Source organism: Melanostigma gelatinosum, assembly GCF_949748355.1.
Source record: "Melanostigma gelatinosum genome assembly, chromosome: 18".
In the NCBI taxonomy this organism is placed as follows: Eukaryota; Metazoa; Chordata; class Actinopteri; order Perciformes; family Zoarcidae; genus Melanostigma; species Melanostigma gelatinosum.
This window is the reverse complement of record NC_136651.1, coordinates 11,583,289-11,644,236: the sequence shown is the minus strand read 5'-3', so window position 1 is coordinate 11,644,236 and position 60,948 is coordinate 11,583,289. Positions and strand designations below refer to the sequence as shown.

Sequence of the window (60,948 nt, the reverse complement as noted above, 5' to 3'; positions counted from 1 at the left end):
GACTTAGTTTTATCATTTGGTTATTGGTCCCTGTTCGCAGGGTGGTGCCCCGTTGTTATTAATAATCATTAATAATTGTTACATACATTAATAATTCTATTGATGTCAAGAATTCAGTTTCTTAAATGCTGATAACCCAAACACGCTCCTTTACGTTCCCAACAGAATATACACACAGTGTATAAAGGCACCATCAATTATTCATGAGTAGACTCAGTAAATGATCAAATTAACACCCGGCTCAAAGTACTTATCCACAGTACTACGTTCATACTTTGAATGGAAGTATTAGGAGGCCAAGGGGTTTTCTAATGTGTTGCTCAACACCTCTTAAAGCTGCGTCGCTGTAAAAAGATTCAATTATGCCCCCGTCTGGGAGGGCTATAGCGTGTAGCCAACACATCCTCACTCCAAACTCCTTTTACTTTTGCACAGGACACGAACACTGGTTTCCTGGGTGAAAGTCAGATGTTTGTTTGACCCTTGAGTTTGACTTAACAGCAACACAACACAAAATGAGAGCTCTTAGGAATGCCTGATTCGGTAGACAAGTCTTATGAATAAAATGCATCTGTTAAATAAACAGAGAAGAGAATTGAGTTTGCAAACGGCAGCGGCAGCAGTTTAACGCCGCAGAGCACAGCAACAGGGGGCAGGGATCAGAAAACAAGCGGTTTCCATCTGTAACAGCTGCTTTCTGATAACTCTCGTCTTTCCCCGTCCTTTTTCTCAGCAGTGTTTTGTCCCCGGCCGGTACTCTGTGCCTCAGGGTGCTTTTCTTTCTCCCTTTCCCTCCAACTGATAAACACTGTCTGCCTAAGAAGCAAGGAAGCCAGTGAAACCCTGTTTTTAGTCATTATTATTATCAGGACAAACATCAGCTACTGTAATTTGACTCAAACTGCTACAAGGGTTAGTGTAACGTGTGAGCATCGCTGTATTCCCTAAGATGATTATCTATGGCCTCATAGGATACCTTTTGAAATGAAATATTACAGCACTGCGTCATAACACAATACAGTGCACTATGAGGTCATAATTAGACCGCCAACTTACTATTAGCCTGTTACCTAATAAGACATGCTGTCGTTTTCTACACAAAGGCCCTGGCCACGAACTGAGAATTTACGGTATTTACTTTACACACACACGCATCCCTTACTGTCGTCTTAGACTTCCTAATGTATTCAGTGTCATGGCTTAAACATGCTGAATTAGCTTAATTTGACTGTTTGAAAAGAGCAACTATTGTTCAGTTTAGCTTTTGTTTCTAAAACTAAAGATTATTCATATGCTGTTCAGATCAATCAAGGAATCAAGTCAGCTGGATCACAAATGCTTCTTTTCCAGTTTACGCAGGTGCTAAAAAATGTTGATTACTGGAGACAATAAGAATGAAGTTGTCTTTATAGTAATGCTACTCACAAGAGAAGAATGTCACTCTCAAAGCCAGACAGGGTCAATCAAAACATTCATACCAGATTCAAATCAGCACCTTTTTATATCTTTGATACAGAGTTTAGACCATCTGTAAACCTTCCATCTCTTCCCCTCCAGTTATATTAAATCCCAGATATCATCTTTAAAAAAAGAATCACATTTTCAGACGCACAGTTACGTCAGAGAGTCCAACGTGTTCAGAGTGGGACGGCTGCAAAAAAATATCACAGTTGCAAACCGTGCACCTCTCTCAGCCTCATTCTCCACCCAGAGTGTGTTTTCTTCGGTTGTCGTGGTTCTTCTCAAGCATAGAGGCCCTTGACGCGTTTGTTCTCCGGGTCAAATAGAGATTTGAGGTGGGCCTTGGCCTTGTACGTCACTCCCATCCTCTCCAGTGTAAACTCCCCGCTCTTTATGAAATCGGCACTCACCTGATAAGGAGAGGAAGAGAGAGCAGAGGGGGGAGAGGGGAGGGAATTTACATTTTTGGGAGATGAGGAGACAATGGAGATTAAAACACAGAGCGAAAAATGAGATGACCAATTAATCCACACTCTTTGTGAAAATAAGCGTTCCCGGCTGGCGGAGCGCTCCAGAACGGACAATTTCACGGCGTTCATATCCGACAGAAAAGAATGGCGCAGGAGTTATAAAAACACTGAAAGCAATCCATTCACTCATGAGTCAATGTCAGCTCCCTCGGAACCCCGAGAGCTTCATTTGCACTGACTCCCTCTTCCCCCCCTGCAGCTCTGCCACTGATCTCCCACACACAGACCCAGAGCTCCCTCTCATCCTCCCGCATGGTTTTTACTACTTCCATGTTGCAGCCACTATAACTATTCTATTAAGACACAAAACTACCCCATGTTTCTAAAGTGATTCCACAGTATATCTAAACCCAACTTATACAACACAATGACATATCGGTGTGCTAGTTCCAAGGATTATGCCACTCACACTGGCATCTTCACCAACTTTACGTCAATAGTTTTTTATTGAATTATTACCTTCCGCTCAGCTCACAGCAGACCCCACTTTAGACAGCCCTGCTCCAGATTAAGCCAGCTAAACTTAAAGACACATTTACATTAAAAAGTGCCTGTTGAATGCCAAATACACTTTTATACCTCTCTTTTCTCATCTGCAGTTATAGCTAACAGAGCAATTTTGGCACGTGCCACGCCCACATTAAAGCGATCCAATCCCATATGAGGAACCTGATTTAAATCCCTATTGTAATTAAACCCTGCCCACATATCTCACTTCACTGGGAAATACGCCACATTACAGAAGTCAAATATGCTATATGTGCTGTTTCACTGTGACTTGAATGCATTGACTTCCTTTACCAGCTTATTTATCAGGGAGGACTTTCACTTGTCGGTCTGACAGCCAATGAAATTGGGGGATACATTTTAATGGTGTACTGTACCAATTTCCTTCGTCACCACGATAGCACAGAGCAGTGAAATGGTGAATTGAAAAAGAAAACACAAAGAAGAAAGAGATGGAGAGCGATCAAGCATACGAAGGAGTGCAGACACTTGTATTGCTTCCTATACGCAGGTCTGTTTAAGAGACACTTCTCACTCACACTTACTTCTGTTGAAGCCGGTGATGTGATTGTCGGGGATGTGGTCTGTCATACTGAGTGACAGGAGACTAGATCCCTCAGACCTGTGTGTGTGTGTGTGTGTGTGTGTGTGTACGCACATGTGTCCGCATTTGAGTGAGTGCGTTTCCAGACTGAAGTGCTCGACAAAGCCAAGGTCTATCCGCTTTGTTTTGCATTGCTGGTCACGACTCAGGGATGGATATGAGCGCACACACACACCAGGGCGCACATGCTATCACACACACACATGTGCAGGCTGTGTGTGTGTGTGTGTGTGTGTAATGAGCACACACTCCTACTCAAACAAATTACAGAAAGTTTTCTCTGAATAAAACATGTTTTGCCTTAGAGCACACCACTTCAATATCTTGTGTGTCTCTTGCTGCTTCCATCCTTCTGTTTGATCTTCCATCCGTTATTCTGTGTGTGTGTCTGTTATTATCGAGAGAGAAACAAACAAACCTGTATGCTGGCCAATAACTCATTACTCAGTGTAAAGTGAGTGGTGGGACATGACTGACAGCCTGAGGCTATGATAATACCTAAAAAAATTCATTAAAAACAGAGACGGATGCACCTACCGGCTTACATTTTGAATAAACACAACAAATACAGTACTTTCTTTTTCTAGTGTATGTATTCGTTCTAATCATTAAGACAACTGAGAGCTATGGTGTACCCAAGCACATATGAGAAAATTAGGAAACAAATGAGGAATTAGTAAACAAAACATATTAAACACAGAACCATAAAAGAGGCTAACGAAAGGGATACGTATATATGTGTTGTGTGTTTAAGGCCTTTACCACTCCTCCATCAGGGTTGCGGATGTATCCATATCCAATAGTTTTGTCGACAAAGAAGCCATAGTCAGAACGTCGTAGGTGACCAACGGGAGTGCCGTTACGGAAAACGGCCTCCAGACCGAACATCGGTACTTTCCTGGCGGAGAAGAAGAGAAGGGAGTGTTTCACCTCGTTCAAATAAACAACACACGTGTCCCTGTTCCTTTCAGACACACTCACAAAATCAACTAACGTTGGACTTAAACAGAGAGCAGATTTAATGAAATATGTTTTTATGTGCACAGGAACATGTACAGAAGTCTGTTGAGTTCGACTCCCAACACAGCAGACTGACTTCCTCCTACACACATAAGATTAAATTGTACATACAGACGCGTTCACACACACACACTCACACTTATCATGACTGTCAGGACTAAACAGAATGTGCCCACTCTGATAATATCTCTTTCACTAGAAGCAATGTTCTCTTGATGGCAAATTGCTGTAGACTTTGCTCAGCTCATTCAGAGGTTATCCTCCATCTGAAGATTAAATATTAATAGTAACCACACCACGAGTTAATGTATCTGCATCTTAGAATCTTAACTAAGTGTGAATTATTGTGAATGATTTATATGTTTTCGGAAAAGAAAATCTAATAGAAAAAGACAGAAATGTTTTTAAAATTCCAGAATGGTCTTGCATTTACAAAGAACGTATTAACTTTAAATCTAGCATGTAAAACACAGCAGGGAAGTTCAATAATGTTCCATTAAACTGCTTCTTGATGCTTTTACACAATATATCTGTGGCTGCACGTCTTACTGCACATTTGGAAAATGCATCAATATTTAGGATTGTTCTCTGTGAGAGACCATTGTCTAAACTATTTTAGGTTGTGATTCTAACCAATTGGTGTAAAATGTCTAAGTGGCTTCACTACAGGAAGCTTTTATAAAATGTTCACACGTTCTGCTTTTCCATTGAGTTGCATGAATGTCTTTCTGACTCGCATATAATCTCAGGCTTTACTGACTCATCAATGGTGAAGCAGACAATGCGCCTCCTCAGCCCCTCCTCCTTCTGCTTCTCCAGCCGCTCACGGCCCTGGAACGGGATCGAGCTCTTCAGTTTGCAGGTGAAGCCCAGCCCCGACTCCAAGGGAGTGTCATCTGGGCGAAGGTCAGCGTGCCAATGTCTGTACCCTGATAAACAGGGGAGGAGACAGAGCAAAGACTTTAGCTGTGAGAAGCACCAAAAGAAGAGCTGGGTCTGTAGCTGAGGGTTTGTTATCTACACTATGGCCTCTTATTCTGAGTTACCGGTACCTTTCTCTATGCTGAGTGAGTCGATGGCCCTGTAGCCCGAGTTGATGATGCCGTGCTTTGCACCAGCAGCCATGACAGCATGGTAGACTGGGAGGCAAGAGTCTTTGGGAATGTGCAGCTCCCAGCCGAGCTCTCCGACAAATGACAGACGCATAGCTCGCACCTGGACGAGAGAGAGCGGTGGCTTAGAGTGATGGAGAGAGGCATGGAGAGGACCAAGCTGCCATGTGCTCAGTCACACACACACACACACTTAATTTTGAAGGACCGGATCTGCAGTGCTTGTCATGCATTTTAAGAATAACAGCAGTGTCTGTGTGCTGCTGCTGCTGCTGCTGCTGAAGAGCGAAAAGCAAAACGGAAGAAAATTATTGGAATGGAAAAGATGCAACGATAAGATAAGATACACAAAGAGGGAAACAGGGAAACTTTAATGTCCCTTGAGACATGGATGTCCTCAGTTCTTTTAGTCCTGAAAGAGATTGATGGGGGTTAAGAGGTGAAAATGACGGAGGACAGAAAGGAGGAAGTGAAGTGAAAGAGAAGACAGAATAAAAAAGGAGAGCAGGGAAGCAGCTAGAGACGGGGCTTGAGAGGTGGAAAGAGGTGAAATGTACAAGATGATGAACATGAAAGTGCAGACATACTGAAGGTAGGTAAAGGGGACTCTATGAATCAAAAGGTATTTACCAACCTGGGTGTTATTCTCATAATTCCGTAAATGATGAATACTGGGCATGAAAACATTTTACTCAAAAACGTCTATTGTATAGATTTCTGTAAATCCAGTAAAACAGTGTTGAATGGGGCACAGCTTTTAATTACAAAACCAACACTTAAATGTAATAGATATCATCTCAAACTGCAAGTAAACACAGAGAACTGCTCAGCAGCTGCGGAACGGTCACCAGTAAATGGTATGTGTGTCTTATAGTGGCAATCGATGAGAACTGCACAGAGAGTATCCTGACATTTTGTTTTTCCAAATCTGAAACTCGCAGACACAAACTAGCGCTCTGTGTTTTCTCCTACATCTCTAGGATGTTATGAGTGCTCAGGATGCAAAATGATACATAAGAAAGAGTGAATGCTGAAGAAAAACAAAGAGGGAAAGAAGCGAGTGAGAAAATGTGAAAATAAAGAGAGAAAACGCTCTCCAATAGACTCACAAGTACAAAAATGCATATAAACATGAATTCATATGACCTAACATGCATGCCAGCACACTCACTTCAACTGGCGTGTTGGGAAGAGAGAGAGAGTCTAATGAGCTATGAGGGGAGCAGAGGGCAGAGAGAGAGAGAGAGCTCTGTTCTCGCAGCAGTGCAGCCATTAAAATGTCACCCAGACGAGGCCAGCAACCAGCTGGAACGCACCACAAGTAACACACACACACACATGCACAAAACACTTCTGCAGAACTGTGAGAAGATGGGGACTGCAATCACCGGAGCGTTGCATAATTCATGCAATCGCAACTTGCGGAGCGTGTGTGGACATATGTGTCGCTGCATGAGCCGGTACAACATGCTCTTTTTGATCCGAGGCCAGGAGCGGTGTGTGTGGAGGTCAAACTGAGAGGCTGAGGCTCCGTCACCTGACGGAGCGATTCTTTGAAAAACTGAATGACAAATACAGCGAAGTATAAATGTATGATCTCCCCAGTGCTTGTGAACAACAGCGGATTCACTTTTGGACTTTTGACCTGAGGGGAGGAAGTAGAAAGAGATCTCTCTCTCTCTCTCTCTCTCTCTCTCTCTGAGTGTGTGTGTTCACCTGATGCCCTGCTGCGTTGACAACTTTGTGGGTAGAGAAGGCGAAAGCTTCGTTGTTCAGGTCTGTGTCCAACACCTCTTGCAGCACCTGTCGGCTGCACACATAACGAGCAAACAGAAACAGTGGCGGTCAATATTGCTTTCGTTTGCACCTGGTGCGGTGAAAGACACTCTATGCTTTCTGATCTTCAAATGATCAGATTTTCCTTTCTCAACATCTTAAATATTTTAAGAAAGCACTACTACAAAACCACGGGAGTACTCGTTATATTTGATGTAGAAACGTACCATCTCTCCTTCTCCCACAAACGGACAGGCGCACACGTACACTAAAATCAATATGACATAAAAATTAGTCAACAGAAAGAAGGGACTAAGTTCAGCGTATTTCTGTACTCCTCATATGCAATTCCTCATATGTTGGAGAAACAATATGAAAGATCTGAGAATGATGAAGGCACTGTGCAGAGGGAGGCAGTAGAGATGCTAATCTTGTTTATGTTACTGACATGCACACAAGGAAACATCCGCTGATGCAAACACAAACGCTCACAAGCCGAGTGCGCTTCGGATGCTCAGGAAAACTCAATGAGCTCCATAATCAACATCCTTTTATTCATGCGTGTATCAATAATGAAACACACACACACACACACATATATACTGTATATATCTATATATATTGTTCTACTGCTGCTAGTGACACACGGATTTCTGGTTTGACGTAAGCAATAAAAGCGAGAGGGGACAGGATCTGAAAAAGGGGAAGAGTACACTGAGGATCGGCAATTGACCCGAGAGGGAAGACTGGGGAGGAGAGTTTGAGAAAGAGCTGGAAAGGATCTACAGAGACCCGAGGATTGAGAGAAAAGAAACTTAAGAGACCAGAAGATGAGAAAAAGCCTCACGGAGAAGAAATCGACACAGCCCACACAGAGAACAGAGTGGCCTAACCCTGCTGCTGGTAAGAGGGAAGAACAAAGAGGTTGGGAGGAGGGGAGGTAAAAAGGGAAGAGAAGACAGATGAGGAGTTCAGAGATCGGGAAGAGGTAAAAGGTGCCTTGCTGAGTGAAGAACAAAGAGGAAAACTGCAGGAAGCGAGAAGAAAAGTGCCGAGCTTGGACTACATCCCATGTCCGAACATGCGGCACCATTCCCCTGTACCATACACCATCTCTCATCCTGAGATGAAGAAATCAATGGATGGTGGCTCTGATGGATGAGAGGTCAAACTGGACTACTGTGACATGTTCAGTTTCGTTTTTCTGAAAAAATACAAAGGCTCCAAAAACCAGAAACTGAAAGGGAGAAAAGCACCAGCACTACTCTCCGGTCATCTCAATGCAGGGATCTGCAAACTGTATGACTTCATGAGACCGAATATGAATTCTGTTTTTGACATTTGGCCTTTGAAGTTCATCACTGTAGTGTTTACACGGGGGAGTCATCGCGGCAGATGCTGCAGGTGAAGAGTTACGTGTCTATAGGATTACCTTTTATTATGAATATCATGTTGAGCATTCAGACTGAGAAGAGCAGAGGTTACAGTTGAGAGGCCTCAGATATTATCACCAGTCTCTACTGTGAGGTTTTAGTTGTCCTATAATCATTTTGTATTAATCTTATTGTAATTCTACAGTTATTACAGAAATGTTCTAACAAAATACCCACGTACAGCTGAACCCGATTGGAATGTCATTGGTTTGAACAGGTCATAAACCAAAGTATTGGACAATTGAGTGGGAAGTTAAGCAATCACCAAAGTGGTTAATAACTCATCCTCTGTGGACCATGGATATACAGTATATGTACAAAATGTCATGGCAAACCCAAGTGTTGGACGACCGACTGACAGATATTGCCATTCCTAAAAAATGATCAAACCAAAAACTACAGGTTCAACTGGAATCATGTGGCATTCAGGATCCATACACGACTGAACCCAGTAGCTCTTCATGTGTTTCACAGGTCCCGCTATGACTCAGGTTAGCTAGTAACAGGTCCTGCCTTAGATCTAACCCAAGGTGTAAACTGTTGCTGAGACCGAGAGTGCAGCTGCTCTGAGTAATCTTTATCATTGTCACTTACGCCGATGAAAAATAGATTTTAATTTACTTTGCAGGGTTCACAGCATCGTGAAACAGCCAACGGCTACATTAAACTGCAGAATTACCCTCTAACCTTTCTGCTGCAGTCTCCTGTTCTCAATCAACCTCCGTCCCTGTATTCTTTCACCTCTTATGCCGGTGGCCAAGTCTTGAGAATAGGCACTTAACCCGCTCTCCTCTTATCGATCCAACAGCTCGTCTTCTCAGTTTCCCCACCTCTTGTCTCCAGGATGTATATCATAACCCCTCATTAGAGTTACCTCTTTCTTCTTTTCCTCTCCACTGCTCTTTGCCCTCACTCACTCCTTTAGTCATTTCTAAATCACGACAATGTCTCGGTTCATTCGTAGCCCTCTTCCCTCCCTTTCTTTCCCCACCTCTTGGGTCCCTGGATGCTGATCATCCCCATGTCCTCAGAGTGGTCCGTCAGCTGACAGTGGAAGCCTTGGTCCTGAAGAGTTGTTCTGATGTGGTTCCAGTTGTGTTCTGCCACACCGCCTCCAATGGCCAGGTAGTACACGTCACCTGGAGCACGGGCGGGAAACAAAGGCAATGAGCAGGGATTACAGGGAGTATGAGAGGAACACCGACAATGAAACATCAGACAAATACTGACAGAAAACGGATCGAGAACGACAAATAAAACAGCACATCAATTGATCGCTACCGTACCTCAAATTACAAGAGAAGATAGAATGATAGGTAGAATAATATAATCGTGAATACAGCGGATATAAAGTATTGATAGATACTCGGAGACAGGACAATAAAAAGAACAGTGAACAAAGAAATAAGATACAACACAATGACAGATAGACGGATAAAATACAACAGTTAAAATGACAAAAACACAACAGTGATGGAATAACAGAGAGAGCAATCGATCAGTATCGCAGACAGATGTGAAAACAACACACTCTCTTTCTCACCATTGGACTGTGGCGCCAGCGGCAGGTTGGCAGCTCCAGGCTCCAGTCTGCTCACCGTCAGGTCAGCCTCCGTCCCTCCTTTCTTATTCAGCATGCAGGTGTACACAGTGGAGCCTGAAACACACACAAACTATGTATTCATGCCGCAGACTTTATAGGCCAATTTTAAAGTGGAAATCTCATAACAACAAAAAAAATAAATAAAAAGATTTGAGGTCAATCTTCAATCCAGTTTGTCAGCTATTGAATGTGCGTGTGCTTTTTTAAAAATCAACTCAAGCGCTTCTTGCTCTTCTTTCTTGCTTCTAAGGGGCTATATATAAATCTCTGCCTCAGTCATGTGAACCTCGTCTTTTTGTAAAATGGTTACGGCCGAAATACGAACCCCATCACAGCTGAGAACAAACCAGTCATTATGAGAGTATCATCAAAACAATTTCCAAGTGAAGGAAGTGTGTATCTAATTACAGGAGACAAAACAAAATACGAACATTCCCGTCATCCGTTGGCCAAAGGAGCTGACAGCTACGGTGACATGCTAATGCTAGAGGTCGGCCCGCTGAGACAGTAAATGTTCTCGGGGCAAGTGTGACGGCTGTAAGTGCTGTAAGTTAGAACAGGACGCACAAAAGGAGAGAGTGTTGGATAAATAGACGGAGAAAGCGAGGTCACGCGGCGTGTCATCTAAGATGTCGAAAAAGCTCTTGAGAAACTAGCTTCGTAGGTGGGGTGAGATCTGGCTGTCTTACTCAGTGGAGGATAATAAAGTCTAAGTAGATGTCAGCAAAACAATTACATAGGCTGCAGAAAATGAACTCGAACTAAGCTTAAAGTATCAATCGATAAATAGTTTTTAGCTTTGACTTTTCCTTATGGTGTAAATGATGATTGCACAATGTAACGGCCATAGAACACCATCGTATCATTTGGTTCCCTATAAGCCTCACTTTTCACCGTCTGCCACCAGGTGTTCTGGGAAAATGGAAACTTGGCACAAAGGAAGTGCGTCAACCTTTGCTCAACCAAAACAGGAAGAGGATAGTGCTTTTTTCTGATCAACATTGATGGTAGGATGGTAGGGCATTGAACAGTCGTTTGATAGTTTTATTGCAAGTTGTTTATGCAAGAACTTGGAATTATACTTTCATGTCCATTCATATTCTTTTTTTTCCATTTTTCTTGTAACGAGGATTATAGGATAATGATGTTCTTGATCATTTTGATAAACACTGACAGTCAAAAGTTTGGAATCACCTGTTATAAGCAGCTGTCAGTTTGTTGATGTTGAAAGTTTGTTGATGTTGAAACTGGTAAATGGTGTTTACTATTAGTGGTATTTGAGATTGTGTGGAAGAGTGGACTGTTTTGCTCACATGTTGGCATCTTGTTTCATCTCCCTATCCATGTATCTGCCATCTTCATTCTGTCATTCTTCTCTCCCATCTGTCTGTGCGTGTGCGAGTGCGAGTGCGAGTGCGAGTGCGAGAGAGAGAGAGAGAGAGAGAGAGAGAGAGAGAGTTCTCGCTGCAGCACACTGACCTGGCTTCTTGTTGACATCAGCAGTGAACAGCCAATCAGCCGCCTTCTTGGCATCTGGTCCAGTGAGATAGAACTTTCCAAAGTAGGACATGTCAAACACTGCCACACCATGTCTACACGAGAGGCACTCGCTCTTAATCTGCAATCAGAAAAAAAAATAGAATTTCAGCCTTAAAGTTGCAGTTTACATCCAAAATCTAAATCAGTGCATTCTTGAGTCTAAGTAGACGTTTGTGCCAAATTTTCAGAAATTCCCTCGAGGCCTTCCTGAGATAAAAGCATCTTCCTCTCGTTGCTAAACACGACATTTCGAATATATTTGGAGCCAGATCCTTGAAGCATATATTCATCACTGGAAATTAAAACGAATAGAGAGATTTTGACGTCAAGGTTGTTAATTCTCCCCTTGTGGTCTGCCTTCTGAGCTGCAGAGTTGGTTTGGTATGCACTAAACCTCACTAACAGTTCCCTCATCACTGCCGGTTGTCCACGATTGTCACTTCCCACGAGAACACATGTTCCCTTTCCTCACGGGAGCCTTCAGAGAGTGTTCACACTCATCTGGCGACCCAGAGTTATTTTTTGGCACCTCGGCTTTGACAAAACAGAAAGCTGAATTTGATTGAATGACATTGTTCTACTGAATAACACACATGATCACACACACACACACACACGGTATCTTACCACGTCATGATGCGGAGGGAAGTCAAAGGTGTACTCTTTTCCCAGCAACTCGTTGTATTTGTAGTTCACATTCTTCTTAATGTCATAAGCCCCGTAGTAATCATAGTCTTTAAGCTTTGCAACAACAAAGACAAACAAATAGTTAGAGGCTTATTGATCATCATTGTCGCCATGTGCAGAGAAGGACAACACATTGGGCCAGACCCTGTGTCGGCGTCGTCCATTACTGGCAGCAAGTCTTTTCTAATAGTCCCTATCCACCGAGCCTTGTGGAACAATTTGCATCTCAATCGTTTCTGCCTTTCCAAGTGCCTATTGTCAATATGTGGTTGTAAATAAATCATGAGCGTGCACATGCTTGTGTACAGTATATGTGTGTAGAGTCTCACGGGAGCGGGCTCGTCTTTGTTGAACCAGCCAGGTCTCTCCCAGCCGTGTCTCTCCTGGAACACACAGCCCTGCTCCGTCAGCACCTAAAACAAACATGGCGCACACAGACACAAGAGGGTAAACCGGCACAGAGCGTACACAGCCCAGAATGTTTACCGTTTCGCGATTACCTTCGAATCATCGCACGGAAACATAAGCCAAAGTTGGGAAATTGGGATGTTATACGTTGTAGGAGCATATCTTCACACAATTGCACAGTCATGCAATCATGCATGTAATCTAATGGTCAGCAATTTCACTCTTCACATCTACAGAATCACATCAATTGCACAGAGCAATCACAGCGGCTGATTCTTGCTCATGTTAACTGTTGTTTTAAGGCAGCACTAACTGGTTTTTTGTTTGTTTGCAGCAGAACAAGCTCCAACTACAACACTGACATATTATCAGTTCATAAAGTTGGACTGGGGAAACTTGCTAACAAACAGTTGCGCATCTACACATCGAGCAGATAATAATTCTTCGCAGGTTCATCACTACAAATAAACTGGCCTACATCTTTAATATCAACCTAACATGTGATGAGAAGTGATGGTCAAACACTATTTTAGCAAAAACAATTGCAAATGTAGTACACTTGTTGTTAATTCTTGATTTGTTGAAATGAGATATTTCAGCGCTCGCCATCGTCCTTAAAACTGGCAGTCGCCCACAGCTAGTAGGTATGTTCTGCTATGCTCTCCTCTTAGCAGGCAGCTAGCTGTCTCTTGCCAGAACTTCCCACACCGAGCTATATTTACCACCCGTGCTACCGCGGTGGAGAAAACGTGTGAGCAGCAGTGTCAGCGACGGCCTGTTCGTACTCTGAAATCATGTTGCATTGCCTCCTCAAAGCAGACAGCCTCATTATTTGCACTAGGGCAGCTAGTCAAAGGCCTTAAGTGCCTCTCAGCCACAACGCATATCTCATTGTGATTAGGAAACAAGAGCCAGTATGGTGAACAAAAAAATAATAATTAGACCTTTTCTGTGTCATTTCCTTCTTCCCTCCGCCTCCATTTATCTGAGGCTCACCAACAGTAGGAAGGCTAGTTGCTAGGTGATGGCCCTCGACGAGTAATTAGCAGAGGTCTTGCAGCCGAGGGTTGGACCAACCCAATCTCACAGGGACTGTGGTCTCCTTCGAGCTACAGTCCGCCTACCTGAGAGCACTTATTTGTGACTTTTCAGTGCTCTATCCTGTAGCTGGCTAGCATCAAATCTGTTGCCATAATTATACTGAAGATAACATAATAACACCTGATGCTGCACTTGTTATGCAAATGAAAGTATTTAGTGCTGGCTGGAGAAAGCTGTACTGTAATAGTGAGGACTTTAGTCTTAATGGTACAGTGTTGTACAACAGGACAGAAGATGTGCCCCAGCTGCATGCTCACAATTCTTTCTATCAAATTACAAGCAGGTTTAAAGGGTACCGTTTTTCTTCATTTTATCTTTTCATATTGACTTTTGGGAATTCTATTTACATTCATTGTGGATACACAAGCTACTAATTGGAAAAAAAACATTTTAAAAGTTACCATCCCTTCATGTCTTTGCTCATTCTGTACAACATCTTAAAAAAAAAGCCCTTCGGGAGAATCTGGTTAACTATGCATGAAATGTGTCAGGGAAGCGAAATAAAAACAAGCTGGAAGTAAGCAGTCGGCATGATCTACAAAATACATTGACAACATTGCTAATGCAATCTGTGTGACAGTAATCTGTTGTGGAAGAATGCCTGCATGCGTGAGCCGGGGTAGAAATTGCAACAGTTGAAGGTAAATGAAGTCTGGAACAGGAAAGCGAGGCTAAGTGGGTCATTAATGCATAAAATATGGTGGCGAGGCCCATTACGAGTTTGTGTCGGGCTAAAGGAGACAAAGGAAGCTGAAAGACATCCGAGACCAAGCTACCGAAGCTAAGTGTATCATTTATAGTCAAGTTGGCAAGGATGGCATTAATAAACGTAGCTGCTGGGGACGCGTTACACTGCTAACTCCGGTATGCCTGAGCCTGAATCAGCTATTTGCCTCGCGATTTCAGCAGAGACGACATGAGGAGAGAGCGAGGGGGAGACAGTCTGTACACATACTGAGAGTACAGACAGAGATGGGGTCAGAGTTTGACAGATGATATCTTTGCAAACGCTTGCGTCACCAGTACTTCAGGACTAGCTCGGTGGAAATATCCAATGATAGACACGGAAGCATACACACAGTTGTTCTACATTCACGCACACAGAAATGTTGAAGCCTGCACAGCCTGGGTATCAAGCTGCATCGTTTGTATGTTGATATTTACGGTCTCAATTATCCAATCAGATGCTGCATTTCCCAAAGGTTAAGAAGAAACGGCGGAACGTCTTTTTCTCTCACACGAAACACAGATTGGAACGAGAACAAAGACGGTGACAACCGCAGGAAGAGGAAGAGAGAGAGAGAGAGAGGGATAAACAGACATGAAGTATGAATAGGAGAGGAGATTGTGTTGGGGAGGATGTCAAAAAGAGAGAAGATGAGAGACATGCGAGTGAAGGCCGTGGGTAGATGCATGGGGATAGAAACAAAACGGAGTGGAATGAAAGGCTTAAGGAGACAAAACGAGAGAAGTGAGTCATACAACCTCTAAAAATATAGGGAGCGATCAAAGATGACTGGTCAGGTTACAGCAAAGAAGCTCCTGTGACTTTAAGAGGTGAACTGGTTTCATCTATGTTCGGAAACCTCGTCGATATGGGTGCAGAAAGCTGCCCCCCCCCCAGCTTTGCTCAAGCCAAAAGGTGTCTGTCTGTCTAAATCCTGAGCGATACAGCACGCTGCCTACACTTCTTCACAAAAAGTAGAAGCCCTGCTTACCAAACCGAGAGTGCTTCAACAGAGCCAAGGTTGTTCTTAATGTTTGTCAGATCGAGGAAGAAATACATGCGGATATGGTTTCATAACATCGCAGGGAGAGGCGACGGGGAAGGATATTTTTGCTTTCATTTGACGAATCAAGAGTTTACTTCTTTAACATAGACACGAACACTTTATGCTGTGTTTATGTGAGGGATTTAGGATTTAGGATATTCAGGAAAATAAACCCGGGAACAACCTTCAGTCAATATAACAGGGACAGACTGAATAACTAGACCAGCCTTTGTGGAGTGATTGTGTGTATTTTCTGTTATCTAAGTATAACATGTTTGAAAATGAATGAATAATTCATCGTTCTTTTCATTCCTATTTTCTATCATTAACGTAATAGTTGTTAGAGGAAAAAAGAAACATTTCTTATTGCTATTATACTTGTGGGGACTCATCAAACCACAGTTTGCGACTGACTAACAAGAAGGACGCACATCGGGGTTGTTTCCTTGAACTCAAGAAACGCGCCGTTTTAACGGCTCAGCTACCTGATGAAAAGGGTCCTTCCTCATGTTTCGGCTGGCCAGCGGCTCGTCAAAGGGGAACACCACAGAGTAGTTCTTTGCGTACGACTCGTGGCTCCTCTCTCTGATCCAGCTCGTGTTGTCTGTCAGCGAGTTATGGAAACGCCTGAGACAGGAGGGACGGGAATTCAAAAAGATCAACGCTCATTAAAAGACACAATCATTCAGACTTCATTTAAACATCATTATTCTGGTTCCTGCTGTCCTTTAATGAAAGGCCAAACAGAAACGTTTGGCATAAACTGATGTTAAAACCCACAAACCAAGCCAGAAATCTAGGTGTAGTTATGGATTCAGACCTCAACCTGAACAGCCATATCAAGACAATTACAAAATCAGCCTATTATCACCTGAAGAATATATCAAGGATTAGAGGATTTATGTCCCAACAGGATTTGGAAAAACTTGTCCACGCATTTATCTTCAGCAGACTGGACTACTGTAACGGTGTGTTTACAGGTCTCTGTAAAAAGTCCGTCAGAAAGCTGCAGCTGATTCAGAACGCTGCAGCTCGAGTCCTCACTAAGACCAGGAGGGTGGATCACATCACTCCAGTTCTGAGGTCTTTGCACTGGCTTCCTGTCCAACAAAGAATTGACTTTAAAATCCTGCTGTTGGTTTACAAAGCACTGAATGGTTTAGGGCCAAAATACATCTCTGATCTGCTGCTACCTTATGAACCATCCCGACCCCTCAGGTCGTCTGGGACCGGTTTACTTTCTGTTCCCAGAGTCAGAACTAAACATGGAGAAGCAGCGTTCAGTTTTTCTGCTCCACATATCTGGAACAAAGTCCCAGAAAGCTGCAGGTCTGCTGAGACCCTCAGCTCATTTAAATCAAGATTGAAGACTTTTCTGTTTGCTGCTGCCTTTAATTGAACCACATTCAATTCATATATTAATCAATTTCTGCATTTCTGCATTTTACGACTGTATTTTATTTCTTACACTGTTTTTTAATGTTTTAATGCAATGAATGTTCTTAATTGTTTTTAAATCTCCTTTTCTTTTGCCTTATGTTTTGATGCTTTTAATGGTTTTATGTGAAGCACTTTGAATTACCTTGTTGTTGAAATGTGCTATACAAATAAACTTGCCTTGCCTATGAAACCTCCTGTGAGCACTGCCACTGCTCAAATACTTTTTAAGCTTCACCGCTGTAGGTTTGTAGACAGTCTTCTTGTGCATTGATGTACCTGATGTCGTAACCATACATGTCCTTTTCAGGGCGGCCGTGTATGATCCAGTGAGCCAGCTCTCGTCCACAACCACCTCCCAGCATCATGCCTGACAAAAACACAAACGCACAGAAACGGGTATGAAAAGCATCTCAGATTCACATGTTAACGAATGCTGAAACAAGTAGTCAACAGCTCGAGCCAGGGAGGTCTAAGTTGTCTCGACAGGAATCATTGTTGAGACCAGAAGGAAGCGGCAGACAGAGGAAGCTGTCGACAGAGCGGAGGTGCGGTTCTGGCATAACGTCTTGATGAGATAGGATGAGATAGGAGCAGAGGCAGAGGTAGAACGGTGTAGCAAGATGGGCAGCATGTACAAAGACGACACCTGGACCAGCTGGGAGCATGTGGAACCTCGCCAGATCACCTGGACAGAGCTCTGGAGAGCCGAACCAGTTTCTTTTTCAAGAAGAGGGGCACCATGGAGCGTATAGTCAGTTGCCACCCAAAGGCATTGAGGGGAGTTGGGTGGCGGAGCTTTTGCTGGAGACACCAAAAACATCCTGGAGGATGCTGACAAGGCCGTGTGGAGGCTGTGGATCTTGGACACAAGTCTGGGGCTGATCACCCCCAGCTGGGTCACCAGGGCGAGGGTGTCTGATGATTAAAGACCCGAAACCCCCTATGACCCCGGGTTCATCACTGAAGACAGGTCCAATTAGCACCAGAGAGTGTAGCTACTCTACAACTGAATTAAGCAAAAAAAAAAAGTCTTTGTATTTGCTGCTTCTATCCATTATTCTTGAATCTGAGTTTTTGATTGAGGGCTGCAACTCACGATTATTTTCATTATCCATAAACCCGTATTTGAATCACCATTTAGTCGATGAAATCTCAGACAAGAGAGAAAACTTACAGACAAACTACCAGCTAATGAAAATGATTGTTAGTTGCAGAATCTAAAACAGTTTGTCACAGATTACTGCAGAGGCACACGTTAGTAAATGAACAAAAACCTGGCCCTCTCTTCCATTCTCTCTCTCTCTGATCTCTGATTGCCTGTCTGGAGGACTGATGCGTCTCATTAATGTGGAGCCTCTATTTGTCATATATGACCTACAGAGGATTGTTTTGACCTTTGTTCCATCATTTGACACTTGCTCACAGCTGCCCCTGAGCAATGTGACCTCATCAGCTGAACCTAGCGGCTGCAGCTTTGTTTTCCAACCCGACCAACATGCAACACTGGCAATCTTTCACCCATCCGGTCCCCAAAACTGCTGGGTTAATGAGCTGCTCCCTTTTAGCAACCCCCTTCTTGTGTTGCTGGTAATTTGCATGCATCATGCACGTCTATACACACACACACACACACACACACAACATCAATGTGCAGCAGCACGATCAGTGTGTCCTTGCATCCCTCCTTCTCCATCTCTCCCAGCGTGCCTCCTCCCTTCATCTGTCATCGCTTCACTCATCTGCAGACACTGTCACTCTGGGCCAAGGATGTTAGAATGGCGGAATGGGTAGAGAGACAGAGGGAGGAGGGGGGGGGGAGGGGGGTAAGGGGGATAATGGAGTTCTCCTAAGACTATGGGAGACAACCAACAAGGCGAGGTGGCACTGAAATGTCACCAGAGATAACTACACTGATGTGCGAACCCTTGTGCTCGTGCTTCCGCTCGTCTTATCCTCTCTGCCAGTGTACTTCCCCTCCACTTCCCCACTGTCGGCATCTCGCTCTGTGACTGTTCGTTAATGGCGTGCAAACATTTGTTCCTGGGTCCTCTCTCTCCTGTATTGCTCTCAAATTATTTTTAGACAAGTCGCCCTCTCCCTTTCTTCTGACATTTACAGTGATGCCGCTGGTGAATCTAAAAATGCTTTAAAGAGGGAGAAAACGTGCATCATTGTATTCATCCTTCTCTGCCTCAGTCATGCCTTGTAAGCATGTTGTTTTGCAGGGGAGAAGACATGAAGACATCTCGGTCAAAGCATTTCTGTAACTGTCACAGTTACAGAAATACGACCATAATACCAGTGAAGGTGCTCAGTGTTGTGATGATTAGCAACATGGTGATAGAGTTAAGAGGTGCAGAAGTTAAAAGCAATTAAATAAACTGTAATCAGGATGAATAAATGCCCTCAAAGTTCATCATGATGGTTCTGACCCACTAGGAAAAAAGTAACTGAAGGTTGCTCAGTAACAAATGCAACTTCTACATGTAAGAGTTACTGATCGCTTGGAAACCAGAATGAACTCCAGCAAGTAAAAGCAAACAACGGGGTCAAAGGGTCAAAACGTTACCCAGCACTCAGCGATGGATATTTTTTTATGTGAATCTTTTATTTGCATCCAACGTACAAAAACTACACTTCTGAACAACAGAGAAGGAAGGTGTGTGTGTGTGTGTGTGTTGTGTGCGAGTGGTGAAACTACTGTATATGCTCACTCATTAGAGCTCCAACCTCTTGTCTTAACAACTTCACAGCTCGACCCTGTGGCCTTTTGCTCTTATGCAGAAGAAAGCTTTCACTCAGCCGTCTGTGAAAGCTGATGGCGATTACTTTACCCTTTACGCCCCCCCCCCCCGCTCTATGTTTTCAGACTGCTGAGATGCTCACATTCCTGCCTGTCTAATGTCAAAGGTAAGCTCATCTATGAGTGAAGTAATGGAGTGACTTGGGTTGTTTGTGTGTGTGCTCTGTGGATAAAGTCCTCCATTATTCATTTGTTTGTGAGTGCGTCCACAGAGATTGGCAAAGGCTCGGTCAAAGTATGGGTAAAACACTCTTCGGCCATTTCTCCTGGCTTGTCTTCTTCCTGCTTACCGTATATTGCCATGCACTGAGGACCTTCCTAGCTCCATCATTTCATGGCTCCCTCAAGGGAAAGCTCGTCTACACCACAAAGTATTTGAACGCATAAAACTGTGAGTGATACGTAGCATTTGTTTAAGATGTTGAGGCTCTGACCGGAGACGTCTTTACACGCCGTCGTCCTTGTGCCTCCTCATTCATCTCCCTTCCCTTTTCTTTTCTTGCTGTAAACCCCCCCCCCCACTGTTCTTTCTTCAATCTTTACGTCTCTGCAGCACTTACCAGCACTGTTGAAGCCACAGCCCAGGAAGAAACCTCTGACCTCTGGGGCTTCCCCCATCAGCGGCTTGTGGTCAGCTGTGAACGATTCTGAAAACAGACAGTGAGAGAAACGTGGATAAAAGCGGCAACGAATTTAACAAACACAGACTTACCACAGAGGTGAGACGATTTTCCCATAGAATACTTTCACTTTGCGTAAAAGACCAGTGACACTGGAGCTGCTTGGGGGACACAGACGACTTTTTCATTTTGCACCATGTGATCATTCAGATAGTTATCAAATGAATCACATAACACCACATGTAACACCAATGAAATCCTGTGTAATGTGAAGATATAGTGCAGTAATGGTGTCCTGAGCAGAGAATAGAGTCACTCCCCCTCTGTGTGTTGTAACCAGAGCTTCTCGGTGCGTTGTTCGAGCCGGACCAGCCGCTTAATGCATGCGAGCGTCCTCCACTATAGCTGACCACCGCTCTGTCTTGTTAGCGCCGTTACATGTGAGCCGCCGGCTCAGCCGTCGCCATGTTGAGAGCCATTGAGAGTCAATAGATAAGCTCTACATTTTGCATTTAACGCCTTTAATGTGTGTACCTTCAACTTACCAAGTGTTAAAACCAGGACAAAGTAATAGAGAAACTTAACTAACTCCAACCACCTTAATCCTAAAGCAACCTTTTACGTGGTATAAGGACATCGGTCCTCATGGTCCTCGTGGTCCTCGGCTCACGGTTGAGATTTCTGCTCTCTCACCAAACACATGGTTGAGGGCTCAGTGAGCTCAATGCTCAGCGTGGTCTACGTATCATACGAACACTTGAAATTAAACAGAAGACAGCCATAATGTGAGAGTCACAGCCGAGAAAATGAAATCCTCATTTTTCATCTGCATTTCATCTGAGCCTCCTCTCCCTCTGCAGTCTTTCTTCTCTACATCTCTACTTATGTAGTTTCTTTCACTCTGTGAATCGCCATCTCAAATTCTAATAGTCTCTGTTCATGCGTTGCAGATATATTCCGTCTTTCCCTTCTCTCCATTTCTCTGTGTTCCATCTTCCTCTGGTCATTCATGCGTGTGTATATTTGTGTAAATGTATGTTTCAGTTATCACTCGTTTCCCTTCTTTTTCTGCAAACAGCTGCATCACACTATGATGATGAAAAATCCAATTCAACGCTGCAACTCTTTCGGCTGCACAGCTACAGACCGGCTCACTCAACCACTGCGGCAACGTGATATTGCCTGGACGGGAAGTGAGGCTTGAGCTAATCAAACCATCTCTACAAACATGACGCATGGTCTGCTAGGTTCAGTATTCACGAGCTAATGTAATAGCGGAGCATTAGAAACGGATCCATTTCAGTTTTAGATTAGAACGTGTCCAATTTAAGAAGTGTCATGAAGGTTGCTTGTTCCCTGCTGTACTGCATAATGTTCTAAGCAATTTTGCAAGAAGAGCTTGCAGGATTTTCAGAAAAATGGACGCCTCTGTGGAACTGGGGTGTGTGAGAGTACCTGGTCCACAGACAGTGGACTTGATGCCAGTCTGCTCCAGATTAGGAACTCTGTTGATGGCACCCTCAATGTGTTGCGTGAATACATCCCAGTCCAGGTCGAACAGGCTGAAGGCGAAATCATCAGACACCTGGGAAATAAAACACAGCAAAAGAGTTTGCCAGGACTTTTTTTTAATGTTGGCAAAATACAAGAGTGTAATTCTTCAAAAGCAGCTGCTCATGTTTGGATGTTTTTAAGGATCATTCATTTCAGATTTTACAGATTTTTACACAAAAACATCCAGATTTTTTAACTGGTTTCACATGGATGTTATGTCCCAAGTAAATAATGCATCTTGCTGCAAAAACACTTCGCAAAAGGGTGTTCTTACAGGGAGCACATCTTCCATCGTGACAAAGTGAAGAACAGTTGTGAGGAAATGCAACTTAGAAACGATAAGTACAAATAAATAAAAGGTTAGATGACAGAGTGTTTGTGTAGAAAATGTGTTTTCTACACAATTGAATCATTAAAAACCTCTAATAACTTAACAGTTATGATTCATTTGGTCACCTAATGAATGTTATTATTCACCATCTTCAGATCCTTTTTTCAAGTCTCTGACAACTCCTGAGGGAAAATTCTCTGTCGACTCACTACAAGCGGCAGCTTTCACATGTTATTTGATACATTTCTAACATAAAAATATTCATCATGGCCACTTTAAAAAACCAAAAGTACTCCACTCTGTTGTTTTCTTTCCCACACAGTGAATCCACACTGCTTCAGTGGACTGTTGGATGTTCAACACTGTTGCACCACCTCAAAGTCAACATCGTCGAGACCGATGTGCTCCTTTCCCTTGTTCTTCCTCAACACTGTCCAAGTCACCACATGTGACTGTAGACCGCCAACTGTGGGAGTAAGTCGCACTCACTGGAGCCACAGCACAATCCTGTAACACTTGTTGAATCGACTCTTTCTCACCAGGGAATCAACATGTGTCAAATCCCTCTCGGTTCCCTGTCAAAGCTTTAATTTGCTCCCATCTGGACCTCCGCAACGCCCTCCTTGTCGGCCAAAAATGGAGCCTTTAGCTCAGACAACTCATGCCGTTCAGTGCCGAACGCCCTCGCCTTAAAATGTTCCCCTCCTACACTAATCAGACTGACTAAGGGCGCTCAAATTGAAAAGTCCAGCACAACAGCCTGTGCTCTCTGAGATTATATCAGTCTGGCATTTCTCCCTATATCCTGGTATTGATCTGGTCACCCCTCCACTTGAACTTCTCCATCTTGGTTCGTCAATGGTGGAATTCAGTCTCTTACTTTCAGAGCGTGACTGTGTTTCTGAGTCAGTGCCGACATATCACGCTGGTTAACAGCATCAACAGTCTAAAATCTTTCAGTTAGAAGTCTGTAGTTAGACAGACTTGCCGAGGGAGAAAAGAGTTCCTATGGCTTACAATTAGTTTGGATTACGACTTGAATGTCACAGAGATGTGCACGCTGACAGCAGCTCCTTTCATCTGAACACAGACTTTCTGCATTATTACCGAGCACTGACACTCAACCGGAGTATCTGAGGAGCAGTGCTCTTTGTCCTAGACGCCACACTTCTCTCAATCCCTCCCAAGCCATCGATCCCGCTCGTCTTCGCTCAGCAGGCATCCTCTATTCTCTCCGTCTCCCTGCTAATTCGCCTTTCTGTATCTCCTCAAGACATCAAAGCAACGCTCAGCTGCAGAACGAGAACAAAAGGAGCTGCTTCTGCACAAAGCAATCCTCGAAAATGTAAAGACCACTGAGGAGTCTGTAGACAGGCAGGCAGCCAGACGGAAAGTCGTGAAGTTAATATTATCAGCAAAAACCCTGCTAGATAACTTCTATTAAAAACCGAGATATCTTTTGTAAATGTATTTCATTGCGAGGCTCATTCTTAAACACAAACAGGTTGAAGAGAGCAATCTTTACCTGTTAATGGTACAAATCCAGGATTGCATTGTAAGAGCACAGATTTAAAGAATGAATAAATGAATAAACCACATGAACAGTGAAATGTTTTAGGTGTGGAACACCAGCACAGGAGAAAGAGCGAAGACGCCTGCCACCAAACCGGCCAGCCGAGTTAACACGCTGCTCTAAAAACCTGTCCTTGAGAGACAGTACACATCCATTAAGACCAAGACCACCTGTCGATTTAAAAGCTGATATAAAGATCATTCTCTGAAGTCAGCCGCCCCTTTACAGAGTCCGTCTGTGCCTGAGAGAACAGCCTGTGCAATCACTTATTATACTCGTTTCAGTTTTTATATTCCACTAAAAGCAATTTCAGCTGGATTGAATCCGTTTGTCTCTAAAATCAGTACAGAGAAGATGATATGAACCCTCGATTTACCTTCTGTACTGTTCTAAAGACTCCGTTGCGCTGATGATATGGAATCCCATGCAGCACACGTCACATCCTGTGTATTTTTTTTTTCTTTTCATTTAGACAACCACAGACAATTCATGAGAAGAATGTGCTATGCACAGTGCCTATGTGCTCATCAATATGTTTGTTATGCTTCAATGGATATGGATCTTAAGTTGGTTGAGAGGATTGATGATACAAGAAAGCATATTTTCCCAATATATAAAATTACACTGCTCAAAAAAATGAAGGAAACACTTAAAATCACACATCGTATCTTGATGAACAAAATATTAAAGTTGAAAATCTTTATTGACATCTTCATTGTGTAACTCGTCAAGAACAAAATTATGCAAGAACGGTCAATGGAAACCAAAATCATGAACCTATAAAGCTGATAACGTCCCAGAGGTTCTCTATTGGATTGAAGTCTGAGGCATGTGAAGGCTAGTCAATGGCATCAATGCCTTACTGATCCAGGAACTGCCTACGCACTCTGGCCACATGAGGCCGGGCATTGTCCTGCACCAGGAGGAACCCTGGGCCCATTGCACCATCGTAAGGTCTGACAATGGGTCTGAGGAGTTCATTGCATGCACACGAGTAGCCCACTGGAGGTCATTTTGTAGAGCAGTGCTCCTCCTGTTGGAGCAGATACCGGTCCTGCTGCTGGGCAAAACAGCAAACCTTCTTGCAACGGCTTGTATGGATGCGCCATTGTGGAGCAGCAGCACTACTCATGCAACCTAAATGGACTGCAGGTATCGCCCTCATGCTACCAGTAGTGACAAGGGCACAAGCAAATTGCAAAACTAAGGGGAAAAAAATATTTTTCTGCGCCGTCTTGCTGTTGATTCCACCTGTTGCTGCTTTCATTTGCACCAAAGCAGGTGAAATCGATTCACAATCGTTTTCGCCTTCGAACTGGACAGATCAATATCCTAGAAGTTGAATTGACTTGGTGTTATACTGTGATGATTAAGTGTTCCCTGAATTTATTTGAGCAGTGTATATTATGATATTGCCACTTTTGCTTGCTGAATAGCTCCTTCCACCACTGGGAGATTAGTGAACACACACACACACACACAGTTGTACTAGTCCTGCTGTGAATACAGCTTGACCTCCATGCTAATACAGCAGCAACAACTAAAGAGAAGAAAATCTGACTAAATAAGAGACTGGGTCAAACTGACAGAAACTATGGAAACAGGATTAAACTTTACATCGTTCTCAATTGAAGTATTTGATTTTATGCCAAACAAACGTAGACAGTCGCTTTCAGGGTCTGTAAGCGATCAACAGGGAATAACTGTTACTCAGATAATATTCAAGCTTACCTCATCCCAGAAGATGGGGTTCTGTTCATAACCCCCCACAGACAGGGCGTCACCTTGGAGGCGCAGGTACACCGATGCATCATGGTCCCTGACGTTTGGCATGTTCTGCAGCGAGTGAAGATTAAAGTGGAAACATTCAAGACATGAAGTACTCCAAACTAATTGTGTTTCACTGACAAAATGATGGGCAGATTCACATTCGTGAACGAGAGAAGGATGAATTATAAGAGCCTCAATCTAAGAGATCACTTTGTTTGATTGGCAGTTCGAACTGTAACATTAACATTCATAAAGACAAGACAAAGACAAGCAAGGTGACGGTGGTGCATAACTGAAGCTGCACCAGAAAATGATTGCCATTCAAACCAGATAATGAACTAAACTTGTGATGAATTAGAATAATTGTGCCATTTTTCTTTTAGGTTTTATAATGAGATCATAGACCCAGATTCTTCCATAGTATTTAGTGCTTTTTGTTATTGTAACCAGAGGCATACATATAGAAAAGGGTATATAATACAGGACATAACAACCATAAGAGTCTTTATCTACAGCGCCAGTGGCATACCATGGCGTGCCTTAACAAACCATAGAGCTTCTTTACGTATGGTAAGGCAGCTACTGACACACCATGACATCTTCTTTCCAAAACACAGCAGAGAGAAGCATTCATCCCCTCGAGTCTGAGTAAATATTCTGGGAGAAGTGTCTGCCGAACAGTTACACTTTACGTGCGTCGTGTCATTTGTATTCATTCCGTCGGGAGTGCTTTTCATTCCAAAGTCAATTGGCTCCGTGGGTACAAAACCAAAATACCAGTGAACAAGCTGACATTTGGAAACAGCAGGCTACATATAATAACAGCCAAAACTGTGCCTTACTCTCTCCTGTGCAGAGTACAGTCAAGCTGCTCGCTCCATGTGATCAACGCTGGACTTCGATGCACTCCGTCCTTCGTGAACTCACAGATATAAAGCCGCACAGCAGTCATCACCAGCGAGCGTTTTCAATTCAAACCCACCGCAGCATCACAATGTATTCACACACACACACACACACACACACACACACAGACATGTGGTCAGCGTGAGATGTTTGACCTGACGAGTCGCTCACCCTGGTGGGAACAGATTTCCCGGTGGCCCGGTGTCATTTTGTGCGTGTGGGCTGACGTCTGTGTACACGATGCAGCAGTCATGCTGGTTAAGCTGCTCTTAAACTACATAACACAGAGAAGCTCCGACAGCACCCCCGAAAAACCACCGGCCTCTAGAGGACGAGCACGGTTACGCACGTGTACACTGACTCAAGCTAACGCACAAGATTCACAAGCAAAGGGAAGTTTACACAAGCCATGTCAGACATGTGTTCGATCTGCAAACAGAGCCCCCCCCCCCCAAACACACATATGATCAGCATTAAAAAGGATACAAACAAATCAATCCCCCTTTCTCTCTTACACAAATAAGCACACACATGTCACTAACGGCATTCTGGACCCTTACAGGTGGAACTCTGTAATGTCACAGTGCCCCCTGCAGGTCAGAAAGAGTTAATACAGACAGCTGACGGGATTTACACACACAAGTAGCACAAATACTGTGTTTGGCCCAACATGATTAAAAAGACATCTTAGATACAGAATAGAGCCGTTATAATCAGGAGCCACCTCTGTGATTGATTGATTATATTTTTCATGCAACAGATCATGAACCACGGTGAGGCTGTTCAGGTACGACACATGGAGGTCCTACCTGTATGCCTTCAATTCTCTCTGTCACCACATAGGCGTGATGCATTGCAACAAGAGGCACCTTGACTCCAGCCATTGCCCCCAGCTTGGTGGCCCACACACCTGCATGTAACACACAGACACAAAAATGTCAGAAGAACGCCACCTTTAAATGTAGATAAATGCAATTTAGGAAAAGAAACACCTGTAAAATTGCACCAAATTGTTCAAATATCAACTTAAGTTACATCCAAAAAGCCTCGCAAATGTTTATTATGTATGTCAAATAAGACCAAAATGCATTTCATCTGTGGTTTTGTATGTTAGTCAGCTGATCTTGTCTGAATCTCACCTGCACAGTTCACCACACAAGGCGTCTCAATGGTCCCATGAGCGGTCTCCACTGCCTTCACCCTCTTCACACCGAAGTCATCCGCCCGCACTTGGATGCCGGTCACAGGGCAGTTCTCGATCACCTGATTAAAAGACACGCATTAAAGATGATGTACATGCTCTGCTCCACCCTGACGAGTGGCACAGTTATTCAATCGAACATCATTCGAGCCCTTTTATCTGCTCGCTGAGGTTGTGAAGAAGATGGGCGGCCGAATGTTCTCCAACGCCGCTGTGACGGCAGTGGAGGTTCAGGCTACTGACTCAATCGCTCTCCTTTGACACAATTTTGCCAGACTTCATAATCCTCTTCATACTCAATTCCTCAAAGACTACTACTACAGCATAAGACAAAGGTAAAATTGTTCATCGCACTACGTCTCTATGAGGCCAAAAAGTCAGACTCAAGCCTGAAGTTCAAAAAAGGCTCATCTCTAAATTTGTATTTACTGTATGTATAACAATTCCAGTCTACTTTTGTTTGAAATGCACCATGAAAGCACTGACCATCAAAAAAAAAAAAAAAAAAGCTGGTCTCAGATAGGCTGTCGATCAGTTTAGGTATAGTGTTGTGTGTTACATGAATTCACTGCCATTCAAGATGTCATTTAGTTAGAAACAGCAAGTAATGTTTCGCTGTACACAAGGCTATCTACACTGTGTTACCTTGTTCAGATATGGGTGCTATTGTTACACAGTACTGGCAGCTCACTAAACTGACTTGGCAGAAAGAAAAGCAGGTTAAAATGTCGGTCAAAAACACTACCAAGATTATCAGAAGACGGCTTTATGCTGCTATATATATATACTGGTGTATATATATATACACCTCAGTTTTTTCAGAATGACACGGCCAATGACTGAGAGGACTTCTTTCAAAAGAAAAAAGTTGGAATCATACCAGCAGGGCAGGACGATGGACGTCTATGAGAAACTATATCTCAGAGAGCTTGAATGGAAACAGAGTTGAACTCAGACAGCAGAACAGGGCAACTAACTCGATCGGAGTGATAAGCTCCAAGGTTGGCATTTGATTTGAGACCATTGATCTTGTCCACAAAGAAATTCAGAAAAGACGAGGTAGGCAGGAACTCAAGAACAAGCTGGATTCATCATTTTGTCAATATTATCAATCAAAAATTATACTTGTTATTGTTGATCGGGCCAGGGAAATATGCCACTCTCGCACCCCTGATGAGTTGATTGAGTATGATTAATAGCGCTTTCATGTGGAGGTTTGAGTTTATCTCAAAGTATCGGCCAAACTTCATCCTTTAAAGATAAGAGGCCGGCCAAAGGAATTGGCTTGCATTCTGGAAACTGGGGTGGATCGACACCATTGTTGCCGCAGTGAGAGGAGCCCAAGGCCAAGACATGCTTGGCCCGGGCAGTGGCAACACTTGAAAACCCCAGGATGAACTAATTCTAAAACATTTTGTATACTGCTGGTCCAGTAGGAGAACCACGAGTCAGCAGACAAGCGCTCGTTACCGTGGCTCCCCTGGCGGTGGCAGCTCTGGTCAGGGTGGTGCAGGTGCCTGCCGGGTCCATGGTGCCGTCTTTTGGTACATACAGGGTTCCGTACAGATCATCGACGTTCATCAGCGGATACAGGTCCTTGGTCTCCGCCGGTGACAGGACATGGGACTCGATACCATAAACTTTACCCAGCTAGAAATGAGGGGAGATGGCATTTTTTTATTAGTTACGTTCTTCAGTAACAGGGATTCATTTTCCCATTTAAAGATGATCAATTGTTTCACCTTTATTCTACGTCGAATGAGCAAACTTTGCTTCCTGAAGCACACTGTATGAAGGAGGAGTTGAGCAACAGCCACTAGTAGCATATCATTAACTGGGTTTTAACTGAGGATAGTTATAATATTTTGGCTTCTTTTTCCTGGCCGGATCAGTTTCACGCCATGCGTTGGGTAGGTGAAGTCTCATGTGAACTTTGAACTTCAAACACACGTAATCAAGGTAAACAAAGCCTTTTCCCTGATCATGCGTGTATGTTGAGCAATTAAAATATGAACTCTGCTTTTAAAACCCCCAGAGGAGTAGCTGAGTAGTTTATTGTTAAACTTTTGTTTACATGCTGTTGGCCAGTGATCATATGCATCTCCGACCTAAAAAACGATTTTGGAACCGTGGATTTCTTTTGTGGAGCATTACTGAGATTTACAGCTTTTTGCTTGGAGCATACTTTGTTTTTTTTGTTCCCAATGTGCCACTTCATGGAGGGAAAGTTCAATGGTATTTTATCACACGAAACAACCGTGATTCTTACCGACATGAGGCGCTTGTACTCGTCCAGCCTCTGCTTGTTGGAGGCAATGAAGAGTCCTCCGTTCTCGATCCAGCCTGTGTGGAGACCCGTCTCCTCCTCCAGGTCTTTGCTGATCACATTCCTGGTGTGGGCCAAGAGCTCGACCTCAACATCACTGGGACGGAGCTGCCACAGCAGGCCTAGTGAACACACACACACAGGCAGATTAACAAAAATGCATGTTCAGTGTGCAGGTCAAAATACAACTGTGAGCACTTTATCTGCAGAGACCTGATCAAGCCTTGAAGTACAGGAGACATGGAAAAAAGATACAGTAGGTAGTGCAGAGAAAACGAGTAAGGGGTGGCTGGTTTCAACAGAAACTGCACATAGAAGTCCTCCTTATTCTCCACATTCTATACGGTTCGTTACCTGCGGTGTGCCAGGTGGTGCCAGCAGTCAGTCGGTCTCTCTCCAGCAGAACTACGTTGGTCATCCCCATTTTAGCCAGGTGGTAGATGGTCTGACAGCCCAGACTGCCTCCTCCGATCACCACCACATCCGCTGATCTGAGGCAGGTGGCAGATAACTACAGGTGAGCTGAGAACACGGCTTTCAAAGTGGGATATGGGGCGATGCCGCTTAAAAACTCAAACCAGCGACACTCATTTAAACCAAGTCAAAAACAAAAGGTCACTTTAGTTACATAGAGGGAAAGTTATACACTCGTCTTGTTGACAGTTAGATGAGAAGACTGGCACCAAACAGAAGCTGGTCTTAAAATGCAAAAAACGACTGGAAGTCAACGGTCACTTGTAGTGCACACAATACAGTTAACACACATCCACCCACTACGCCAACCTGGGTAAAGGTTTAGTGGGTCCAGAGGAGGCTCCATCCTCTTTCTTGAGCGTCTTCTCGTAGGGAACACTTTTTTCCTTGGTGGGCTCCGAGCTGTAGGACCGAGCGGTCGTCCGGCACAAGGGAGAGAGAGGAGGCCGCACTGTCAACACCACACGCCGAGCTGCGCGCCCAAGGAAGGCCATGGCCTCTGTGATCAGTCAGAGGACACAGAGAGGCAGAGTGATGCTGCAGAAACATCTGGATTGTATTTATGCAGAATATTTAAGGTCATAGTACAGTTATGTACAACACAATACAAGTTATTTACTAAAAAACACATGACTGAACTTCAAGGCGACGTAACAGTATATTCTGTATGAGTAAGACATGTCACACTATTTATAGTCAATAAATATGCAAAAAGACAGTTTGTGTACCGTTTCATCAAATTGAATTTTGCGTCGTTTCATATACAATATGGTGGAAAGGTTCAAGCAAACTGGTGCTTTCAGATAGATAAACTCCAGTTCCAGTCACCAAACGCTGAAACTAATTTTTTTCCACAGAGATCAAGGTTCACTGTGTCATATTATTACTATAATAAGATGAAGCTGCCACTTGAACAAGGTCAATGAATGACGGTCTTGGTAAATAAATCTGTGTGCAATGTCTTCCGCCATCGCATTACAGATCCGCTACCTTGAAGACTGGACTTGGAGCATAACATTTTTATTACATATTTATTATTCTTTATTTAAGCGCTGTGAACTGCCTTTTTTGCCGTGCTATGAACTAAATTGCCTTGACTTGTCTTTGTAGCTGCTGACTAAACCAGTCTACCCATTCCCGGATAAAAAACGTGAGAAATCGGTTTCGGGTGATATTTACATGTTGGCTGAATAGAGTGGTCTCGTGTGACGTCACAGTTTTAGCTGTCGGCCATGTTGGAGTACACACAAAGCCACTGGCATGCACGGCACGGCTGAGTCGCACTGGATCGGCACTGAAACGATCTGCACTCATCGTATAGGGATCCAAATTACCAATAACCTTCAATTTGGCCAGGTAGCGAACCTTTGATGCACTATCCAGTGACTCAAAGTATGGTATTATCGCCGCACTTCCTTGTTTACTCGCCGCAATGTAGGATCTGTATGTACTCCAACATGGCGGACAGACCTCGTATCTAAGGAGATCGTGACGTCGGCGAGACCACTCTATAGTTACTGTGGACGATCAGCGTACACGTTGAAAAAAAGTTTGTTGTTGGTGTTGCCTTGATCCTCCGTTCTTTAGTTGTGCACTCTACATTTCTACCCGCTGTCGCTTGATTTTAGAAACGGTAACACATTAGCACATAAACGTAACATGCCCATTGAACATACAGCCTGCGAGGACGCGAGCTGTAACGTGGCATAAACTCTGCAGCATTAAGCCTGGATCACAGAATAACGGTACCAAACCTGCAGCTTCCACCGTGCGGAAACTTTGTTGCACAACAGCAGTTCGGTCTCCGCATGCACACTTACACTCGGTTCCGCCTGCACACTTACACTCGGTTCCGCCTTTTACCAGAAAAATACGCTGAAAAGGTGAAAAAAAAAAACCCTAAAACAAACAGTTTGCATAAAGACGGGATTGGAGTGATTACAAAATGCGTGTTAACGCGTGGTAGTGGGGTCTGCGGTATGGCAGCTGTCAAAACCAGGCTTGCTCGAGGTGAACTGCACCTCGCCTCGCGCATGTGGACGAGATCAGGGGGCAGTGTTTCCAGCCCAATCACAACTTCAAGCCCGCCCAATTAAAAAAAAACCAGCCCAAAGCAGAACATTGCCAGAAACCCGTGGACAACTTTAAAACCACGCGCAATAGAAAACACATCCTAAGCATACAAAGCTTCATATTTGCATCACATATACATATCCAACCCACGAAGAGCGCAGTCAGACAACCAAATACACAAATGCACATGTCAATAATGATGACGTCATGGTACTGTAAGTAGATTTGGATTAATCTATATTTGCATGAAAATGCACACACACATGTTGTCTAGCATGTAGGGCAGCCTCTATGGTGATGCCTCAAATACTCTTCATTTAAGGGCACTCATTAGTGCACTCACTGAATCTTCTTTCTTCCACTGGAAGGGTACCGTAGAGCGCACTTCATCATGTTTTCTCCAGTGGAAGGGTGTGTTGCAGGTGCCCAGGTTGTGGAGCACACACACTTGTGCTAATATGCAGAGTGTTGCTCAGCCTCATAACTAATTTGGTGCAACGTCTGCGGGGGAACCATCCAGTTCAGATTCATACCAGCGGGTTACAATAGGTGTACGGTTAGTCTTTGGGACTCCCAGGTGAACAGAGCAGTTCAGAGTGGCCTGGCCACTTAACTTCTTTTCGACCAGTCAGCAGTTGGGTCTGAGCTGCTGTATGCACGGATTGGGCCCAGCTGGGAGCACATCACATCCTTAACAGCCTTCTCCTCACGTTTACTGATAGAAAAGCCCATTAGAAGACAAAGTACGAACAAAATAGTGACAGTATAGTTATCTGGATGTAACTCTGCCAGCACATGCTCAGCTCGCATGCCCAGAGGGCTATGCACTACTCATATATCTGGTTTTACGTCCAAGTAACATGAGATGAGAATGTAAATTCTTTATGGGAGTGTCGAGCACAAAAACAACGCCATAGGAGAACGACAAGAAGTTGATTAGCAGCTGTTGTTGAGAAGCCTCACAGTCCAGAGACCAAACCAAGCAGAAGTGGAACATAAGACATCATGTATGAAGAGTGTGTATGTGTGAGACATTGAATAGATGGTTGTAGTAATCTTGCAGCAGGGGAATAAAGGGTGAGATGAGATTTAAAAAAAAAAAGAAAAACGACCCTCCGTGCCTCAGCAGCACAACGTTATGAAACCTTATGCCCTGTATCACTGAGCCATATGCAATGCTCTGCCTGCCAAGTTGACCTCGTGATTGCCCAACTCCAAGCCAGCAGCCAATAAGGCGCTGAGTTTAGGTTCCCTCCCGTGAGAGGAGGTTCTGTCCTGTTCATACAGCCTGGAGCAGGAGAGCTAAAACTAAGAGCTGCAGCCAATCCTTCCGTTTTATCTCTGTGTGTGTGTGTGTGTGTGTGTGTGTGTGCGTGTGTGTGTGTGTTCTGGCTGTCTACAGTACACCAACCTTTGACCTTTGTTGTCTTCTTTAATACCCTTTCATGTCGTTGAATAACCAAGTTGCCCAACTAGTAATTAAGTGCAGCATGGGATGCACATGTACATGTACACACACACACACACCTTTACATGTGCAAGTGTGTGTGCTATGCTTATGCAAACAGCAAGCCTATCTCATGTATGTTGTGGCCTTTCTTTAGCTACATGTCATTCATTCTGACATATATCCATAATATACAAATATATATCCATAATATACCTCGGGGTAATATACATAAATACACAAACTCCTCAAATTACTTCTATCAAGTTTTCCTAGTTCCTAAGAAGATAGGTCATATATTCTTGCCAATGCATTTGACTGTTGAACACCAGTGACTTCACGTAACAATACAACTGAATACAGTATGTGGTTTGACTTGTTACACTTTAATTGTAACAGAACAGACAGCACTGCTCCTGGACTACTAAGATATTTTGAAAATAATTGTCAGAAATTGAGAGTTCTGTTAGATATATGTGAAATAAGAGTTATAAAGATTGTCACTGTTATGAAAGTGTATGAACAAAGCAATAACTATGTAGGTGGTCACCCCTTTTTTTTGGGTACATTTTTTGAGTGAACAAAATGAAAAACTGAACCATCTGGTGGTGGATTTCTGTCAATGCAACATCTGGAGGTACTTTTCTTTTCAAATGACAATATACTTAAATACGTCTCTGTCCACAGAAAGTTTGGTTTATCAACTAATACAAAACAACCACAATGACAATGAGAAATACAATTTATGTCAGAAAAGTCCTAACATCCTGTTTTATAACACCTGAATACAAATGTGTTGCTCAAAGACACAAACACACAGAGGCGTTTGTCATAAAAGCGATTGCAATTTGCTTGCTTTGCATCATGTCTTGCGACTCATCCATCATCAAGAAACACCCGACAAATAAATTAAGAAATATAAAGGAAAAGATACACTAATAACAGCAAATAGATACCTAAAAACCTTTTCGTCATAAATGATTTTCACGGCTAACGAATATAACACATGTCTCGTATAACTGATCATCATTTAAGTCCAATACAACAAATAAACTGGGACACTTTTGGATTGTTTACCTTGTGAAATGGTCTCTATGCCGTTTTCGACTTTTTAATTTTTTAACATAATATTTAGCACAGCAAAGCAGCTGATTTCCCCCAAAAAAATAGTCGCAGCATTCTGCAAAAGCTGACACCAGGAGTTCACATCTCAACATTCATGATTGGTTTTATGCAACTATATCCCAAAATGACTGGTTTATTTCAAAAGATGTGGTCTAAAGTAATCACAATACATGTTGACTTAAGAGTAATAAGCGTTCGTTGGGGTGTGAATATGTTGTGGTTTTAGCTCAAGAATATCGATTATATTATATCATTTTTAAGTCTATATAAATACAGTTTAATACTTCCAAAAACATACAATTAAAAAGCCAGAGTAGAATGACCTGGTGGTTGTAGAATTGGGAGTGCTAAGTAAATATTATACAAACTCTGACCTTGAAATCCAATTTCTGTGGCTAAAAGTGAAAAATATTAAAACACAGCCACATAGGAGATGGTAGTCTATGTCAGTTCATCTATGAATGACTTAATATTTATCAAAACACGTTGTAGAGGCTGAAATTGTTCAAACGCAAACATTCAATTAGTTTGTTCCACTAACAAAAGACTCCCTTAATATAATCTGGTACCACTGAAACAGTCTTATACAGTCCTCTAGAAACCATGAGCTACATCAGCTTTAAAACGGTTATAGAAGCCAATGGAAATATCAATTAGGGTCAGTATAGCTTTGGGTTAAATACAAGTGTTTCTCTTGATGGACAAAATGGAGAAATGGATAAGCAGACAGATATACCAACAAAGGGAAAAAAAGAAATCATATCAATAACAATAGCAGACTTTTGTCCAAACTTGCCAGGAGTTGTGAACAGTGCAGCTACTGGAGCCTCAGTCAGCGCCTGGAAAGTCACCTCTTCCCTGTCCAATTAAATGCTGTCCAATTAACATTATTAACATGCAATCATCACAAGCACACAAACCAACACAAGCATACATAAAAAAAGCTGTTATCAGCCATACAAACTGTATAAACTCATATTAAAATGTCTGAATTAAAGATAAAAAAAGAGTCTGAGGGTGCACTGACATCTGTAGAAGTATTAAAAGACATTTCTTTACAAACATCCTCAATTAAACATTGTCCCTTATGTTGTTTTCCACCAAAAAGATCCTCTTACGAGATTCTCTTGCTGACATGCTTTGAAATGTCCAGTTTAAATGACACCGGGCATGTCGGTGGCGCGGCCGAAAACAAAAGTCTGGGAACACTTTCTCTCCTCAGCATCTGTCCCTCTGACCTCGTGGCCTTTTGACCTGCAGGTTCTCCACGGCTACGTCTGCTCCGCACTAAAGTTCATCCCTGTAGGTCGCTGACAGCACGCCGGCTGGCGGCGCAGCCCCTTTCAGGGTCTTGTGGGAACCCCTCCAATCGGTGCGCACAGCGTCGTCGTCCCACAGAGTCGACGTCTCCGTGTCGCTCACCCACTGGGGATCGCCGGCGTAGTGACACGGCTGGACCACAAGGGGGCGTGTACTGAAGGCGTGTACATTTCTGTTGGTGAAATGGGACTTGTAGTCCTTACTGCAAAGAGAGAACAGTGAAAAGAGATTATATAGATTTCATGTGGTTCATTCTTCAACATATATCTAGTACGTCACAAAAACGAAATATACGTCCTGCATCAGAGATATAATATTAATTATATATCAATATCACTGATATTTTGTGATGGATTTGGAATTCACTGATTTGACAAGAGATGGAGACAGAGACAGATTCTCAAAGACAGTTCAGTTGCTCTTAGCGTGAACGGGCGACAGCAGGACCGATGTGTGGTGTGCGGTCGTTGTGCATTCTTTGCCGACTAGTCAAGCATATCGAATTAGAATCACAGAGGTGAGAGAGAGAATAGAGAGAGTGGGTTGGCTGTAAGCCAGTTTTGCACACATGATGGAGCACACAGACACTGCCAAGCCTTCTGGTTTGCAGGCCCTTCAGCCCAAGATGCATTTCATCTCTTGCAGGGTTCATACACATTTGGACCAATGGATTTCCATGACTTTTCCATGACTTTAAACCAAATTTCCATGACCAAACATTTTGTGAAATCTCGGTGTATACATGAAAAAGTGAATGAGAGACAGTAGTTTGATTAAAAGAATAAACATTTATAAATATACTCTGGTTGACAGGCATTCATAACACTGACACATCAATAAGAGCTTCAGTCGGTAGCATCCAGCTCGTGCACATATTGCTTTCCCTTTTGTAGTGCAAAGTTTTCATTGAACCCTGTTACTGTACGGCTTCATATTAACTTCCACTGTTACTGCAAAGCTGTTGGAATTGTGGCCCATCTTCTATTTGCAATTAATATGCATTCAATCCAGTTAAATTATTTAAATGAAAATGATAATCTACTCTGGCTAAGGTAGTTTATCAAGAGTAAAATAATAGCTGTGATCTATACACACCTCTGCATGAGCAACCGTTAGCAGCAGAAAGTTATTCTGACCACGAAATCATCCTCATTCTACTTTGCAAATGAACGACATGAAAATATGAATATAACAAATTTCCATGACTTTTACAAAACTTTTGGGATTTTATTTTTTTCCATGACTTTTCCAGGCCTGGAAATAACCATTTTAAAATTCCATGACTTTTCAAGGTTTTCCATGACCGTACGAACCCTGCTCTTGCAGTCGGTGCCCATATGTGGCTCAGTTAGTCTGCTAGTTCATGTGGGATGATGAGAAAAGTCATTTGACGGAGAGATTAGGGTTAGAAATTGGGTCGGGGCTGCAAAGAGATGCAGACAATGAACAATGGAAAAAAAGAGATTCTGAGGTGAAGTGTATATTTTATAAAACTGAAGTGTTCTGAAGATGACGCAATGAATGCACATGACAATGTCTTTATCTTAAACAACAAACAAAAACCACAAATTCAATCCATCTTGCGTGAGTTAAGTGGGGGAAGAGGAGGAGTTAGTGTGGGCTCAGAAAAAAAAAAAGCGTATTGAACATTTCTTTAAGTGGTGGGAGGACTTAAATGTTGTTGCTGTTTTAAGACAACCTTGGCTGGGCCACATGTGACGGCAACATGAATAAAAGAACGTAAACTAGAGTCTACAGCCACGCTAGCAGCTCAGTGAGGCTGCAGTTGGGCACAGTGGTGCTTTAAGCACAGTGCTAATGTTGGCATGCTAACGTGTCATGATGACAGTACTCTAATGTTCAGCAGGTATAATGTTTACCACGCTAGCGGTCTTAGTTTAGGGTGTTAGCATGCAAACACTTGCTAATTGGCACTAAACACAAAGTACAGCTGAGGCTGATGATATGTCTTTAGTTTTGCAAATGTTGGATTTTGATGGCAAGTGTTGAACAAACTAACATTTTGATGGCACTCATTGAAAAGTTAAGGGGTCATCAAAGTTATTTCCGCATGAATGTCGGTACCATTTCCATGACCTCATCTGAGAATTGTCAGTCTGGACCACAGTCGTGGACTGACTGTCAGACCTGCCGACAAGCCATACCAATAGCGTGGCTAAAAAAAAACAGCTGCCACAGACACATCTGTATCCCCTCTGGCTGTTGTATCTGGCAACCACACTGTGTCTAAAAGTGGCAATCCACAATTCAGACAATCATTCTCAGAAAGACATGCTGCCATGAAACCTTCACATCATAAGGAGAACAAGAAAAAAAAACGTTGAAATTTGGTGTTCTAATTCAGCACAAGCGCTGCATTACACTGACAAGAATAGAGAGTATGGCCAAAACTGACTTTTTCCAAAGAAACCAGACTTCACGATACTTCTTTAATCGATAACGTATGCAAGTTTAGGCAACTATGGGAAGAATGTTTGTGGCAGTTATGAAGTTACTTTCAGATTTATAGGTCTGGCGGGGAGGTTGAAATGTGCTGAAAAACAAGTTTTATCATAAAATTCGCTGAATGTGAAAAAGACTGATACAAAACAATCATTTCACCAACATGTTCATCAAGATTTAAACAAGAGAAAAGTATGAGGTGTGGATTAATAAGGTGTATTCAGTGCTGTCGGCATACATACTTGGGATGTTTGTCATACATGATGGGGAGGAATTCATCAACAGGAAGCATCTTGGACAGCGGCTCAGCGTTGAGCAGTTTTTGGGCTCCCTGCAGGGAGATGGCGTAGGACAGAGTCCAATACGAGTAGTCGGCCATTACCAAGTTGTGAACGTTCTCCACCGCCTCCTCCTTTGTGGGATTCACCTGCTTCCTGCCAAAGTATCTGCAGCGCCGTTAAGCCACAATGAGAAAGAAAGAGGAAGAAGGATGAAGAACAACGGTGGAGAAGAAATGAGGCAATGTCGAAAACATCGGAGTCCAGAAATCTGCTGCAATGCTGATGTTATTTGTTGCCTCGTGTTGGAAATCATTTTGGAAGTACTGTCTTTTTTTTTTTTCAGCATTTGCTCTGCATGTGTGTCTAACCATTTCCAGAAAGTCACGCAAACACAATACACACATAAAAAGACGCGAGTACACATCCCATCTTCCTGCTGATAGATAGTTTCAAAATGCCTTCGTTGTGTGTCGCAGGTTTTGTCTAATCCGTTCAGTATGATTTAGATTAAAAACATTTGTTTCAATGTCCTTAATCACAGAAACACACACCCACACAAATGAGTGATGTGCAATGTATTCCCGGATGTGAATTTTTCCTTCTTCTGATCCCATTCCTCCACACACGCACCATACTTTTGAGCATACTGTATCGACTCATCCTAAACCTCACCCATCCCTGCCTGAACAAGGACTGTGCGAATGAAACGTGTCCGTCTTACATGATGTCCCAGTCCAGCTCCGCCTGCTCCACCTCCTCCATCAGTCTGACGACTCGTCGTTTGAAGTTGGCCTGGAAACGAATGTCGTCTTCAAGGACCAGCGCCTTCTTCATCTGCAAGTCCACCATCTGAGGAGAAAAGGGAGGAAAACATCGGTTTCAGAAAGACCAAGAGATGGTTAAGGAATACAGAGAAAACTGAACTTTAGAGAAACAACAGATGGGACAGAGGCAAAGAGGGATGAGACTCAATAGGGGTCTCTCAGTCAAAATATGAACTTAGCATGTCTGGAATACATGGTATACTTAGTACGCTTGTGTTGGCGTAGTTGGAAAAACCCAAGTTGAAACAATAAAAAACATTTTATCTCTTTATTTGTAATAACAAGTCTTCAAATTATGTCATTTATTTAGAATTTATCTACACTTGAAAATGTTATAAATTTTAGTGAATACCATTAAAAAAGATTTGCAAGTCTTTGAATTTGATAAACAGATTTGATTGGAGTTCCAGAGAAAAATCCTTCTATCCAATCCCACCTCTCGATCAGAATGCCATCCTTCATCCTCATGATTATAATCAGCTGTCTTGCTCTCACTTTCAGTCATACCAATAAAGACTTCCATGCATCATGTGCGTGTCTTCTCACCTCCTTCCAGATGAAGTAGTGGCTGAGGAAGCAGCCCACCTCTCCTTTGGTTAGGGTGCGTCCAGAGAACGGGTCATAGTAGCCTGGCAGCAGGTCAACGCCCAGGATCTTAATGTCACTGCTGTTCAGTGCACTGTACACACAGACACACACACACAGGTGTTATAGTAATTATATTCCCATGAAGGGAAGGGGGAAAGAGTAAGGGGAAAAGAGGGCGGTTGGAAATGAGGCCATGTCAATGAAACCTCAGATTCTGGAGCAACACATTTAAAACGTTGAACCTTTTCACAGATAACTGAATGACCTTAATAAAGAGGACATTCACTATTTGCATCGAATACCAGAATATTATCTGGGAACCCAATGCCAAGAATTTAACAAAACCATGAGTTGATGTAACAGCACATTTCTGTAAGGAAATGTCTTTCCTTTTCACCAACCACTCTCCAATCGTCACTTCATGTCAGCGTCTCCTCATGTCGATATTGATCCGTCTCTTTCTATGTAAGCCAGTCGAGTGGTCTCGCTGTATTCATTCTTTCCCTGAGAGTGTACTCACTTCCCATCCACGGCGTCGACCACCTTGACGTCAATCTCGAGCTCATTCAGAGAGAACAGCATCCGGTCTCTCCGGTCAAGACGCCGCCGCAGGTTAATCAGATATATCTGAGGAGAGGACAATCAGCTGTTAACTGCATATCATTACTGACATGCATATCATCAACTCCCTGACTTCTTTAGACAAGTCTGTACTTTCTTCAACTAAATTTCTTCAGATTTTGATTCAGAGTATGCTTCATGCTTACTCTGAATGATGAACACAGCCTAAAAAGACTAAAAAAACAGATGCTGCGACGACATTGTTGGTTGAAAACAAATGTCTGCCTCTACCAGAAAAACAAGGCGGTGTCTCTGACCTCATTAAAGCCCATGAGGTCTCTCTGTTTGGGGAACATATGGACGTATCGTGAGGGGCGCATTGGAGGGCCATCAACTGTTTGACGAAGAGGGAACACACGTTACAAGAGAATAATCCGTTATAACAAAGCTGAACCAACATAAAACGCCGTGTCAGTTTGTTTGCGTTTTATTCCCCGTCAGTATCTGTCTTTATTAATATTAATAGTAAATACAAACTGCTCTTACTCATGGACTCAAGTTGGACATGGACAAAGTTGAGGCGATCATCTTCCAAGGTTTGGTGAGGTTTGGCCGGGACGTTCAGGTAGCCGTAGCGCTCCTTGTTACACAGATACATCTGTACCTCTGAGTGGCATCAAAGAGCAATCAATCAATAAATGAATTCATAAACGAGACATTCATTGTGTACCATCTTAGGTTTCCCTTCTAAAACACATTATTCTACAGTAAAGAAACTACATTTGTGGATTTGATTGCAAACACATAACCACAAACAAGCGCCGACCGACCTGCAGCCCGGCAGGAGAAGGCGAACACGATGATGTCGTCGTAGGGCCACGAGTAGTCCTCGTGAGGGGGGAAGAAGGCCAGTTTCTTCATGCCTGCCTTCCTTAAATCCAGCAGCATGGTGGAGTGGATCATTGGCACCGGGAAGCAGCCCAGTCTGTGACGCTGGCGGGTTGGGAAATACTCTGCTGTTCGACGGTAATATCCCTTCAAAGACAGAGACGGTGTCAGACACGCATGTGTTGGAGGGATCTTGATATAAAGAGGTCATTTTTATGTGCTGACTATGGAGACATGACTTTTCCCTTCCAGTAGATCACTATCAAGTCCACACTCACCTGTGGCGTGATACCGCACCAGTAGTTGGAGTACGCTCCCTGAGAGTCTAGCATGGGAGCAATGGCTGACATGTTCTCTGCCATCATCAGGTTGAGGGTTTCGGGGTTGGTGAGGATATTGTCTGAGTCAACGTACTGAAACAGAGACACGGAGGAGACCGAGGAAAGAGAGGACAAATAGGAGAGTGATTGTGGAGTCATGTCTCTGGAACAAGAGAATCTTTTTCCCGGATGAAATAGCAGCAGCAAAGAGGGGAACAAATGGAATCAGATAAATCAAGGGACGGCGCTGACTTGGATCAAGACGATTTATCTTATTATGTACCAGGATGTAATCGGCCCAGCGTTTCCTGGCAAAGTTGATCGCCGCCTGCTTCAGCTTCATCACATACTCGTATCTGCTGTTGGGCCAATGCTTAGGACCCGACTCTCCTGCGTAGGACCTAAAACAGAGAGTTATAATAAGGACATTATAGTATATTGATTAGCAGCCAGACTGTATGATTGGCATGCACACATCATTTCCAGTAATGGCCTCTTCAGCTCAGACGGATGTCCACACAGTCAAGGCGTACGGACAAGCAGAGGCATGCTGCATCATTCCTTATTATGCAAAGTGAAAAGGTGTGTTATCTTTAGGCAACCGAGTGGCTCCACTGTGGTTAATAGTTGCACTACGGAGGTTATAAAAGCTGACTTCATGCTGCTTCGGACAGCAAGATCGGCTTAGATCTACACAGGACCAACAGGATGTTCGCTTGCCCAGATCCCTGCTGTGAATATAGAACAATACATTCATGTAGTTGGACTTACGTGGGCTGGTCCATCGGTCTCCACTCAACGTAATGGTAGAATTTCTGCATGACGGTTAGCCACTCTTTCAGTATGGCTGTGGTGTTGTCTGCGTTGTGATCCGTGGCTGCCCTGAAGAGCACAGAGAGAGCAGGTGGTGAGACTGAGGCGCTGAAGCGTTTCAAATGCCGGTTTAATTCCAACACATCTTTAAGACGCATTAATAATTACACATGCTTGATCCGGTGGAGCAGCCTACAGTTACGATCTTATTGCATTATGATATTATGCTTTGGATTTCTTTTTCCTTATACAATTCCAACTATTTTTTAAGGGACCTTCTTGATGGTATGAAAGTATTATGATTGGTCAGGTATGTCATTTGCTGGATAAGCTGAAAACAGACACACTCTTGTTGTTAACAACTTCTCAATTGATTTTTAGAAAATGTTCTTTATTATGACATTGTGATATAAAACGACCCATACTGTGACAGGTTTTTCTTTATGTGGAAAGTATACTTCAACACACACACACACACACACACACACACACACACACACACACACACACACACACACACACACACACACACACACACACAATGTGAACACAACTATACAAAGTACATATATCACACATTTACTGTTAATCCATCGCCATAGATCGTGTCATATAATTATCGCTATCTATTTTATACTGCTATGCAACCCAGCAACAGATGATCTGTCTTATTAGATCCAGTTGTATCAAATCAAACGATAAATGTACAAGCAGAATGGGTTTTAAATGAGATAAGGGGTCACTTTACGACACATAAAACTAGGTTACACTGAAGTACTCCACAGAGGAGTTTACTGCTAAAACCCTTCGAGAACAGTTCAGTTTATGGGTTTTAATCACTAATGTTGGTCCTATTTTCATTAAAACGAGTGCTAAGAAAGGGTATCAGTTGCAACACGCTCTACAGGGAATTAAAAAAAAACTAAAGCAGTCCACAGTAGGACGCGCGTGCGGCGGAGTGAAAGGCTCAGAGGGAACAGGGGAGGAGGGGGTAGGACGCTGCTGCTTTCTCAAACTAATTGAAATGCCATTGACCTTTTGAACGGCTGCTACGGTGGGTTTAAACCAGAGGAAAGCCCTCTACGAACAGCCTCGGCGGTGCATGCAGGAGAACCCACCACACAGTGATGCGAGCTTTGGGGTAGTTGAGTCTCTCCAGAGCTCCGAGGTAGTACGGCAGGGAGTGAGCAGTGTTTCTGGCTAGAATGGCGATAACCACCGTCGGAGGCTGCATCTTCGACTCCTCCGGATACATTTCCTCCGAGAAGTAGCCGTCAGCGAGGAAGACGAAGGCCCCTAAAAGTAGAAAGTGCAGTAACATGGTAGAAGCTGCTTTCTGTGCTCCAGCACAAGCACGTCGCCGGGTGGACGCGTCAGCAGTCCAAGAAAAAGAAGGAAAAAAAAGAAAAGGGTTTTCTCAAACGTTTCAAGCCTCCACCCCCCTCCCGGCTTCTCGTACAAGCTTGCCCGCTTTTTCCAAGATCATATCCAAACGGAGCCAGAGAGAGACGACGTTACAACTTCCGCTTTGGCTCTGCGGCACGAGGAAAAGTCTGACACCGTTATCCAATAGATGGAGGCGTGATTTGGCAACATTGTGTTTCTCTGTAAATCTCTCTAGACACTTATGAGATATAAACTGTGACGTATGACAGTTAACAGCCAGTCAGACAAACCTCTACAAACTAATAAATCAGCTTTGCTTCGTAAGTCCTTCATGAGTCAAATAACAAAGAAAAATCTGTTATAATAACAATTTTAAGAGATGATACATCGTTACTTGTTTTTAATCAACTGCAGCTCTTTTTGTCCGTGTGACATTGTGTTTGCATAACATGTGAATCAACAGATACATTGTGGCAGAGTTGGTCTTCACATGTATATAGCCTACACATTAGGCGTGACCATTTACTGTCATGTGATGTAGTTGGTGAGGGAGATATCAGATAAAGTTGGTGAACATCATCAGGCAGATGGTTGTTTCTGGTGTTCATCTTGGCTGTAGTTTCAGGGATTCACCAGCAGAGGGAGGATTTGATCCAATAGAAGGCCCATCACTCAGGCTGTCTGTCTGAGGTCAGATCTTATGGGTTTCTTTGGGTAATGGTGGAATGTAACTAATTACATTTTCTCAAATACTGCACATACGTATTTCTGGAGTTACAAGTATTTTACGGGAGTATTTATTTTAATACTGCCTTGCATTTATTAGGCAACACTAATTACTAGTATGTATGATCAAATAACAAAATATGATGCATCGTTGCAAGTTAAAGTACACGCAGTATAAAGCGGTTCAAATGTCAATGTCAAATGTCAACGTCTGAATTTGACCAAACTGCTGAAACTCTGAGAGCCGGTCGAAATAACACTGCTAGAAATGAACTGGCAAAAACGAGAAAAGCAACTAAGAGTTTTGTTTCGTCCTTCACGACACCAGGCGACTACTTCTCCCGGAGGAGAGCGAGCTGCAGCTCCGGCAGATGGACCTTCAGTTAGCAGAGCTGCAGCAACACAAATTCAGCCAACGCAAACCCCGGCGCTGGGGATCTCTGCAACACACTACAACACACTGTAATCTATTCACGTTCTGTTGATAATCTTTTAAACTCAAATTCTGTCCAGATCTTACACATTGCATCTTTAAGCATTTCCTCCATCACTGCGTTCATCACAATTACTGTTTAAGGCCTGCTGTGTGTCAAAGGCCACTCTGAGATCTCAAAGAAACAACACAGAGGTTGTTGTTGTTGTTTTTTTGCATTTGCTGCTAAAAGAGGAGCTCATAGATTACCTCACACTCTCTGTGGGGAACACACACTTGTGACGCAATTTGAAATTTCACAAAGATGACATGATAATTAGGAGAGGTACTTTAGAGATGCTGGGATCTCTAAAACTGTGTTTGTGAAGGTGTTGGGTGTCGGCATGTCTGGAGGGATGCATGCCGCAGGTGCAGGAGGGCTTCATGACTGAAATGGAGGCTTGATCAGTGAAACAAAGACAATCAATGGGATCGGTGTTCAACCTAATATTCAATGGAATTCTTCAAATTTAAATAAGGAAGACTCCAAACAGAGCTTCATGTGTTCCTGTGTGTTGGGTCACTCAGTGATGGAACAAGGCCAACAGTAAAGGAACATGCCAGCCAGAGATGAACAGGATCGGTATCATGGCTATAGCTTCCATTACTCACTTAAATGAATAGTCACTGGTATTTGTCAGTCCACAGGTCAACAGATTCTCTCATTTAATATTCAATAGTCTCCTCTACGAGGATGTGGTACCTGGTATGTGCTTGCATCTCCTGCACACAAGGCCACAGGTTTTGCTGCAGTGGACCACCTTGAACCTCCTCAATGACCCCTGGAGACCCCCTGCGGCCCATTTTGAGAAACTCCTTTGACAGTTGTGGTTGAGACTGATTTTCAAAAGAAATGCGTGAAGTCTATCCCCGGTGACATCCAGCAAGTTTGAATGATCTTAGTTTGTAGAGCACATTGTCACAAATGATTTTACAACGTGCCACATCCCTCTTTCCACTAGCAAGGACCACGGCAACAACAATATGAGTTTCGAGAGGTTTAATGCGTGATGGACCGATTGTTAGATTTAGGAAGCGAAAGGGGTCGAGGGAGAGGGATGTAGGGGGTAAAGGGATGAAGGGATGTAAGGGTGTAGGGAAGAAGAAACGAGGAGGGTAGAGAAGGTCGTAGAACGAAGGTTGGGCGAGCGATGGGGGACCGTTGGTGTCCGATGGCTGGCGGGAACTGGGGGAATGGAGACTGTAGAGTGGGGGCCGTCTCTTTGGAAGCTCTGGTGGTGCAGAGTCCCCTGTTGTTCCTGTAGACCTGCACGAAAGAGAGAGAGAGAGAGCGAGAGAGCAAGAGAGAGAGAGAGAGAGAGAGAGAGAGAGAGAGAGAGAGAGAGAGAGAGAGAGAGAGAGGCAGAATACAAAAACTCTTTTAAGTGAAAAATATTTTTTCCAAAAGATGTGATGACACTTAAGACGAGGCATTGACTGGAAGTTTTACAGTGGTACATTATTAGCTGAGAATTGAGTAAGGCTAAATCTATGATGAATTTAATAAGTATGTCAAATGCTAGTGCTAATGCTCTAGTCAGCTCAGCACTCGAGTGAAGATTCAAGATCAGAAGACGAGGTCGACTGTGAAGACGAGCAAAAAGAGGAGGGATGGGAGCCGGAGAAAGAGAATGAGCATGATGGAAAGAATGGTGGAGAAACGGGGGAGCGGCATGAAGACATAAATGTGGGTGGAAAATAATAAGCAAAGTGGTATATAATGAATTTTGACTCCTTTGGCGCGCTCTCTGAATAAACGAAGGCAGTCTTGGCGGACAATAGCGGGGTTGGGTTAAAGGGGTCGTTTGTGTGGACAGGTCAGGGGGGGGGGTTGAGGGTCAAATCTCTCCCATTCATGACACCCCAAGTGTTGCCACACTCACACACAAACATGCGCACACACACACGTATGTCAGGGGCACTTTCCCAGCGTTGGTTGCGGAGGCAAATCTGGGAAAGTTCAACCTCGGGTGCAATAACTTTTCACTGCGAGGTCAAGGGTGGAGATGGCGTTTGTTTGTGTGTGTGTGTGTGTGTGAATTAAAGACAGAGGGAGAGAGAAAGGGGACATTTTCATTGTTTTGACCAGATTGCAGAAAAGAGAGACAGAAAGAAAGATGGATAAACTGCACATATTGAGGCTTATACTTGTCTGAAATGGGTGGATCACCCAAATAACAAAAACACAGATTTTCTCACTTGTCTGTAACGGTAGAGACATTCAGTTTGGGTTTTATTTGTGCAGGTTTTGAAATATCAAGCCCTGAGATTTCTGCCTCCTTCCCAAATACAGTGGAGGTGAATAGACGTTGGAAAAGTCCTGGATGATCCAGAGTTCTTGCTGTGACAAAATAGTGAAGTAAAAACCAAAAAACAACATGTTCTGCTGATTATCCTGAGTAGCATGGACAATGATTCTGGAAGGACAGGTTGCTGCTGAACTTTCTTTTAACTGTAATATTCCATTGCTGGCAACACCATAAATAAAATGCCATTCACCTCCATTGTACTGGAGTGGCAGCAGAAATCTAAATGACAAATATCTCCAAATTCAAGCAAAATGAATGAAAGCTATCTGCATGATTCTACTGAATATAAGTGAGCAAATGGGGTTTTTGGAGCTACTCATGCAAATGGAGATGCCACCAATCTCTCTTTCGTCAGGCGTGAGGTGAGAGAATGAGTCATGGCTGTGGGTTAGGAAGTGTCAGAGAGAAAGTGCTTCTGTCTTCGAGTGTCGGGACCAGCGGCAGCTATAGGCAGCAGAGAGTCGTGACATTCTCACAAGCTTCCGGGACCTTTATTGCTGTGGCAATAATCAATAGCGTTCCCACAGAGACGTCTTTTGGCTGGGCGGGTCAATACCTGTCACTCAGGGCCGGAGCCGCGGCACACACCCTCTTACTCAGCAGCTACAGATGCCTCACTCTGTCTGCTCTCCTCCTCCCATGTCAACTTATGTATCTCAGGACATTTACACAATTTAAGGAGTCATGTCGTTTTAAAAAAAAATCTCAACTCATGTCAAATTGAGTGTGAAAATAGTGACTAATGATGATTTGGATTATTGTTTTTGAATTCTCCACATCAGCAGATCTTCACTTTGAGAAGAAGAAGAATGAATTAAACCAGTGATTATCTGCATTTTCTATGAATAAATGTTTTTATCCACTAATCGGTTCATCGTTTCACCACTAAACACATTTGTGGTTATTTATTTTCTGTTGGTTCACAAAATTCCAGCCACTTCAGGTTTTTGAAACTCTTTCAGAACTAATATGATGTACCCAAAAATATCATGGCAGTATCCAGAACACCAAATCTGTATTTTAAATTGTTTTGATTGCATTTTGTTGCACTAAAATAAAATTCAGTAGCAATTTAGTGACATTAATTCAAAGAAGAAGAAGAAATCTGTAATTGTGTTGATTTGTTTTGCAAGGAATTTCTTCCTTCAGCTCCAGAATACATTTAACTGTTTCTGTGACAATCTTTTTGCAATGTTAGCGACAAGTCAGTGTGATTTTGTGTGTGTTTTTAATAAAATAACTATATTTAAACCACAAATACTGAACCTTACAGACGATGGTCACAATGGGTTGGGCGGTATTTTTTATAGTTTTTTACCAATATACAATCAATATTGCTGTTTGACTCAAGCACTTAAACAGAATTGCTTCGGTAAAAAGATGACCTGTGCACATCAAGTCCAGTCTTTACACAACAGCACTTAGTCAGCACAAAAAAACTGATGTTCAGACTGAATGCTCTGGCGATGCCTGAAATAACGAGATGATGAGGTCAGTTATCTTCTCCCATGAATATGAAAAAGATCAACAATATATATAGAGAGAGAATTTTTGAATTGATTTTTAAAAAATGTATTGGATTTTAAAGTCATCAAACTGAATATCTGCCCGGTGATTTGATTTTGCAGCAGATGATGATCACGGTGTAAAGTGAAGTAGAGATTTTGAACAGAAAACAAATCTGTGGATAATGAGACGTGTGGATGTTCTCTTCAGCTCATCTTCCACCTTTACACTGCATGATTCAGGAATTTCAGCTTTTTTTAACTTTTGGAAAAATCTCAATATTGCACATTTGCTCAAAGGCAGGTTCCCTTTTGTATCTATTTAGTGCCTGAAACACCGACGTACAACAACAAATCACAGGATATTTGTGAACACTCTCGAGCCCTGTGATCTCTACAAAGTGATGGTGAGATTAGTGTAGACTTCTCTGCTTCTCATCTTCTCTGTTACTCCCTGGATGACGCTGTCCGTCGCCTCGTTGCCAAGCAACAGAGCAGCCACTGTCAAAGAATTCTGGGGGATGTTTAGGCAGCGGCATGCTTAGGGGGGGGGGGAGGAGTGTGTGTGTGTGTGTGTGTAGGGTGGCAGAGGAGAAGCAGCAGTGTGTACTGGTCAGAGTTGAGAGAAGCAGGACACTCAGTTGTGCATTTGCATTTGCAATGTGCAAAAAGAAAGAAAGTGCATGTTGATATGAGACCGTACGACACAGAATGAGGGTGTAGTGAAAGCTAGGACTGTCTCTCTTGTGTGTCATGGCCTTAAGATTTCTATGTCTCTCTATAATCGGCTTCCTGAATTTGCCGTCTGGCTCATTTAAAGCCCTACTTATGCATCATATTTCCTGCCTATCTCTTACATTTTCTCCACAAACGTTTTGCGAGCTGTCAGTGCCGATGAACCACTTGTAACGCGGCTGCTGGATGAAATTAGGGTAGTGCTGCTCTCGCAACAATCTTCTCAGAGAATACAGTAGCAGGTGCATGCAGTCGATGGATGGACTTGTGTTTTCCACTGAGCCTGTTCAGAAGCTCTCATTCCAATTGACCTCTCTGTCCATTTGACTCGATGTCCTATCGTGCCCCGAAACATGCTTCCCTCCATAAATTTCATTGGCATTCCTCGCCACAGCATTGCCTCTCTCGCTAACCTCTGTCCTGTGCTCTCCTTCCTCTATAGCCGTGCCCCTAGCAGCAGGGAGGAGATGCCTTCACCAGAGGAGGTTTATTTTGAGGATTCCCCTGCTCCCTTTGTCCTCTCTCTCCTCTCCGTCTCTCGACGGGATGGTTTCAGAGCCCACCCCGCCGACTGGGCCTCCCTCTCCCCTGCCAGGCCTTTTAGCCGGCGGGTTAAACATTGATTTGTGAATGGAGGGAGGCACAGTGGCCCCTGCGTGGGGTGCAGCGGTCCCCTACTGTTTCTGTGTGTACACACACACCACCTTACTATACACCACCAAGACTAACAGCCAACATGAAAGCTACTGAGCTAACAGGATTTCATTCAACAACTGCAGTTGTGTTTCAAATGTTTCCGTGTTGCTATTCATCCTGAAATTCATTTGACACCATTTTTCTTTTAATTGAGTCCGACAATTTTCACATTCAGCAGTGAAAGAGCATTCTGAAGGGACAAACTTCTGTCAGTGCTTGATCTTAAAGTGGTCCGTTTCACCTGAGATAATCGATCTAATATTTAAATTGTTTTGATGAATTTCTCATTTGAAGATGAGTCTCATCCACAAACAGAAGAAAATGTCTCATGTCATGCATCACTTGTTGAGCTGTTGAGTTTTTTCCACACATTTTTAGATCTAACAACCGTTGCAGGTGTCTTAGTGATCTTAACAGTCAGCTGTATGTGTTCAATGTGGTTACAAGGTTAAAGAGATGGTGCTGGAACACAGTACTGAGAGTGTTGAAACTCTTTAGATCCATGAGTAAGTGAGGGGTATCAAGGTGAGAGTGAAAGGGGACCCTCTTGACTTCTTACTGGGTTTCCCGCCTCTGGAAGAGTCCCGGCATGAAAAGGCAAAGAGAGGGAGAGAGGGGATTGGAGAGGGGTTTGCTTTTCACCACTCAAAAAAAAAAAGAAAAAAAAGAGCAATGAATGAGTGACTGGCTGATTGAATGAGAGGCGGGCTGGGGCTGAGAGGGGCTCTGGCCCCGTGGAGCAGCAGAGGTTAACTCGGCTTCTTCACAAGGATGAAAAGGGGAGAAAAAAACCGGATTGAGCTTTAAAGAGGAGGATCCCCTGCGCCCGGGGCGGGATCAGACAGGATGATTTATGAGAGAGAGAGCGCGAGAGAGAGAGAGAGAGAGAGAGAGAGAGAGAGAGAGAGAGAGAGAGAGAGAGAGAGAGAGAGAGAGAGAGAGAGAGAGAGAGAGAGAGAGAGAGAGAGAGAGAGAGAGAGAGAGGTCGCGTTTGTAAGCATCAAAAAGCTTCAGATGCCAGAGAGGAAGAGACACGAGCTTAACACCTCTCACCTCTTGAATCATGCTCACATATTTCTACAAAAAACGTTTTACGCATGCACATTTTTTCACAGTGCTTAAAAATGCAATTCATAAGGGCATAGCCTCCAAAGAGAAAACGCTCCACAGAGCTCTTTCATTTGTTTTTGTTGTTTTTGTTTAAGTGCTTGTAAAAAAAGACTTAAACTGATCTCATTAGTCACAGTGTTCCCCGTGTAACCAGGTGCACTGGAGGGCCAACATATGTAACCATGGCGTTTTACAATGAATAAAAGCAGCTGCATGAGTTCAACATAAGTTTATAGTGGAATAGGACAAGTGCAATGCAATGCTAAGCCTTTACACAAAATAACCATTGCAGCTGTGCGATTTTTTTATTTTTTTTATTTTTGATTGCATCTTTCTGTAAGAACTGCGCTGTATAAATAAAGATGTGCGCAATTTGGCCTCTGTAGCCCCTTCAATCGCCTGTCACACGCGCATCATATAATCGACTCATTTTCTGTCACTCCGGGACAACGCTTGCCTCACAGGCCGACAGTAAGGATGCCCTTTCTGCAGCAGAATGGCTGCACATGGCGCTGAAGGCACCGCTTTATGCCCTAAGTGCCTGGTTACAGCGTTGCACTATAGTTTGCTCACACAAGAGAGGGGGGCACAAGACAAACACTAAACGTCATGCAGTGCGGTCAGAGAGTAAACAGTGTCGCGATTGTAATCTCTTTTTGGGGTAGAAAATAGGGCTGTTGTGTCTTTAAGAGGGGCTGCTGGTCCCTCATCGCAGCTGCTGCGTGTGTGTGCGTACGCGCGCGCGCGCGTGTGTGTGTGACACAGAGGACAGCGGAGATTCATTACTTAAGCAGTACAATGGACATTTATCACCCCGTTATTCAAATTCAGTACCAAGCGAGGACCTTCTCCACTCCTCTCTCCGCCTTGTGTCGCGAGCGCAGCGTTTATTGTTGGAGCAGCGTAAAGAAAAAGCCAGGAGGGCAGAGAGACACGCATCCAGTCGGCGCACTCAGTCAGTCCGAGAGACCGGTAAAGGGAGGATGGGAGGAAGGCAGGAGCGTCTGACCGGAGTGTACGAAGCCCTCCGCTTGTAGCCTCTTTTTTTTTTTGTGCCACCATCCAACGCCGCTGCTCGCTGGGGGGCTTTTGGAAGGAGCAGAGAGATCCGAGAGAACGCACGACGTGGGAACCGAACCAAGGACGCACCAACGGGAACTAAGGGGTTTCCTTTTTTTACATTTTTTTTATTTCATCAACCACTATAAAACACCAGAGGAAAGAACGTCAACGCTCCAAGTGTCTTTCTTCAAAGAGGAGGTTTTTCTTTTTTTGAATTCAACATCCGTGGAAAGCCATTGTGCATCCTGAGGCACCAGAACTGAACAGTATTTCCCTAAATCGATGACAGTACACAGGTTGAAGAAATGGCGTTTTGCCGACGTTCTCACCTCGGACTTTAAATTGAAATGAAGTCCACTGAAGCTCTTTGATTCCTGTCTTTTTTGTTCGCCCTCTGTGAGACACTTTAAAAGTGCGATTCTCTGGTGAACCAAAAGGAGATGACATTTTACTTAAAGATGCAATGGCCATTCAGCCATCTTAAGGGCCCAGAGATCTGGACAGACTTGTGGTTAACTTTACAACTAGCAACCAGTGTAAAGACACGGACACAGAACAGCAACTATAAGAGAAAGTAGGAAATAGGATTGTTTCAAACAGCAGTAGAAAAAAAGTCACAAAGTGATTGTGGCTGGAACAATGCCTCCTTAGCATTATCAAACAAATGCAACAACAAAAAAGGATAGACTTTCTTCCTATGTGTCGGTACAACAGAGGGGATCAGCTTCTGAATAAGGGAATGCGCTTTTCTTCGCAAAAAAAAAACCATCTTAAAGGTTTAGTTTTCTGCTGAAACAGCTCAGAGTTGGAAATGCACAGTGAGATTTCTTTCAAGAGGCCGAATCCGGGGCAGATATCACAAATAATGCACAGTGCTGCAACTCCCTATCGTGTAGGGAAAAAAGGGAGCGAAAACAGGCTTCAGTGTCAGTCGCAGCCAATGCTGTCAAAGGGCATCATTTAGGCAGCCGTGGCAGGTGCAGCCATGGGCCTATACAACAACGACCCGTGCACACTTTGTGATTTAAATAACCAAATGCTTGATTTCGTCTTTTTTATTTTATCTTGGCAGAGGATATACAGAGTATTTAGCGACTGATTGTCCAAACGCAATTCTTGAGTCAACTCAAAATTCAACCCCAAGAATTGTGTATGGACATCTGTTGCTGCAGACTCACATTCATCACTGCTGGCTTTGGCCAAACGCCACATCAAGAATGTAAAGGCCTCCGAAAGCACAAAGGAGGTTACACAACGGTCTTGTCTCGGTTTGTTTTTGTAACTGTCTCATTTCAGGTATACCACGTTTGTGTGGATGAAACGGACGCGGGACTGGGCCAAATAAAGTGGAGGAAACCTTATTCTGCCTCGTGTAATGTGTTTTTCGAGATGCGCATTGTGTGTTGGCCCGATTGGTATTTACACTTTGTCGAAGATCTAATCAAGAGTGTTTGTTTTAAATGGCAAGCATCGACCGGAAGCATCGATGTATCGACTGTGTTTGGCAAATACTAGGAAGCGGTGAGTCGAGAGTGCTGGCAGAGTGAGGCCTGCATGCAGCACAGGCGCACGTGAGGTGAGCTGCACGAACTGGACCATCAGAGACATGAAGTCATGAACAGGAGAATAAATACGAATGAACGAGGCAGATTAAATAGAAAGAAACGTCAAAAGCTATACGTTTGAATGAAAAAAATAGCTTCTTAGAGAATTCCATCTAATATGTTAATATATGAAGAGCAGGTTAGACAAAGTCTTAAGTGCATCCTACAAGAAGGCATGCTAAGCAGAGATATATTACTGAACACAATTTTAAAAACGCATTTAGTGCTTCTTTGGGGGAGTCTTATAAGTTACATATTCATGTGTTACAATGCTGTAAAAAGCTTAGAAGAACACAAGAGGCCTGATGACTGATGCTCAAATCTCAGGAGCCAAACAGCGTCACTGATAAATCACGTGGGGCACTTATGGCCCTTTCGGTGTTTTCATCTTTTCATCTTTTTTCATTCTTTTCTTTATTTAACCTGTTTTACTGCTTTAAAATAATTATAATTATTCATTTTCAAACGAAAAATGTCTGATCATTCAAACGTATGAATAGATAACACAAATATTGAAGTTATTAACGAATAATGTAAAAACATAAAAATGTACTATATTACCACTAACATATTTTCTTATTTCAAATATATTTTGAAACGTTTTTTTTGTATAGGCTCAGCATTTAATTGAAAACAGCACATCCACACTGCCAACGTGTGTGTGTGTGTGTGCTATTGTTGTTGAACATTAAAGGCTAATATGTCTTAATTCCAGGGGATCAGTGCATCATGTTTGCTCTTGCAGAAATGCGTCTGTGTGAAATGGACTCAGCTACTGATTCTCTTTACTTATTTTACAGACTAGCCTTTAAATTACAATTGTAAATATGTTTTTATTTTATTTGAAGCAAACATTTGTGCACGTGCTTTTCAAAACACAACTGCATAACAAGAATGTTTCTAAATAAAGAGCTTCTTTTTAATTAATAAATAATCAGCAGGTTCAGTGGTAAAAAAATGAAAAATAAAGCTGAGTCTTGTTACATTTTGATTGTGGCAATATAGATGAAAAAATACTTCTCATTTAGAGTTATTTGGCAGACTGTTTGAGCTTTATATTTCTAACTACAGTGTTTTTGTTCAGCTAACATGCCTTCAGTTTCAGCACTGCAGGAAAACTATGGGTGCAAAACACGATGGAGAGTAAATATGGCAACAGTTACCCTAACATAATCGAAAAATTAGGGATAAATATATATATATATTTTTTCTTTCATGTACGTAACAGAAGAACACTTAAAAAATGATCACCCTGTCAGTCTGATGGAAAGAAAAAAATCAATGCTACTATGTAAAAAGATAAATCGAGCAGTTTATTTTTAATGGCTAGTCATAGTGTTTACTACATGGCGCTTTATTACAGGAGAAGCAAGGGCTTTTTATTCCCACTCTTGGAACCTGAGCTGCTCAGAGTCGTCATGCTACACGTTGGTGATCTGATGGTGAGGCCAGGTCGACTCTCTCACCACCACCACCACCATCGTCACCATCTCTCCTGGCTGTTGAGCAGGATCAGTGTGCAGGATGTGGACTTGCCTATAAACTGTGCAGGTAATAGTCCAAACCCTGCCTGCACAACGAGAGTGCGGATATGCACACTAATGGAAACAGAGTGGGAATAAAATGTGGGTAGAAACCCTGATTCACATGTAAAAGCTCGTGTCTCAAGTTATTATGTATGAGCAATAAATATATGCAATAAAATAAAAATGTTTTTTAAAATCTACAACAGCCCACCTTTGACGTTGTGAATATTTGGTTCAAAAACGTAACATGGTGATCTATGAGAGGCATCAAGTCCATATACACGTGCAGAACCTTTTGACCCCCCCCCCCCCCACACACACACACACACACATTTCCTCAGTATCCCAGGCTTGCACACGCTGACACAGTGCTACACTTTCTCCTCTCTCTCACCCCCTCGCAGCCTCATTAGCATTTCCTTTCTGCCGGCCTTTATCGGCCGGTTTCCCGTTGCAAATCGGACTCCACAGACGAGAAAAGGTTTTAGGTCGCCCCGGGCGTTCAGGGGAGGGCAGCCCGGGGGCTAGACCTCGACCTCCCGCAGTGGTCCTGTACACCCCACCCACCACCACCACCACCACCACACACACATTCTCTTTCTCTCTCTCTCTCTTATGCATATTCCAGCTGACTGGGGCTGTAGGACGGTAAAATCTCCCACAAGTCTCGTCTAATCAGCCTAAAACTGCAGTGTGATCACAGCGCCGGTCTTAAATCGATCAGATATAAGATACCAGCAGGAATAATCCAAGCGTGATGTAAAATCCTAATTGAGAAAAAGGTTTGGCCAGGCCTCTGCGTGCTGTACAGGGTGCTGTGGATCTTTGCAGTCAAGATTGTACTTTGGCATCGAGAGAGATGTTGTCGTTCATTCAGTGCAGAAACACATGATGTGGTTTGGGGGAATTGTAAATGAATAACCTTTATTATACAATAATCATAACATAGTTAACAGTAGAAATTTAATCGGAATTAAATGTTCATAATGTAGAATTAATGCTTATTTCACCACTGTGCTTCCAACTGGAAATATTCGCTCTTTGAAGTAAATACTATTGCTAAATATTTTAGAAAAATTACCATTTTGAAAATGAATCACAGAAGTCAGGACTCAATTTATTTTACAAAAAAAGCTTTTAATCTTTCTTTCATTACGTGAGGAAAAATATAAAAATTAGAAGACTAAAATATATTTTAAGAAAAATTACATCACATCGGTCCAAAAAACCCAAAACAATAACACTTTATTTTAACCCCTGCATTTAGCATTTCTATGCATTATAACACACTATAATGTACTTGTAAACATTGTAAGAACATTTTTGTTCCTTAACTATTTGTCAACAACTGCAACCCCATGTGAAGCATCCATAACTCGCTTATGGGGTATAAATAGATGTTATTGTAAAACAGATTTAAAAAATGTCTTCATAGGAGAAATTATCAGTTGACAGATGAAAAAAAACACCTAACATTTCCTTATGAAGATATTGTTACATGTTTGTATATTCACTGCTCAGACATGCTGATTCTTCAAGCAAAGTGTAACGTTGTATTTTATATTCCTGACGGCCATTGGAGACTAAGATAAGGCCTTTTTGTCTATCATGCTGCATTGAGGATGCAGGGAGGTGAAGTTTTAAACACCAAAGGCAGATATTTGCACTCGCACCTGTGAGTCGGCCAGTACACAGAGATTGATACACCTGTCCAGTTTTGATTTAAAAAAAGCAGAACTCCCGTCTCACAGTTTCCACATTTTTCTTGGTGATCATCTCTGAATTTCCACATATTCCATCGTTCATGTGCTATCCTCCATGAAGAGTGGAAATAAACACAACGTTGTCTTGGTCCTGTAGTTGGTAGTCCAGCTCCCCCTGAGGTTTACAAAACACACGACACATTCAATACTCGCACATCTCTACAAGTCAAAGCAGAAATGTCTGTCTTCGCTAATACAAATGTGCGTATTGCTCCCGTGCTCCCACTGGGGTCCAATCAATGACAACATTTTCATTTCATTTACATCCTGTGTTGCGTCCTGTAATTGAATCAATGGATTGAAATTGAAGCGTTGGCTCTGTGTGTGCGTGTAAATGTGTGTTCAGATACGAGACCCCAAGGATGAACCTGTCTTGCAGCTGCTTTCACGTTACACGAAACATTGACTCAGAAAATGAGCAATATCAGTATCAGTGAGGCTATAACCTGCCCCCGCACACAAACAGACCTGAATTAAATGCTCGGGATCTATGCACGGAGACATGACCTCCAGTCATTTAACACTGTAATGGAAACATCGGTCAAAGAGCTTAAAATAAAAAATATTGCAAGTTTTTACAAGCTACTGGAAACACACACACTATCTCTCTCCACCATCTGACAGTGAACATGGCTCCCAGAGCTCACCATTAGCTCCCAGTCTGCATCATTGATAAGCACCAGTATCCCAGGTCTCCTGTGGGAAAACACACCGTTTTGAGTCAGACACATTTCCCAAAGGGACAGGGGACAGGGGACACACACACACACACACACACACACACACACACACACACACACACACACACACACACACACACACACACACACACACACACACACACACACACACACACACACACACACACACACACACACACACACACACACACATCGGGAGAGCAGAATGCCTCCATAGATGCACATTAAAAAAAAAAAACACACAGAAAAAAAACCCTGATCTGCATCCAGCATCCAATAAAAACTAATTAAAGTTGTTTTGAAATATAATTAAATGAATGACAGCAGCACTACAACAAAGATTTTAATGATGTTGAACAAAAGAGAAATAGCTTCCTCTATTTAATGGGCAGGACATTTTCATATTCATATTTTTTTTCTTTTCTTAGCAAGCAAAGTCTGTTATTCAGTCGTAATCAAAGTCAAAAATAACAGTAAAAGATAATTGATGACACCTAAAAGTAACCGAAAACAATATTTTTATTCTTAATATTTTTCAGGAGCAAAATGTAGCCCAGAGAAAATAGTCAACACTTCACAGTATGAAATTAATAGACAACCAGTATTCAGTTTGAGAACACACACTGGTATATTTATGATAATACATCTAACAGTATCTGTGACTGCATGTGTGCGTTATGTCCATGTTACAGCACGTTATGCATAAAGCACTTGTATTAGCAATCACAAACTCAGAAAATAGTTTTCTGGCTAACAAGGGCTGAATATAATGATCTGTCTTTTAATATAAAAGAGACAAAAGTGTCTTGAGTAAAATAGTAGAGGGAACGTGGGGGGAAACAAACTGTCACTGACAATTAATGGCGGCCCAAAAATAACGTACAGATGAAGCCGAAAACAAAAAATCCCCACCCTTCAGAAGAGGATAATGGGGGTAAGGGGACAAACACCTCTGGGTGCAGTCTCCTTCACATGAGTTGGTGTATTTCATTTCTGAACGCCACAGAGGAAACTATTTAGGTATTGTGGGTGGGGAGATAATGCCTGAAGCAGTTCAAATAAGCCGCTCTCCACCTTGATGCTCTATGACGTCAATGAGAAAGGGCAATGTGAGAGGAACCTGTGAGTACAAACATGCGGCAAGAACACACACAAACAACAGGGCTGCTGAGAAGGAACAAAAGAATTAAAGATAAAGACAAAGATTGTCAACTAATCACCCACAGATTGTTTTTTTAAAAGATATTGAAGAAACACCTTGATGATGCGTGTGCTTCCAACATGAAATACACACACACATCAAATGTACACGGTTTATAGGTAGGCCAGCTATTCCTCCAGTCATTGGTTAGGTGGTGCTATAAATAGTCCTGCACAAAGGCAGCTGTAAAAGTCAGCCAGTCCTATCAGGCTGCTGTGAGCCCTGGACCCACAACACACACACACACACACACACACACACACACACACACACACACACACAGGTAATCATCTTACTGAAACCCATAACCTGAAGACTAGACAGTTTTTTTCCTCCAGGATTTCAGCAGTTTTGAACTGCAGGAAAAAAAATGCTTCACAATCTACTTCACTTTCATTTTCATAATTTCACATGTTCTCATAGAGCTGTTGTGACCAAATGTTTCAGTTACATTTGGCAGTACATTTATTTTGTTGCTGTGATGCATAACGTATCATTTCAGGTCATGTTGTTGGACACAGATCCAAGTGTGTGTCAAGTGCACGCACACACTCACACAGAGTCTCCCTGGACAAAGAGCTCGGGCCGTTCCTTCAGCAGGTTCCGTTGGATCCAGACCAGCAGCTGCTTCACGTCCCCTAAAAAACACACACACACACACACACAAAGCCCATACACAGACAGACAACAGAGGCCACAGGTCAGGGGTTAAGGGTCAAGGTGCACGGTTCCAGCCCCCTGGTCGATGTGACGCGACAGAAGCACCAGGCGGGACGAGGCTGTGTATGTGTGCGTCTGTGTGCATGTATATTTATGAGTGTATGTGTATGTTTGGGGGGGGGGGGGGGTCTGGAAATGGGGGGGGATGGTTGACTGATGTCAATAGCCAAGAGCGACA

The 60,948-nt window shown here is 43.0% G+C and overlaps 3 protein-coding genes across 6 annotated transcripts in view; all 3 read right to left on the bottom strand.

The window, feature by feature from the left end:
- Window positions 1-1,389: 1,389 nt before the first annotated feature.
- On the bottom strand, window positions 1,390-32,560 carry sardh (sarcosine dehydrogenase). Of its 4 annotated transcripts, none has more exons than XM_079288944.1 (22): window positions 32,372-32,560; window positions 30,861-31,050; window positions 30,432-30,568; window positions 30,021-30,199; window positions 29,222-29,401; window positions 27,690-27,813; window positions 27,360-27,460; window positions 25,606-25,710; window positions 21,872-22,001; window positions 20,357-20,443; window positions 17,270-17,360; window positions 16,039-16,180; window positions 12,602-12,685; window positions 12,213-12,326; window positions 11,526-11,664; window positions 9,987-10,100; window positions 9,435-9,582; window positions 6,951-7,044; window positions 5,175-5,337; window positions 4,883-5,051; window positions 3,865-4,000; window positions 1,390-1,871 (listed from the first exon to the last, which is right to left on the bottom strand). In XM_079288944.1, the coding sequence occupies exons 2-22, from the start codon at window positions 31,043-31,045 to the stop codon at window positions 1,743-1,745; spliced, it is 2,751 nt and encodes a 916-aa protein (XP_079145070.1). In that variant the 5' UTR covers window positions 31,046-31,050; window positions 32,372-32,560; the 3' UTR covers window positions 1,390-1,742. The 4 variants fall into 4 exon arrangements, 3 of the variants coding, with proteins under 3 accessions (XP_079145070.1, XP_079145071.1, XP_079145072.1); XM_079288945.1 differs by having other exon boundaries at window positions 32,396-32,560; XM_079288946.1 differs by lacking the exon at window positions 32,372-32,560 and adding an exon at window positions 32,228-32,276.
- A 2,191-nt stretch (window positions 32,561-34,751) lies between these two features.
- Window positions 34,752-44,728, bottom strand: cercam (cerebral endothelial cell adhesion molecule). The gene is made up of 12 exons (XM_079289184.1): window positions 44,373-44,728; window positions 43,213-43,323; window positions 42,725-42,842; window positions 42,400-42,534; window positions 42,064-42,268; window positions 41,780-41,899; window positions 41,551-41,627; window positions 41,193-41,299; window positions 40,631-40,763; window positions 39,982-40,109; window positions 39,222-39,425; window positions 34,752-36,718 (listed from the first exon to the last, which is right to left on the bottom strand). Exons 1-12 carry the CDS (start codon window positions 44,573-44,575, stop codon window positions 36,484-36,486), a joined length of 1,776 nt encoding a protein of 591 aa, XP_079145310.1. The 5' UTR covers window positions 44,576-44,728; the 3' UTR covers window positions 34,752-36,483.
- Window positions 44,729-57,438: 12,710 nt separating this feature from the next.
- urm1 (ubiquitin related modifier 1) overlaps window positions 57,439-60,948 on the bottom strand; it is a 9,627-nt gene continuing 6,117 nt past the window's right edge. The window contains exons 3-5 of the mRNA XM_079288871.1: window positions 60,607-60,688; window positions 58,796-58,844; window positions 57,439-58,263 (exon numbers count right to left, since the gene is read on the bottom strand). Of these exons, the coding sequence (XP_079144997.1) occupies window positions 58,195-58,263; window positions 58,796-58,844; window positions 60,607-60,688 (200 nt within the window). The 3' untranslated portion in view covers window positions 57,439-58,194. The remainder of the gene's footprint in view (window positions 58,264-58,795; window positions 58,845-60,606; window positions 60,689-60,948) is intronic.

Excerpts from the sequence above, each read along its gene's own strand:
- sardh (XM_079288944.1), bottom strand. The coding sequence starts at position 31,045 with ATGGCCTTCCTTGGGCGCGCAGCTCGGCGTGTGGTGTTGACAGTGCGG. Across the intron at positions 29,402-30,020 it reads AGTACAAGCGCCTCATGTCG|CTGGGTAAAGTTTATGGTAT; the intron begins GTAAGAATCACG and ends CCTCATTTCTAG. Across the intron at positions 25,711-27,359 it reads AGAGAATTGAAGGCATACAG|AACATGCCAAACGTCAGGGA; the intron begins GTAGGACCTCCA and ends CACTCGCTGCAG.
- cercam (XM_079289184.1), bottom strand. The coding sequence starts at position 44,575 with ATGTTACTGCACTTTCTACTTTTAGGGGCCTTCGTCTTCCTCGCTGAC. Across the intron at positions 43,324-44,372 it reads AAAGCTCGCATCACTGTGTG|GGCAGCCACGGATCACAACG; the intron begins GTGGGTTCTCCT and ends TGTGCTCTTCAG. Across the intron at positions 42,535-42,724 it reads GCTGGGCCGATTACATCCTG|TACGTTGACTCAGACAATAT; the intron begins GTACATAATAAG and ends TCTCTGTTTCAG.